Source organism: Callorhinchus milii, unplaced genomic scaffold (genome assembly GCF_018977255.1).
Source record: "Callorhinchus milii isolate IMCB2004 unplaced genomic scaffold, IMCB_Cmil_1.0 Scaffold2, whole genome shotgun sequence".
In the NCBI taxonomy this organism is placed as follows: domain Eukaryota; kingdom Metazoa; phylum Chordata; class Chondrichthyes; order Chimaeriformes; family Callorhinchidae; genus Callorhinchus; species Callorhinchus milii.
In genome coordinates, this window is record NW_024704743.1 from 5,091,934 (window position 1) to 5,164,022 (window position 72,089).

A 72,089-nucleotide genomic window follows, 5' to 3' on the forward strand; every position below is an offset into this window, starting at 1 on the left:
GTGAAGCACCCTCCCACCTTTCTCCAGGAATTGGCTTCGCATGAAAGTAATAGCCATAATAATAATAATATGGACAACAATCCTTGCATTTGATTTAGCATCTTATCATTTACATAGGCATAGATTGTGAATGTTTCGCCCACAAAATATACAGTTAATTCACTTTACAGTATATTCTCTGAAGCGCTTTGAGACGTCTCGAAGATGTGATAAGGTGCTGTATCAAATGCAAGGATTATTATTATTATAGATTGTACAGCACGGATTCGGGCCATTCAGCCCAATCAATTTGTGCCAGTGTTTAGACTCCACATGACATGAATGCCTGCTCACTGATGATGAGGCGGGTAGAAGCGGGTAGGGGCGGGGGCATGAAGGAGGTCGGTGCCCACCAAGCAAAGGGAGCGTCTGGGTCGGTTTGAGAATGCAAAGTAAACAACAGATAGTGCAGGCCTGATACTTCAAGCAAAGCACTTATCGCATCTGCCAACAGAACATTTTATATTAAATACTTATTATTTATTATGTATTTATTTCCAGATTAGCATTCCTTTTCGAATGAGTCATTAATTTAGATCTCATCTGACTTGCAATTCAGAGTACTTTAAGGGACATCTCACCTCCCCCTTTTCAAAGAAACACAGCGGTTTTCCTCACGCTTATCCTTTATGCATAAAACAACTCAGATTTATACAGCACCTTTCCATGTACGATAAGGTCTCGGAGCGCTTCACAACAAAAGGGTCAGACCTCGAGCAAAAGAAGGGGGGAGAGGGGTTGGAGGAAAGAAGAGGCGACAATGGTAATATAATAATAATAATCATTGCATTTGATATAACGCCTTATCACGTCTTCGAGACGTCTCAAAGCGCTTCAGAGAATACACTGTAAAGTGAACTGACTGTATATTTTGTGGGCGAAACGCAGCAGCCAATTGCACACAGCAGCCTCCCATGAACAGTCGTGGATTGAAGTGACCACTTTATTATTATTCCTTTTGAAGGAATTATTATCCCCAGAAAAGCGATATCACAAATCGACTAACAACTAGGTAAACAGAGACGTGTGGAGTAATGAAACTTGCCCAACATTTTACCCTGCCCGGGAATCGAACCCAGGTCTCTCGCTTGCGAGGCGAGTGCTCTAACCACTGAGCTACAGGACTTCACACTGAGCTACAGGACTTCACACTGAGCTACAGGACTTCAGTGTACACAGGATTGACAATAGGCTCAGTCAAAGGTGTAGGCTTTAAAGTGGGATTTAAAGAGAGGGCAAGGGGGAGAGGCAGGGGAGTTCCAGAGGTTAGGGCACAGTTTTTTTTATAATCATTATTATTATTATTATTAAACTGAGGTCACATCTGCCTCTTCAGGTGGACATTAAAGATCCCATGGCACAATTCAAAAAAAGGGAATGTCTCCCGGTGTCCTGGCCAACAATCCCCCGAGGTAAAATGAGTCACTCACTTAATGGCACTTTGTGGGACATTGCTGTGAGCATATTGGCTCTTCCAGATATTAGAGGCTTGAAGGGGTATGTTGCTAAGCCAGAGCATTGGGATTGAATGAACAGCTTACTCTGAGAGTCAATGGGCCTCTTTTTATTAGCCGTACATTTCTACGATTCGATGAGATACACAGTCACTACACTTTACAGTAAACTCCTGTGAAGCCCTTTGAAACGTCTTCTCCACAGGATAGGGTTTTACATAAAAATGCAAGGATTAAATAAAAATTGGTCACTCCATCCACTCACTGTTTGCGGGGACGCTGCTGTGTGCAATTGGCTGCCACGTTTCACCCACAAAATGTACAGTCAATTCACTTTACAATGCATTCATTCTGTGAAGCGCTCTGAGGCGTCTCAGTGACATGATGAGGGGCTGTATCAAATGCGAGGATTATTATTATTTTTATTATAGCTCAGGACACCGACCCGAAACCGTCGCGCTATCGCTGCATCCCTACAAGCTCCACGGCTTCAGCGACACGGCCATTGAACCTGCTTGAGTAGATTTTTACTGACGCCCCATATCTCAGGAGAACCATGGCACAACCACAGGATCATTAATAATGAAAACAAAGGAGCAGGTTTGAGGGGTAGGGGAGGAGCTGGGTTCACGTGGCAGTCAACCTGGAAGAGAAGGCAGCATTTTACTTTACTCCGAAACTCTGGAAAACCTTGAAACACAAGCCGAATAGAACCATTTCTTGCTCGTGAATTCTTACAGGAGCCAGCAGTCAATTCCCGTCAAAAATTAAACTTCTCTCAGTTATCTACAACCTCACGCTTGGCAATGAGTAAGAACGAATTCCAATGTAATTTCTCCAGCTCCTAGAAAACAGCGCTTGGGATGTTATCACAGAGAAACATTCCCGTTTTATTGCATTTATATAAGATGACAAACACTACAGCCACATTAGTCACAGAATCAGACCTCCCTGTCTCTTCTTCCAGTCACAGTTATTATTATAAAAATAACAATTTACGTTCAAGATTATTACAGGACAGAGCTCCGCAATGATCTTATACCAGAGTGTCTTTAGCTACGACACTGCTGTACAACCACAGTCAAAAGAAAAACACTGACATTTTAAACAGGATGCAGTAGGGTTGGGATTGTGGAGAGGTTGAGATCAAATGGACCGAAGGGCCTTTGTCAATCCAACCACTCTTGTGACCTTGTGGACTTGTTTTTAAAGAAGTCAGGTCACTTACTTCATGGCTGTTTATGGGACTAACCAGGGCGCAACTAGCTGCCACGTTTCGCCCACAAAATGCGCAGTCAATCGACTTTACAGTATATCCCATGAGGCACTTTGAGATGTCTCACTGACGTGATAAGGCGCTATATCAAAAGCAAAGATTATTATTATGAGACACCCACAGACTCCTGATATTGGAGAATCTCTCAACCACCGCAGATACATAAATCTTTCAATATAGGAGTTTAGGTAGAAAGGGCCATCGAAGCTTCAGATAGATCCTGGGTTTAAAACATAGGGACACTGAATACAATAGGGCGGAAGTGAAGATATGGTTTAGGCCACAGAGTCCATAAAGCACATCAGATCATGGAAAGGGTATAGAATGTATTCAAACAGGTAGTACCATAGATGAGCGGTTCTAGTTATGAGGATAAGCTTTTAAAAATTGTGTCTGCTTTCACTGTAACAGTAAAAGGATAACAGGGAGGTAACAACGCTTTCGAATTTCCATAATGTGTTGAGAATAGATAATGAAAGATTATTCCCTCTGCTTGATGAATCAGTAACAAAGGGGGAGAAGATCGGTTTTAGCTTATGGGGAGGGTTGTGTTAAAACAAATAATAATAACAATCCTTGCATTTGATGTAGCACCTTATTACGTTTTAAGAAGTCTCAAAGCACTCAAAGATTCTCTGTAAAGTGTAATGACTGTGTGTTTTGTGAGCAAATGCAGCAGCCAATTTTGCATACAGCAATGTCCCACAAACAGTCATGACGTGAATGGCCATTAATATTTTTTTGGGGGTGGGGGGTGGGATTTGTTAGCCAGGACACCCGGAGAAACACTCTTCTCCTTCTGAATAGTTAAGCGCTCCAAGATGCATGAAGGGTGATGTATAAATGCAAGATATTGTCGTTGTTGTGCAATGGGAGGTAGGCAGGACCTTCGGGTTAATGTTTATCTGAAGGCTGGCACCTCCAACAATGCGGGTCACCCCAGCACTACATTGAGGCGTCATCTTAGACTGTACGAGATCTGAATCCCGCAAACGTCTGACTCAGTGCTACCAACTGAGCTTGGCTGATATTGAACGCTAAGCCACAGAACGTGGACCTTCAGCCTTTCGAGTCTGCCCTGGGCTCATCTAATCCACTCCCCTGATCCTTTAACATTCCTGTTTTTCGAGCGTCAGTCGGAATCCTTTTCAAAAGAATTTTACGGATTCACATCAAAGTTGCTACTTTACAAGAAAATGACTATAGAAGGATTTGAAGCATTCCCTGGACTGTGTGCTTTCGTATTGCTTATTTTCTATTTATCTGGGTTTTACGTTGCAAGGGAAGTTTGTATAAGTATTACTGTAGATCGAAAAAAACAAAGTTAGAAAATGACTCTTTGTGTTTACAGCGCTGGTCACATTAGGGTCGGTTGTATAACTTTCAGTCCAATATTTATATTGGCCATAATCTACCAGATAAACCAACAATTAACAGATATTGAAAAACAATACATCAAAAGAGGAAAAAATATTTTAATGTTATACATAGTTTTTGTTGACAAACAGCGCCTCGCGAGATTGTACCATTTGCAGGCAGTGAGAAACCATCTAAGAAGATACAAAAAAGGCCACTAGATCCAGCAGCCCTGCACTTTCCCCAGTCATAGAATAATAATAATAATAATAATTCTTGCATTTGATATAGCGCTTTTCACGTCGGGAGGACGTCCCAAAGCGCTTCACAGAACACACTGTAAAGTGAATTGACTGTATATTTGTGGGCGAATCGCCACAGAAGGAGGCCAATTCAGCCCATCGAGTATATTTCCCCCACGTCAGGACTTGGAATCACATTGCCTAAGCCGACATTCCAATGCAGTGCTGGGGGGACGGGTGTTGAATTGCCCTTCGGATGAGACGTGGAACAAATGTCCCGTCTGCCTGCTCAGGTGGACATTAAAGATCCCAGGGCACTATTCGAAAAGAGAAGGGAGTTTCTATTTCCCGGTGTCTTGGCCAACAATCCCCCAAATAAAATTGGACACTCACTCAATGGCCATTTGTGGGACACTGCTGTGTGCAAACTGTGTGCAAAACACACAGTCAATCCACTTTACAGTATATCCTGAGAAGCTGTTTGAAACATCTTGACAATGTGATAAGGCACTGTGTCAAATGCAAGGATTATTATTATTGTATTAATATTAATTACTATTTCACATTAGCTAATGAACAGAAATAGCGTGAACAGACAGGAAATTCCATACCCTTATCTCTGTGATTTCCTGAGGTCCTACTCTTCGGATTGGCCAGCTCAGGTCTGTTTCACATTCCCCACCCATTCCTCCCCTCTCTTCCCCACCATCTGTGGCCTTCAGCCCCTTTGACCTCACTCTTGAACTCACTCCCCAAATCCTCTCCACCTTGGGCCCTCCCTTCTCTGGTTTCAAAATCTGACTAAAAAATACAACCTTTTTTCACTGTTATGTTCTCACAACTCAAATGTAGAACTCGCTAATTTGTTCTCAGCTCTCAAAACATAATCCATCACTTCAACCCAAACCCCCTTTTGTTACTTCATCTGAATCCTGCTTTATGCTTCCTGATCCCCTTTCAATGGTTCCCTGTTAATTAGTCATTTCTTCTTAAAGGGTATCAAACATTGACTACACCTTTGGCCATCTCAGTTCTACATCGACACATCTCCCACCTGCTCGGGCTCACACCCCATACCTGTTAAGCATTTTAAAACATTTAACTATGGGAAAGGCCCTATATAGGTGCAAGTTGTTATTTTTTTTCACACCATCGCCCATCTCATTTGATCTCTCTAAATACAGTGGATTTTGAAGTATATTTTTACTGACTGTCAAGGGGCCCAATTCTAACCCTCTTCAGTCAGTCTTGGTGAATTTTTGGGAGCAAAGAAAGTGATTCGGTCATCACTACGGCTTCACGAGTCATGAGACTATCTTCAAGAAACCTCTTTGAAATCACGTTCGGACGATTTGTCACAAACTCCAATTTTCCTATCATTTAGTATCATTTCTGACTATCCATGTTGCATAGAATTACATAAAATGTTACAGCACGGAAACAGGCTATTTGGTCCAAATTTGTCCATGCCGGTGTTTATATTCCACGTGAGTTTGTTAATCCACTGTCCAAAAGCCCTCGATTGCCTTCTCCAGTTATTAAATTTAGTTTGGTTTCACATTTCGCCCACAAATATACAGTCAATTCACTTTAGTTTATTCTGTGAAGCGCTTTGAGACGTCTAGAAGACATGAAAAGTGCTATATCAAATACAAGGATTAATTATTATTATACTAAACTGCCTTCGACGGTTCGTATTACTTCTGCCTTCCAATAAAGACTGGGAGTGTAGTAGGAGACTAGACTGGGAACATTAAGTAGACCAGATCAGGAAAGATGTCCAGAAGAGTGAAACGTTAAAGAGGTGATCGACAAAAGACGTAAAAAGGGAAGAACGATGTGGTGGGAATGCATAACCGCTTCAACATGATGGCATTCTGGAAGAATGCTGTTAGAAACACCTGGCAGAGAAAACATAGTGATTAAAGACCTCTTCTTCGCATTAATGGACTCAATGTTTGGGAAAGTGAATAACGCCTGCAGGAATGAACAGTTTAGTGAGTCACCAAGTCAATAATTCTCACAAGATAGAACCAGTTATCAAATGAGTCACAAAACTTGAGCAAACACACAAAATCTAGGCAGACTGTCCAATGTGGTGCTGAAGGGAGGGGAATAGGATGCATTGTTGGAAGGTGCTGTCTATCAGATTGAAGTATTAACTGAGCTCCCCAACTGCCTGTTCAAGTGGATGTTAACGATCTTGTGGTACTATTGAAAAAGAGAAGGGAGTTTTTCTCTCCTGGTGTCATGGCGAACAATCCCCCAGATAATATTGATCATTCACTTCATGTCTGTTTGTGAGACATTGCTGTGCACAAATTAGCTTCACCTATATAAAAAAACATAGTCACTGCAGTTTACAGTGTATCCCGTGAACCACTTTGAGACGTCCTCCAGTCAAGAAAGGTGCTTTACCAAATATAAGGGTTATTAAAGCTCGGATCCATGAGAATGGGAAGCCCAGGACCTCTTAGGATATGAAACAGGAGAGGAGCTATTTTCCCAAAACTTTTTTTGGCAAAGTGCCACTGAAAATCCATAAGGTTCAAATTACCGAGTATTAGAAAAGGGGAGAGAGGAATTGTGATACGTGACATGTTATCCCAACACATACACTGGGCTCCCCAAGTTGTGGCTCTTGTCGACCTTTCTAGGCTCTGTGAACCTATCACCCTCACTTGGCTCCATTAGCTCCCAACGCCCAGTGGATCAAATTGAAGATTCTCGTTCTCACCTTTAGATCCCTCCACGGTCCCATCCCACCCTTCTTCTGTGACCTCCTTCAAACCTACCGACCCAGCTGCTCCATTGGCTCAGTGAGTATCAGCCTGCTTCATCTCCCCGCCCTATCCACCCTACCATCGGCTAGCAGCGGGCTAATTTGTATTGCATTTGTATAACAAAAGTAAGGATTATTACAACAACAACATCAATAAAATTACATTTGTGTTCATAAATCTCCTGAAATTTGGATAAGACTGAAAAGTCTCGTGGAGTCCTGCAGTGTATTGGTTGGGGCATTCGCCTCGCAACTCGGTTTGATTCCCGGGCAGGGCAAAACCTTAGGCAAATTTCCTTAGTCCACAAGCCTCTGTTTATCCAGCAATAAGTAGAAACCCGGTTGTTAGTCGATTGGCGGATCGCATTTCTGTGGGTAAAAATTCTTTCAAAATAAAAAAATAATAATTTGGTCACTCAATCCACAACTGTTTGTTTGTGAGACAATGCTGTGTTTCTCCCACAAAATATACAGTTAATTCACTTTACAGTATATTCTGTGAGACGTCTCGAAGACGTGATAATGAGCGATATCAAATGCGAGGATTATTATTCTTACAAAACGAGCCAGGGTTCGATGAACGGGAATGTTTTTCTGCTTTGAAGCAACAATAAAAGGAATTCTGTTCCTAATTTTTTAAGCCTTTTACATCGGACACTCAGAAGAAATACGAACAGCACCTGGTAATGTATAGCACGGTAAGTGCTGGTGAAGGGACACAGGAATGCTCATCAAAATTGTAGCAATACAAATCAGTTAAAACACACCCACTCAATGGCTTGCCTCCAAACAATCATCTCTCACCTCCAAACATGTTTTCCTAATACCTCGTTCTAATCCCGTCTCTTTGTGGAATGTGAGCAACAAAGACATATGCGTTTCCACTTGAAACATAGGGAACCTGCCCTTCTAGGAGTCAATTTCTGCAGCCAAAGAGTCACGAGTTTAGCCACTGGGAGCGGAATCCTGTATATAGTTGTGAAATTAAATCAAATCAAATCGTTATTCACAGCTTTGAATTTATGCATCAATTAGATTGCTTAGCCCTAACCTCTGGAACTCTCTGACTCAACTCCTCAGTCTCGCCCACTCTTTGTCTATCTTTAATTTCCACCTTAAGACCTCTTCGACCACTCTTATGGTCACCTCCCATCATTGCAACAAGGATGCAAGGCTTATTATTCATATTGGCTGCTACATTTGACCACAAAATGCAGTCACACCACTTTAATGGGTATGAGGTAAATTACAGTATCTGTGATGTGCTTTGAGGTGTCTCAACAAGATGGTTAAGGCACTATGCCAAGTGCAAAGATTAGTATTATTATGATGATTATTGTAGCTTCCTTTCAGACAGCCTGATTAATTCTGCTTCTATTGCTTTCTGGCGCATGAGCGCACTGTACGCTCACACAGTTTCTATGGGAATGCAAGTTGTTGTTGCTGTTGTTCACAACCCCAAGAAATCACAACCAGCAGAAAAAAGCAACAAGGATGTTTGAAGGATTAGAGCTCCACATTATTAGGAGTCTTCACAGAGCTGAACGTCTTCTCCCTGTTCTCCTTAGAGAAACCAGAATAGACAGTTTACGGGATCCCAGTCTTTAAACTGACAAGAAGCAGGACGAAGGAGGTGATAGGTTTAAGCATTAAAAATACAAAACTCTGATATCCCTCTGATGTAAAGCTCTACAAAGCACACGGCTATTATACTTTACAGTGTCTCCTGTGAAACGCTTTGAGACGTCCTCCTGACGTGAAAGGCGCTATTATCAAATGTAAGGATTATTAATAAAACAAAAGTGGGCAAAGAACTTCCCTTTCGTCAGATTCCCTTGTTTAGGAGATTTACGCAATTTAAAGTCCCGACATTAAAGATATGGATAATGGCTGGGGTCTTTCACTTCAGACATAATAATAATAATAATACTTGCATTTGATATAGCACTTTTCACGCCTTCGAGACGTCTCAAAGCGCTTCACAGAATATACTGTTAAGTGAATTGACTGTCTATTTGAGGGTAAAACACTTAGTTTCTCTTCTCACCCCCTCCATCACTTGCCAGACAAACTGAACCTTTGTTGGCTTCTAGATCTTGTAACATTGTACGGTTCTCTGATATAAAAACCCGACCTCTTGCACCTGTTTATTTCCCACTCCACCACCCACCGCCTCTCCTTGGCTGCCTCCGGCCTCCTGCATGTCCCTCATCCCCGCCGTTATACCATTGGCGGCCCTGCTTTCAGTCACTACACTCCGAAACTCTGGAACTCTCTCCCTCAATCCCTCCACCTTACTACCTCCCTCCCCATTTTCAGTTCACTCCTCTTCAATAGTGGCTAAGGTCACCTCCTCTGGGTCGGAGTCAAGCTTCACCACTGTTCAGCGCTCCGAGACGCTACCCTGCATGAAGGGCACTATATAAATGCAAGCTGTTGTCATATAAGACACACATGCCACACTCTCTAATTTTTGCTCCTGTTGCTCTACTCAGGCAGGTTTTATTGCAGCAATTAATCTCTTTGACTTTTGTGCGAGGTACTCGCAGAAAATGTTAGAACTCCAAATGATTCAAAAGAGATTTGATGTGATCAGAAACGACTGCGAAAATCAATGGCCTCTAAATCGCGGGAGTCTCAAAGGAATCGTAAGCTGTGAATTCCGTAAATAGTAAATAGTGAACGTGTCGACCCTCTGGAACTCCGCTCGGAAAGGCAAGTTCACGCAAATCGGCACTGAGACCATCACCCAAACAGATCCAGGATTCACTGCTTCCAGATATCCTGTGATGTACTTTGGGACATCTTTCCGAATGTGAAAGGAGCGATATAGTGCCTTATCGCGTTGTTGAGATGTTTCAAAACACTTCACAGAATACACCGTGAAGTGAATTAATTGACTGTATATTCACTTTACAGTATATTCTGTGAAGCGATATTATTATTATTAAGTGAGGCTGTATTTTCTAGACAAACGCAGATGACAATTTGCGCACAGCAATATCCCACAAACTGACATGAGGCGAATTACCATTTTTTTATCTGGGGGATTGTTGACCAGGACAAACCCTATTCTCTTTTTGAATAGTGCCATGGGAAGTTTATCATCCACCGGGACAGGCAAATAGGTTTAAAGCCTCATGCGAAGGACGAGAATCTAAGGAAGATCGTAGCTGTTTAAGAACTACAGAGCATTTGGACTTCCAGGTTCAAACTTCAAGGCAGATGGCCTAAAGGGATCTGAAAACTCTTAAGCCCTGAGGACTCTGCACTGAGACAGTCACTGAGCTCAGAATCAGGCCAACCCTCAGGCTCATCCTTCTTGCGCAAGCTGCTGGAAGGTAGCTCAGTGGCACTGGCACTCTGAACTAGACTTCTCTATCTCAGGAGAGGGGGGAAAAAACTAACTAAATCCTCTTATAAGCGCAATAAATAACTGTTCGCCAACAAATAATAATAATAGTAATCCTTACGTTTGGTACAGATGTACCAATTTGCGCAGAGCGGTGTTTCGCAAACAGCTATGGAGTGAATGACCGAGTTTATTTGAAAGATTGTTGGCTAGGATACTGGGAGAAACTCTTTTCACTTTTCAAATAATGTCATGGGATCTTTAATATCCACCGGAAAGGCAGATGGGACCTTGGTTTTACATCTCATTTGAAGCAAGGTCCTCCCACATTGCAGTACACACCCCAACATTTCATTGGAGCATCATCTTAGACTGCATTGGTTCCAAGTCCCAACGTTGGCTTGAACCAACAACTTTCTGACTCATAACTTTGCAACGCACAACGCAGGGCAATTACTATTTGATTAAAACATTCTGGATAAGCATTGGCCTTAAATTTCTGCATCAAAAACACAGAAAAATCTTATTTTCAAATTATAATCCTTCAGAAAAGTCAAGTACTCATTTCCGGCCACATGTTCAATTATACCTCTGTAAAGCATGGAGATAAACATCTGATTAGATTTGGCAAATGAAACGATCAAGAACGGTTACCTATTCATTTTCGATTTTTTTTCCTTCTGTGTTCAAACATACTTTTACACCCATTTTGAAAATCTACCTGGTTCCCTCATCCCATCACGCTACCTCACTCCTAGAATTCATTCAGGAAATTCAGGGACAACTGGGACCAAAAGTAAGAGTAATAATAATAATCCTTGCATTTGATGGGGCACTTTCTCAAGTCTTCGAGATGTCTCGAAGCGCTTCACAGAATATACGGTAAAGTGAATTGACTGTATGTTTTGTGGGCAAAACGCGGCAGCCAATTGCATGTCCCACAAACAGTCGTGGATGGAGGACCAAATTATTATTATTTATTTATTCTGAAGGGACTATTGCTCCCAGAAAGCCATCCGCCAATCGACTGACAACCAGGTTCCTACTTATTGTTAGGTAAACAGAGGCGTGTGGAGTTAGGAAACTTGCTTAATGTTTCGCCCTGCCCAGGAATCAAACCCAGGTCCTCTCGCTTGCGAGGCGAGTGCTCTAACCGATACGCTAGCTACAGGACTCCAGTAGTACCCAGTAGAGCCCATTATCTCTCAATGTAAAAACAGATTTAAGAGATCTATCCTTTGTATCCTTTGGCTGCTTCCCAACAGGATTCTAGGAACCACACAACTGAGTTATTCTGTTTTTCATCAGCCTCAGCAGTGACAGCATTATTTAACCAGACCGGCATTGCAAAAACATAGCAGACCCGACCCAGACAAATCCGGGCTGCTGTGGTTTCAGGCACATTAATCTAACTTCTTTATGGACCTTCACACCATACTGCCAACTCCCCAAGAGCCTCAGGTTACCCAATGGAAAGAAGATGGAAAATGGTGAGATGTAAAGGCTGGAAATATGCAATGCTTAAAAACATTGTCTTCAAATTTAAGATCGTGCAGAATACGGGAACATCTATTTAATATAGATTGAATCCTCTAAATTTTCAATTTGTGAGTTCTGTAGCATATTGGTTAGAGCACTTGCCTCACAAACGAGAGGACCTGTGTTCGATTCCCAGTCAGGGCTAAACCTTAGGCAAGTTTCCTTACTCCGCTCGCCTCTGTTTACCGAGCAGTAAGCTGGAACCCAGTTGTTAGTTGATTGGCAGAACACGTTCCGGGAGTAATAAACCCTTCAAAAAGAAAATTGGTCATTCAATCTATAACTGTTTGTGGGACACTGCTGTGTGCAATTGGCTGCATTCAGATGGCTGTTAAGAGTGTGGGATTCATTAGCACAAGTGGAACTGTTCCTTCATCCCATCACACTTTGCTACCTCGCTCCTGAAATTCATTCAGGAAATTCGAGGAACACCTGGGACCAAAGGTAAGAGTAATAATAATAACAATAATAATCCTTACACTGAAGTTACAGGAATAAAATCATTCAATTTTGGAGGGTCAGCCAGGTGTCTGACACAAGCAGAAACCTATTAGCGTCCTATCGGAACCCAAAGAATAAGAAATAGTAAGTGATATGGAAAAAGAGATGGAAGGTGGGATTAATAATGAAGGCTGATAACCAAGGTGGCAGTCTTCCAGACACAATGGATGTTGTTCTGTACTGATATAATAATAATAATAATAATCCTTGCATTTGATACTTTTAGATATAAGGACAAAGAGGGCAAGATTCAGGGTTACAGAGGACATGTTTAGGGCAGAAACCACAAAGCATTTCATTGCATGGTAATCAACATCAATGGTAGCAGAGGAGGTCCTCAAGGCAAGGATACTGGACTCGTTCAATGAACAAGATTACATTTGTATAGCGCCTTTCACGTCTGGAGGACGTCCCAAGGTGCTGAAGAACTTGATTCAACAGGTGAATATTCTAGAGAGGTGAGATCAACTGGTCCGAAGGATTTCTTTAATCCGTACCTCTCGTGTCATCTTGATACCTTCCATTATAATCCTGTGTTTGAGGTCTGGATTATATCACGGAGCAAATCTGCCCTCTTCTGGGCCTCAATGGAAACAACCAAAGGATAACTACCTTTTTATGGAATAAAAACGAGGAAAAACAGGAAAAAGAACACCAATGTCACTAATGTTAGCCTTGTGCAACATCTTAGCTATTCAGTCCATGGATGAGAGTAGAACTGATGGCTCCATTTCAGTTACCTGTTTCTAGTCTACCCACTGTCGTCACACTACGCCAAAGCTCACTGTATCAATAGAGAAAAGGAATAGCCAAGGAATGCTTTCGCAACTTAACAGCTACTTGCATTATAGTCAAGATTGTAGTCCTCATATCCAAATCCCTCCAGAGCCTCAACCTCTGTGACCTTGTGCAACCCTACCCTCCCCTTTCACTCAGCAAACACTGGCCTGTCTCTTGCCCCCCACCTCACTATGGTTGGTGAGCTTTCAGACGTTCTTCCCCCTGCTCTCTGATCTTTAACAGAGAATAGCAATAATCCTTACATTTGGTATACTTTCATGTCAGGAGGCCATCCTAAAATGCTTCACAGGATATACTGTAAAGTGCAGTGACTGTGCATTTTTAGGACTAACGCGAATAGCCATGGAGTGAAAGATTCAATTTATTTTGGGGGATTGTTGGTCAGGATAGCAGGAGAAACTGCCTTCTTCTTTTGAATAGTACCATCAACGCTCACCTGAACAGGCAGTTGGGGCCTCAGTTTAATGTCTCAACTGAAGGACGACACCCCATACAACGCATCATACCTGCAACACTGCAGTAGAGAGTCACCTTAAATCAGTTCCAAGTCACAATGTGGGGCTCGAATCCACAACCTTGTGACTCAGGGACGAGAGTGTTACCAACTGAGCCAGGGTGTCGCACCTGAATAAGAGAAATCTTCACAACCGTCAGGAGTTTTCTGCATTATCGAACTTTCCCTTAAAAAAACATTATTGAGACAGCGCAACACAGCTAATCTCTCACCGTTCCTAGACAATGTTTAATTCAAAAATAATTTAAGATGTTTTCCACCAATTTTTTTGGGCTGCCTTCTGCTCTTGAAGGCTTTATCTTTCCACTGAAGTAAAATTCTACAGCTCCTTGTTAACCTCCTGTACATTTTCAAGTGATAATTGGTTATGTTTGAACTTTGAGTGAGAATCGTTAAATGATTTAACCCAATCCTGCTCATTTTACAGTATATCCTGTGAACGCTATGGGACATCCTCACCCCGTGAAAGGCGCTACACCAATTATAATTTCATATATTATAATTCTGTGTAATTCCCCTTAAAAACTGCACAGCTAAACCACCATCAAGTATGACACTTCTAAGAGCAATTAATAAACTCTGGAATAAATTGCCGCAAAATAGATATCCTATATATAAAAAACTTATTCATGAATTTTAATGAGCAGAAGAAAACTAGGTGGTTGCCATTACATGCTTTCAAAATGAAACATAGGCCATAAAAAGTCAAACCTTTTGAATGTTTATTAAATCATAAAACAATAAATCACTAGAATATCCAGAAGTGCTGCTGCAGATCTTTCCATCTCTGTCCGGGTAAGTAAGCACTAAACACTAAACACTACCTACCAACCAGTCGTGATAATAGTGGGAGGCAACATATTCTGAACTTCAAACAGATTTTTTCTTCCCCAAGTCCTGATAATGAAATTTTCAGTTCTAAAGATTTGGTGGGGAAAACATCACTATTTATAAAAGATCAGTGTTTGTTAGACTGCATTGTCTTTCAAAATAATGTTCTTGCAATAGCAACGTTTGCAGTTTTTTTTATTTAACTGATTTAATTGTATATATCAACCATATCACCAAAAGAGCTCTGGACACACATTACTTTAAGCAAAAATCCTGTATGAAAACAATTTTGTGAAGTGTAAATAGTTTACAAGACTTCGCTAATGTAAATTCGCTTTTATACAACTTGGGTGGGTTGTGCAGTCTCAATGGGCTTTGATGAGCTCCTCCTCGTTGCAATTTCTATGATTCTAACACTGTAACATTTCACCATATTATTGTGATGCGAGAACTGGGGAGTGCGTCCTCATGGTCCATTTAAACCCCAGTGCCTCCGCAAAGCATTGCTCCAAAAATGGTATCTTTCAATCATCAGTTATAGAACTGGCCCCCATTTTCTATCTCTATGGGTCAGACTTACGTGTCTGTACATATATGTGTCGCATGTAAACCATGTGTAAAGGCGGCATTTTTGATGCCTTTAAATATGCAATTAACCAACCAAAAGGTTTGTTAAAGCCTGACCTCGGTTTTATCACCCCTAGTTATGATGATCCCTCCGGTTATAGCGAACTTGACACCGGGGCTCTTTTTTCCTATTGATTATTACCCCGATACTGCGATTGTTGAAGAATCGCAGCCCTGATATAATGATCTGCAGCCAAGTCAAAATGACGGAGTTGCTCGGCAGCCATTCGTGTGGGTACCGGAGAGTGTGAGCGCGAGCCAGTCGTTCGCTCGTACAGCCCGCTCCCTCTCGTCACCTCACCCCATACCCTCGCTCCTCTTCCTTCAGTAGATGTCTGCTCACCCTGTTTAACATTCAGCCATTTCAGTGTTTCAATGTTATAGCAAACACCCAGATACAAGTCTCTTTTCCCCAAGTCCCCAGGGCGTTCGTTATCCCGAGGTCAGCGTATTATTACATAATTAATAAATTATTTTAATTGTAGTTAATTATATAATTAAAAAGGTACCTATAACTCTTTCTATACAGGCATTTGAACATTGCGCAAAATATACTTGCATTAAATATGGCAGATAATCGATCCCATAGTTTGTTTTCCATTACCAGAAGTCACATACGGTCACACATCAGCATGCATGGCTAAACCAGGTTAATTTTCTTGTGATGTTCAAAATAGCAACAAGTAAGAGAAACTGGGACTAAAATGCCTTTTGTTAGTAAACGTGTTGAATTGTAAATGTGCAATGCCAAGGTCGACTGTTCTTCCAAACAGGATTTGTGCTTTAGAAATATAAACTTAGCAACAAGCTATTATGATACAAATCAGCTCATTATGCAGATACCCAAAATATCCAACTATAACCTTTTATATAATAAGATTTTCAAGATGAGTTAAGAAGACACGTAGAAAGTGATCTCACAAGAAAGTATTTTGAAATGACCAAGAGTAAAATGAAGTATTGTTCTTGGGCATCATTTTACATTCAACTGTGATATAAACAACACAATAGATGTTAAGCCACCGAATGGGCAATTCATTTAACTGGCAAGTCACTGCTCACTGCAACTTTCAGCAGTTACTTCCTTAATTCTGGAATAAATTCCACATACAACAAGGTAACTGTTGGCAAGTGTACTCTGAATGTCAGTACATAGTGTTAATAAATACAGGGAAACTTCCTTGGTTTTTGAAATTACAATACAATATGTGCTGCCATGCTGTGCAGTTAGTTAGTTTGTTAGCTAGCTAACTGGCACAGGCTTTAAGGCTCTGTCCACATTCTGATGTTAATGGGCAGGAGCTGAAGTAGAGAAATGAGGATTCAGTTTTTGTATTGGTGTGTGGATATATAGTGGAGAGAAAAATAAAATGTACTCCTGAATACCAAAATCATAAATGCTTCGCGTGATATTTGGTGTAGTTCTTACAAAATTTACAAATAGTTCTTACAAAAAAAGTTGACTATATATAATAACAATTATATACAGTTGCACATTCATAAAGCTGCAACCATGGATCTGCTTCCTGCTCCATGATTCCTGAGTAATTTTATAGTCCGTGCAGATGTTATACAACTTGCTGCAGAAAGTGATGGAATTTCTCTACTTCATCTGAACGAGGCCCTGACCAATGCTTCTTTAGGTACTGGATCTCAATCAGTCCTGACCCCTTTGCCAACACAAGACCAGACGATGCATTTGTTTTCTCTGGTTCACCGAGGACAACCATGGCTGTAAGCCTTCAAGAAAGAAATGGAGGAAAATTAGATCAGTCATTTACGATTCAAGTCATTTTAGATGTAAAACTGCAAAAACAAATTAAAAAGTTCCAGAGGGTAGATACCAAAAAATAACTATCGACTGTGTAAAGAACTGTTGGATGGAAATTCCATGGGTCTAGATTTAGTTTATTTTATTAGTTTATTTTAGAGTGTGCAGAATTAGGCAAATTGTTATATTTAGTTTTAACTTTCATACCTGTTTCCTGTAGCTCTTCAAGAAGACTGTATTTAAGAGTTTGACAAATGCTGGATACTCTATAATAATAATCCTTGCATTTCATATATATCACTTCCTTATACTTTGAGATGTTAGTTAGCTAACAGGATATACAGAGCTTATACAGAATATACTGTAAAGTGAATTGACTTAGTTTGTGGATGAAACATGGCAGCCAATTGCCCACAGCAGTGTCCCGCAGACAGTGGTGGATTGAGTGACCAAATTATTATTATTTTATTTTGAAGGAATTATTACCCCGGAAAATCGATCTGCCAATCGACTAACAACTGGGTTCCTATTTACTGCTAGCTAAACAGTGGTGTGCAGAGTAAGGAAACTTGCCTAACATTTCACCCCACACTCAAATCGAACCCATGTCCTCTGGCTTGCGAGGCGAGTGCTCTAACCAACTTGCTGCAGGCCTCGCTATTTTAATCTAGACCGAGGTGAAATGTTACCCCACGGGGGTCTGAACACGAATATAAAAAAAAACTCAGTGTCAAAAATCATTTAAGAATAATTAGCATTTTAATGCCAGCATAATAAATTTCAAGAGCTAAATTGAAGTCTTCTGTCTGTCTTCTAGAGACGAACCTCACCTCTACTGCCCACACCCGAGGAGGATAGTCTCCCAGACTGTTTGTGAGAAACTGCTGTGCGCAAATTGGTTGTTGTGTCCGCCCAGAAAAACAGTCACACCACCAGTACAGTCTCACAAGCGCTGAGACATCTTGACGTCTTGATAAGAGGCTATATAAAATATACATGGATTATAATTATTGGTTTATGGCAGTTTAAATTAATGGTCTCTAACAAGTGCCCCATTTGCCTCTGTATCCAAATCTGTTTTCCTTGTGTCATCAGGTTACTTTGTTAAGGGCTCACTGCTGTTTGCTCCTCTTTTCTTCCTCTCAGGTGAAACAAAAAGGAAGTGATTCCAGGAACTAAGCTATCCAAGCTTCAGTAAAAGAATTGGGGATTCCTAAGTTTCTAAAGAGAATTTCTCTCAGTGTCCTGTTTAAATTGGCTGCTGCATTTGCCTACAAATAAGTCGCTAAACTTTATAGTAAATCCTATGAAGCTCATCGAGAATTCTCAACAATGTCGTAAGGCACTGTATCCAATACGGATTATTATAAAGAAAATGGCACAAATTTATAGCACCGTTAGCTACTGGAAACAAAACTGGACCTTTCACTATAAACATTATACTTACAAATCAGACGGCAGGCTCTCCTTTGCTATTGGTTTGGAATCATCTTCTAGCAAGTCCCACGCATAAATATTAGAAGATACGTCAAGAACAAAAAATACAGCAGGACGTGTTAGTGCCCATTGAATGGTCTGGATTCGTCTACCCTGAGTGCTATCATTCCACTGCATAAGAGGTCGCTCAGCTGCCACAGAGTGTAGTCTGATCATTCCATCTGAACACCCGACCTGTAAAAAGCAACACAGAACTCCCTCTTTTTAGTACAACAAAGTCCAAGTCGTGTTTCCATTTGATTACATTCAGCCAGTTACACTTTCTGTAAATATGCATACTTACAGAAAATTTGTATAAAAGTTTTAAATCACATTATTTATCCCCATTATTTGGTAATCATATTCTTCAGATTTCTTAAATGCAGTCTTTACCGCATTTAATTACTGATCAATGCCTCAATATAAACTGAATGAAATCAATTGTCAGCATTGTTTGTCAGGTCCTCCCAAACGTGAAAAGCATTATAAAAATTGTCCCTTCCTACTGCTACCCCAATTAAGATTCGCTAACTCAGTACAAAGAAGCGTTATCTAGAAACGTGACGCAAGGTATTTATCCACTAAAATCAAAGCTAGGAATCACCATCTTTAGTTATCTCCTCCCCTCTTGTAAGTGCAGTCAATTCACTTTACAGTATATTCTGTGAAGCGCTTTGAGACATTTCGAAGGCGTGACTATATCAATTGCAAGGATTATTCTTAGCAGTATTATCATCCCATGGCAAGAGATCAAGCAGTTTGCTTCCAGGACTCTGCCAAATAATCTGTAATTATTAGGTAGAAAGAAGGCTTATGTAAAATGCCCAAAGTAAGTAGCTCACTCGTAAATTACCCTCCCTCTCAATCTATTCAGTTGCCAACTGCTTCAAGAGCAAATGGAGCTATAGTTAACCTTTCAAGCATCTTCACAAGCTACATTTGAGTTCAATGGAGTAACAGTGGCCTTGTCACAAATACCCATACTGATGTTTGCTGCTGTGATATTTTATAATTCACGCATCTGTACTTAGCACAGCAACCATTAAAGCAAATTAATCAATACCCACGCTGAGTAAATATATCGGCACCAACAGGAGAAGTGTTGCATTCTGTAAATGCACCTCTATCGATTCTGCAAGACCAAGCAGCAACAACAACGTGATTAAATAAATTTACACCAGATCAATAGTATTCTTACCAAAAATATTGCTTCTTCAAAATTACAGAAGTCAATTGAAGTAACCTGAATTGGTCTGGTGGTGCTTAATTGGGATTTGTAGAGTTTTGGAGGTGCTCGTAATCCATGCAGTGTGCCGTGACTTACAAGACCCTGGTAAGGGAAGATAAATGGTTACAGAGTGGTTCTAATTAGAAATAATCTTGAAGCAGTGCTTTTATTTTCCATGGCAATGCAAAGCGTCACTTTCCAGCAAATCTCAAACAGCTTCCATCGATTTCAAATGTGATTGAAATGTTCAGTCTTATCACATGAAAGAGTACAAAATAACCATTTCTCAAGGAAACAAAATAGCTTGAAACAGACTGCTTCAAAGAGAAAATTAAAAAAATGACCTGTTCCTATCAGATCATATTCTCAATGCCATTCACACCAGATTATTTATATTCACTCTTAGGAGTGATACATTACTAACAATATATTGTCAAATTATTTTTTTCTCAATATCATAGTCAAATATTTAATATATTTAAATATTAATTCATCCTACTTTGGTAATGAATCAACAAACATAGCACACAAGGCACAGGAAATGATCTTCATTTGCGCTACGTCTATAAGAATTATTCTGTTAATGTTTTAATTACTTACGATATCGGTTCCAACAAAAAAATGGTTGGGATCTGAAGGTAGAAATTTGATATTCAAAGTCTGAGGAGGTCCCAGTTGCATGAGATCTCTAGGGATAAAACTGACCAAATACAAAAGGAAGCACATTAAACATTAAACAACAAACTATATCATCTGGTGTACAAGTGCATCAATCAACAAAAGCTAAACCAAAAGGATCTCAGTGAGTCACTAGTTTGTGAAAGGGCAGCATCGACTTGCATGGAGATCTGAAGATACATTGGTTGGAGACCTATCTAAGTTCCTACGTGATTCGCTTTTCAAAATCCCCAAATTAGCCCCATTGCATCACATCTTCGTTTGGAACAGGTTTAATTTTTAATCTCATCATAACATAACGTCGCCCGCCTCCGCCACTACCTCACCCCTCAGGCCGCTGAAACTCTTGTTCATGCCTTCATCACCTCCAGGCTCGACTGTGCAAACACTCTGCTTGTCGGCCTTCCCAACTCCTCCCTCCACGGGCTGCAGATAATCCAGAACTCTGCAGCCCGTGTCCTCTCCCGCACCAAACTCCATGATCCCATCTCCCCCATTCTCGCCCAATTCCATTCGCTCCCTACCAAGCGCCTGCTCCCTCCGCTCAGCCGGCTCTGGCCTGCTCCACATCCCCCGACCCACCCACCCCACCATTGGTGGGAGAGCCTTCAGCCACTCCGTCCCCAACCTCTGGAATTCCATTCCCCAATCACTCCGCCTCGCCCTCTCCTTAGCCTCCTTCAAGTCCCGCCTCAAAACCCTCCTCTTCGACCATGCCATCGGTCATCCCCCTTCCCCTCCCCTCTCCCTCCGACCTCAGCTCGGGTCTGAAATGCTGTACACTGTCCAGTGCCTTGGGACGTCCTTCTGATGTGAAAGGCGCTATACAAATGTAATCTTGTTGTTGTTGTAATAACAATAATAATAATCCTTGCATTTGATATAGCGCTTTTCACATCTTCTAGACCTCTCAAAGCATTTCACAGAATAAACTGTAAAGTGAATTGACTGTATATTTGTGGGCGAAATGCGGCAGCCAATTGCGTACAGCAGTGTCCCACAAACAGCCGTGGATTGAAGTGACCAATTTATTATTGTTTGTTTTTTTTCTTGAGGGATTATTATTAGGCGTGTGGAGTAAGAAAACTTGCCCAAGGTTTTGCACTGCCAGGAATCAAACCCAGGTCTCTCGCTTGAGAGGCGAATGCTCTAACCTACAGGACTAAGCTACAGGACTCCATCATTGCTCTTCTTGCAGCATTTGCACTCTTATGCACTGCCTCCAGGTCTCAATGATGTACTGAATGCTGACAGCCAGCACTCCAACTGATAGATAACTCATTCATCACAGACAGCCATTTTGAGGTCACTGGCAATATGGAAACTTCTCTGAACCATAAAGACAGGGGTTGAAATAACAGTAAAATGACAGTTGAGTCCTGTAGTTCAGTGGTTAGAGCACTCGCCTTGCAAGCGAGACACCTGGGTTCAATTCCCAGCAGGGTGAAATCTTGGGCAAGTTTCCTTACTCCACACGCCTAATAATAATCCCTCCAAAACAAAACAATAATGAATTGTTCATTTTCAATCCACGACTGTTTTTGGGACACTGCTGTGCGCAATTGGCTGCCGTGTTTCGCCCACAAATTATACAGTCAATTCACTTTGCAGCAGTCTATTCTGTGAAGTGCTTTGAGATGTCTAGAAGACATGAAAAGTGCTATATCAAATGCAAGGATTATTTATTTATTATTATTATCTTTGGTAAGAATTGAAAATGTCACAGCACCCATAGTTGTGTTTGAGTTAAATCAGAACTTTCAAATCAGTTATTGAAAACACTGTAACAATACCCTATTCACCACATAAACCTACATAGGTTTTCACTTCAGTGACTGTTGTATTTAAACTCTGCCATTATTACGTAAGATTGATGACAATTCTGCCACTGACTTAATGAGATTTACAAGTATCTCAAAGTGTATCTATTGTTATGAACCAAACAAACCCTCCTTCACTCTGGGATCATTTATCAGTATTAAAGTACAATATACTTTGAAAAGTCACACAAACAAGAGGACCTAATGCTCAAAACTAGAATCCTACCTGCTGTTGATGTTGATTGAAGAGCTGTGCAGCAGTTTCACTTTCCCACCAGGACTCAGACCTGACAATATAGACAAAATTCAAGGAAAAGAACGAAGCCTATCTGCATATATTTTCTTAACCCTTAAGATCTAACCAAGCTTTGTCTCACTGGACCAAGCAGGTCGACTAGACACCGAACCAATATTACAGTAATATAATCAGGAAACCTTATTATCTCAATTTTACCACGATACCACTAAATCACAATCTATGCTGCTCCACCAGTCCAGTCCAAGGAGAGGGCTGAATTGTCGTAAATCAAGATCCAGTCCCTCTGTTCAGGTGGACATTAAGGATCCTACGGCATGATTCAAAAAGAGAAGGGATTATCTTCAACATGTACATGCCCTCTCTTGGTGACATCATCCACAGACATAGGGTCAACTTCCACATGTAGGCGGATGCTACCCAACTCTATCTCTGCCTCCACCCTCAAATCCAGGACCACTGTTGTCCTGTCAGACATCAAGTCCACGATGAGAGCTAACTTTCTGCAGTTGAACGTCAACAAGACAGAAGCCTTGCCCCTTCCTACTGCTGTGACCTGGTAACCCTATATCAACCTGCCCACTCCCTCCGCTCAGCAGGCTCTGACCTATTCCCCCAACCATCGCTGGTCGGGTCTTCAGCCTTTCTGCCCCCACCCTTTGGAACTCCATCCCACAGTCCCTTCACCTTGCTCCCTCCCTTGCCTCCTTCAAGGCACATCTCAAGACCCTTCTCTTCGACCAAGCCTTCGGCCACCCTCCTATCCCTACCCTCCACACCTGCAGATCCCACCCCCTGCTTGGGTCCAAATCCGATTGTCCAGCGCCTTGGGAGGTCGTCCCAACGTGAAAGGCGCTATACACATGTCATTTTGTTGTTATTGTTCTCCAGGTGCCTTGGCCAACAATCCCCCATTTGGTCTCTCACTTCATGGCTATTTGGGGTATATTGGTGTACGCCAGTTAGCCGTCACATTCACTTACAAAATACACAAGACACTACACCACAGCAAGTTACTGTGAAGAGGTTTGAAACATCTTGATCATGTGAATACAATGCAAGATTATTATAATAGATATTTTATATAAAACTTTAAATAATATTTTACTGTTGCTTTTTCTATTATCTCTCCCCCCCACCCCCATCTCTCGTCTTTTCCTTCCTAAATAACAATGAATTTACTTTTACCCCACCTAACCTAACCTGTTTTATTTTATCTTTCCCGAAAAATGAATTTAACCTTTTGACTTAGCTCTTCTCTCTTTTCTTTCTGTACTCGTTATTCCTTTGTGGGGGAGTTAGTTTTGGCATTTCACTCACTGATCTCCCATCCCAACCCCCCCACGCACACACGACGCACACGCATTGACAGTGTTCAGACAACATAAGGAAACACTTTGTAAATAGCAAACATTAGATGGCCTTTGGGTTTTGTAAATTAATGCTCCCACTCCATTAAATGATGTCGCAAATTAGACTCCAGCATGATCCACTCAGTTGTAACAATAATAATCCTTGCATGTGATATAGCTCTTTTCACGCCAGAAGGACGCATCAAAGCTCTTCACTGTAAAGTGCATAATAACTGTGTATTTTGTCGGTGAACGTTATTACTTCTCTAACCTATATATTTCCCTTTCATTTTGTATTTAAGGTCTTGTTCTCTGCACGACATGTTTTATACATACCTAAGTCTGTCAGAGAACCGGCAACATCTGCCTTTTGGAGTTCAACCACTACCTGAAGAGAACCAGACCACACAAAAAATGACAGGTTTATAATCTACTCAAAACAAAAGAATGTCTTAACTATTGGAACTATTTGTTTCGCTGCCAAGTTACTTTTCCAACTAACATTTCTCTAGACACAATATTACCTGACAGTGATGTTTGATTAATAAACAAGCACATTAACTACAAAGTAATTTGCAAAGATCAGTGAGCCGTGTTCAGACAGCCTGTTGCATCTTCTTCCACATACTTTGTTCCCTCATTTCCACTGGCTTATATCCCAATATTAGTGGAGTTTAATATATCTGCCAGGGTTTCTCAGGGTCTGGATCACATTACCTGCATGGGAATTTTACCCTCTCAAAATATAGCTCCTGTATATAAAACAATGATAATCCTTACATTTGATATAGTGTCTATAACTTCGAATATCTCACAAGTAATTGCTTGTGCTTCACAAGTAATTGCTGACATGTGTATTGACTATATATATATAACACAGTGTATTGACTGTATATTTTGAAGGCAAACAATATATATATATAATTGTCACTGCCATCATGCTGTTAAAATCTCAGCAGCATTTATTTATGTATTTATACAATCTCGCCACTCTGGATAACTTGTCACTGAACCCTTTTCCCTTGGAGTGACCATACCATATCAAATATATACTCATATTATTTATTATAACTGAATAAATGCATCATCTTTGAATAAATTTGAAATGTTTTTGAATTAACATCCAAATACTACAAAAAGGTTTCTCTAAATCATTGCTCTTTGGAAGTTCAGAACAAATTAGTTTGTACTACAGGACACCAGAAATGTGAGAACATGTCTACTTTCTAGGAGAAAGCTTTGTCAAACAACGCATGTTTTTTGGCAAAATCAATGTCTTGGTTCATATAAACATCAGCGCAAGCCAGGCAGTTCATTAGAAAACAGTAAACATTGTAAACGATTTACAATGTAACTCACAGAAGAGCTGTCACGATCAAAGGAATCAGTAGGAGGCAAATCATCTGGTGCAAAGCACAGGAAATTTATGTCTACTCCGCATCACAGGTCTGTTAACATTGGAACCTCTTGCGCTGTGCAAGTTACCCTCGGTTGGCACCACAAAGCAGATTCCAGAACATTAACGGCAACAGCCAAATGACATACAATTCTCACCAGTGCGCTTGTTGTCAAGTCACAAGTGGCAACTTTAGTTTACTGGCCTTGGACTTTCTGCGCTGTGTGGGGAAAGTTCACATGAATCTCGTGGAATGTGGTACGGGTGGGATGAGAGTTCAGGTAACCAGCGCTCAGAAAAATGACCACAGATGCTTGCAGTGGCGGCCGTTTATATTAACCAATTGCACAGGTACGATGTCACTTCATTAACATTCAACTACTGCCATCAAAGTCTAGGGCTGCCTTCAGCATCACGACTGTAATGGAAAGACAGCATAAGTCGCAGTTTAAAATAGTTACACCATTGCTTATTTATAGTGGCTAAAGTCATTAATCAGCACCAGGAGAGCGACTGCAGACTTACTTTATTCAACAAAGTGGCAAAAATATTATAAAAATACTTAAAATAGATTATAGAGAAAATACCTCTGGAATGAAGTACAGCGACTTGTTATTAAACAAATCGCTCATAAAAATGGTTCAAACTTATAGGAAAAACACATTCCAAACTCGTTAAAAAGTCGGTGATGAAAATAGATGGAATACAGCTTTGGAATATGCAGGCCTGGAAAAGACCATTCGCTAGCTGCAAGTTAAAAATAATAATAAATAATCCTACATTACAGCTCTCAACCCCTTCAAATTAATTATTAACTAAATAGTTATCTAAATCCTTTTTAAATTTGCCAGGACAATCTGCCTTCATCATCCCCTTGGGTAATCCATTTCACACAACAACCAAACAACAAATTGCATTTATACAGCCCCCACCTTTCACGATGGGAGGACATCCCATCCCACATATTTAGCAATCTCCGCTTGAAAACTGTATTATAATCCTAGATTAAAACACCATAGGGCTGCCAGATACTGGCAAAAGTAAAATTCACTTTACAGCATATCCTGTGAAGCACTTTAAGACGTCTCGAAGATTTGATAATGCGCGATACCAAATGTAATGATTATTATTATAAAAGAAAATCCAGTTGCTCGCTTACACTACAACTGCATGATGTATAAACCAATTGGGAACTTCCTTTATCCAAATTTTGAGGTTTTAGGAATAATATAAACAGAACAGCAGTACAAGCATGAAAGCCTAACTGATCTATAAGAGTTACTCATGTTTTTGTTAACCAATTTTCACTTTGGGATTGTGTAAAATTGTTAAAAAAAAAATTTTTTAAATTAGATCTTAAAAACTCAAATTAACCACCTTGTTTTCTACATCAGGGATGGTGCATACACTTGTTTCCAGGAATTACACTCTGCCTTGTGAATCCAGTTGTGCACATGTGCAGAGTTACACGCGAGTTTGCAAGTTTACTCGTGACTCAATCTCAATGTTCATAGTAATTTCAGGCACACGCGTGTAACTGCAGTTGTACAACAGGATCATTTGCTGTGCGCTACGTTAAGTCTGTAACACTTACAGAAATTTACGTAGATTTACACAGACTAGACAGCATGGAAATAATAATAATCCTTATATTTGATATAGCGCTTTTCACATCTTTGAGACGTCTCAAAGCGCTTCACAGAATAAACTGTAAAGTGAATTGACTGTATATTTGTGGGCGAAACGCGGCAGCCAGTTGCGCACAACAGTGTCCCCACAGTCGTGGATTGAAGTGACCAATTTATTTTTTTTTTTTCTTGAGGCATTATTATCAATAATATATTAATAATCATATAATAGAAATACAATAATGAATAATTATAATAATTATTATTATATAATGAATAATACAATAATGAATGGGCCATTCGGTCCAACTAGTCCCTGCTGGCGTTTACACTCTCCACAAATCTCCACCCACTCCTTACTCTCCCTATAACCTTCTATTCCCTTCCCTTCCATCTCATGTATATACTTAACTTCCACTTGGATGCATCTACACTATGTGCTCAACTACCATTTCAGGCAACGAGTTCCACATTCTCACTACTCTCTGTGTGAAGTAGTTTCTCCTACATTCTCTTTTAGATCCCCCCTAGTCATTATCAGATACTTGTGCTACTGGCTTTCTACAGTTGTACAGTTTGATACAGGGATAGAAAACATCATAGATAGAAACAGAAAATCAGAGAGAGAGAAAGGGAGAGATGTAAAGTGAGAGAGGAAGTAGCAGAGAGTGAGAAGGGCTGGCAGAGGGTCAATATAGTGACAATGTAAGTCCTGATGAAATAATTTTTGAGTGAACAATATAATTTTCTTGATGTCGAATTATCCACAACTGTTTGCTTATCTGCAAAAGACCCATGTCCAACTAACGCCTACAAATACACAATCACTACACCTTAGGCTAAGTGTTTGAGACGTTTCAATGATACGGTAAGTTGCCATACCAAATGCAAGGATTACCATTATGAATATAATCAGCTCTCCGCTGCATCAACAATTGTGTCCATTAATAAAGCTACTGTTTTATTATTATTTTCTGAATTTTTTGATGTTCCACACTGATTCCTGATTTTCACCAAATTTGCCCACATTTTCCTGTGTCCATTTATCTCCGTGGACAAAAAACACAAAAAGTAGATTCCCCAATGTATCTAGGTTTTTATTTTGTACTGATGAAAAAAAAAGTCCAGCGGTCCTCACTGATGCAAGCAGAGATTTTAATTCCCTTTCAATCCCATTAAGAGAGACATTTGGATTGAAACATATGATTTGCTAGTAAATTATTTACTGTGATCGTTAGCACTGAATTCACTATTGCAAACTTTCGAAGGGACCTCACCGGCCTTTATAAGGAAGACTTGGACTAGTTCATACTTGCAGTTCACACACAGTCCTTACAAACTCATGTTCAAATTCCAAGCTTTGTGTGGGACCACATCAACAACAAACAACTTGCACCTATATAGCACCCTCCGTGCAGGCTAACATCTCAGAGCTCTTAACAGTGGGGGAGCCTGACTCTGAGCCGGGTGGGGGGGTGGTATGTGGGTAGAGGTGAAAAGGAAGGTTTTCAGGTGGGACTTGAAAAAGGGGAGAGAGGGGTCAAGGCGGAGGAATTGAGGGAGTGTGTTCCACAGTTTCGAGACGTAGTGGCTAAATGCACGACCTCCAGTGGTAGGGGCCCGAGGGATGAGCACGAGGCCAGTGCCAATCGAGCAGCGGCACCTGGTGGTGCACTAGAGTGAGGAGTTCAGAGAGGTAGGGAGGTGCCAGTCAGCGAAGAGATTTGAAAACAAGTGTGAGGATCTTGAAGTCGACCTGTTCGGTGATAAGGAGCCTGGCCAGAACTGTGAGATGACGAGACAGAGGTTGGTCCGGGTTAGTATGTGGGCAGCAGAGTTCTGAAGAAGAGCACTCTATACTTACCCACAGATTAAGCAGACCACTTTCATCAAGTGAGGCCATCTGAAAGGACTGCCCTGAGCTTCCTGCACAAGTAAATATTAAAAATATCATTTAAATGTTAAAAAGGACCAAAAAAAGATTGATCCCGCATCTTCTCTTATAATGTGCTATGACTCCTTACCAATCAAAAATAAGATTTAAAAAAACATTAGCTTTTACTGCATTCGATACGACACATTTCCAATTCCCATATCACACAATCTGTGCGTGGCCTGTCTATGGCTGACTCCTACTTCAGAAGATACTGACTAGAAATTAAATGAAGACAACTGAACAAACAAATGTACTTAACATGCATCCATAGAAATGGTCAGGTCATAATGAGATTGTTTGGCGGCCCATCATGTCTGTGTCACTAAAGCCTCTACTTTTTAAGTCACTTTTTTTTAATTAAACAAATTTTGCAGGTCTTTCTGCGTATCCCTTATCCACATTCCCGGCAGACAGGGGAGACTTGAACTTTATCGGGTCTTAAATCCAGGTCTCAGAAATGAAATACCAGTGCCTAAACCACAATGTCTCTCTATATAAAGTTGCTATGACATGACACAACTTTGTTCTGACTGCAATACCAGACTTTAATATGTTGATATCAGGAAACACACAGATGATGAAATTGATATTTAGTTGGTGAATTTGCAGAGTAGATTTTTTCTAATATGGAACAAAAAAATTAAGTCTAAATTACGATCAATGAAAATCAAATGCATGTAAATTAAAGTCCCCATAAAGCGCAAAAAAAGGGAAGCTGAAAATCTAACAGAAGTCGTACCTTCATGGGACGTTAAAAGTGGAAGCCCAAGACCTTGATTCTCGTAAGAAGGAGATGACACAGGAGCAACAGCCTTTACTGCACAGGAGTGGTTTACTGCTGTGAGAACACCATCTATAATGCAATATAAAATAGTGTGTCAGCATAGCTCAGGTTATAGCACTCTTGGTTCTGAGTTTGTTTGTGGGTTCAAACCCAACGTCGGGACTTGGAACTCATATCATCTAGGCTGACTCTCCAATACAATGCTGGACGGACTCTGAATCATTGGAATCTGAGTCCATTGGATGAAACGTTAAACCAAGGTTCCACCTGCCTGCTCAGATGGATTTTAAAGAGTTTTGAAAATAGGAGGGAATTTTTCCCTGTGTCCTGACAAACAATAACTCAAATAAAATTGGTGATTCACTGTGTGGCTGTTTGTGGGATATTAGTGTCCACAAATTGGCTGTTCATTCACCCACAAATTAGTCTTAATACAAAATAGGGTTGTTCCTCACTACCTTGTTAATGAGCATTTAATGTGAATTAGAGCGAGTTGCAGAGAGTTGTAAAGGGTAACGAAGTTCAAGGGAAAATTTCAGGACAGATACCAGGAACATTTTCTTTACACAGAAGGTAATGAAACCCGTGCGCAACTTAGGCGTCAGGTTCGATCCCCAGTTATCCTTCCTCCCCAATATCCGGTCCCTGACCAACACCGATTTCTTCCACCTCTGCCACATAGCCCGCCACCGACAATACCTCACCCCAAAAGCTGCCGAAACCCTTGTCCATGTCTTTGTCACCTCTTGGCTGGACTACTCTAACGTCCTCCTCGCCGATCTCCCCTCCTCCACTACTCACAAAATTCAGCTCATTCAAAACTCTGCTGCCCGCATTCTCACCCGCACCAAACTTCGTACCCCAATTATTCCAGTCCTTGCCAAACTCCACTGGCTTCCTGTCACAGAGCGGATCGACTTCAAGATCCTCACTCTAGTGTTTAAATCCTCCAATCCTTAGCACCCCCCCTATCTCTCTAACCTCCTCTATCCCCACAGTAGCACCCGCTGCCTCCGGCCTCCTCTGTGTCCCCCGAATCCTCCGCTTCACCATCAGCGGCCGTGCCTTCAGCTACTGCGCCCCGAAACTTTGGAACTCCCTCCTTCAATCCCTTCGCCTTGCCCCCTCCTTCCCCATCTTTAGGTCGCGCCTGAAGACCTTCCTCTTTGACCGTGCCTACCTTCCCCCTACCCCTGGCTCAGCCTCTGGCGCCACCATTGTTAAGTGCTTTGAGATGCCACCCGGCGTGGAGGGCGCTGTATAAATGCAAGTTGTTGGAAGTTGTTGTAATCAATGACTGAAACGGGTTGCCAGGAAAGGTGGCAGAGGCCAGTCACTAGACTCATTAAAAAAAACAGATTGATGCAATGATGAGGTGCAGAAGGGTGGGTGTTTTGAAGGGATGAGATTGGATGGGCCAAAGGGCCTTCTTCAGCCAGACCAATTTTGTGATCTTGTGAACAATGTATTTTTTCTTACATGTACCTGCGTGCATAGTCTATAAATAAAAATCAGTTCTCAATTGCAGTTAAATATTTAATCAGTTAAGTTTCTCCCTTAGCTGCCATGGTGGAGATGTGGTTGGCTCATTATTTAGCATTCTATACTCCTGCTCTGAACTATCTGCAAGCAGATGTGCACGAAAGCCCAGGGACTCTTATACTGCACTTATAATTCAGTTGTGCTTCAGGCAATATAACCACATGGACCAGGAAGCCTTATTTACATGCAGCGCCTTTCCAATTTTTGGTGTACCTTAGCAAATGAGTCAGAGTTTGAAGGTTGTGTCTCACTTTCTGGAGTGTCAGGTTAGATTATGAATTCAGGTTCTGGTGTTAGACCTGAAACCAATGATCTTCCGATCCGGAGGCAAGGATATTACTAACTGAACAAAAGTGACACGTTTCTCCCAACACTATTCCCCTTTTCGAGGGAAGCTTCCACCAAGTGCAAATCAGCTAAGAACAGGAAACATGAGGACAAACAATCCGATGTTTCTCCATTGTTTGTTTGGTCGCCGGGTGTCTGACACATGCGGGAACCCATCACCGTGCTTAAGAGTACCCAAACCAAGCTGAGAATTCCATGCATCCCAGCTACACATGGAAATTCCAGATAGATTCTTCATCTCCCCCACCGCCACCATAAAAAAAATCATGTAAGAAACAGTCATGAGTCTGTGATGCTTTGATTTAAGTTCAATCCTATAAGTCTGATTAGAATTGTGTGTGATCCAAATATGAAATAATTTGCCCAAGTTGTTGGAAAGTAAAAGTCAATGACCATATGGCTGGTGAGAAGAGAAGAATTAATGGAGTTGAATTTAAGTTAATATTGTGATTTGTTTTAGAGTATGCCAATGAAAAATCAACAGCAAATTTAATATGAGCTTAACATACGTTTCCTTCAGTCACTGTTGGAAGAGGCTCCTTGACTCACCGGTAGAGAATGTTGGAGATCTGAAAGTCCATTCTTGACTCCCGATCTGAAGTGTGTGGTGCGTGCTGGAGTGCTGCCGGAGATCCCAAAGCACGACCGAGCCATCAACAGTTCCTGCAAACACCGAGATTGCCCTGCCAGGACTGAAACAGCAGCACTGCACCTACATCAAGACAGTTCAAAATATTTAGTAATACTTTCCTCAGCTAATGCACTTCCAATGTTGATGAGTTGGTTCCTAGAGTATGTATGCAATTTCATGCACCCAGAATATAGGCAATTCTGTCTGTCTTTTCTATGAGTTAATTTAATGCATTTTTTTTTCGGTGGGGGGTTGTGGGGTAGATGTTCAGAGAGCAAAATTCCAACAGCTGTTTAGAAACCACAAAAATTAGAGTTCCTATTGTTAATTCTGAATGGTGTAATTTCCCCGAGATCAGGGGAATGGTAAATAACACGCCTATGGCCAGAGAACACAAAGGCAGCTTGACCAAAGCCAAAATATTAGGTTTGGGGACCATGAAACACACACTGGAGCAGTAATAATATTAGTAATCCTTGCATTTGATATAGCAACTTATCATGTATTCGAGATGTCTCAAAACGCTTCACAGAATATACTGTAAAGTGAATTAACTGTATATTCTGTGGACGAAACATGGAGCCAATTGCGCACAGTAGTGTCCCACAAACAGTCGTGGATTGAAGTGATCAATTTATTAATTTTTTTGGAAGGAATTATTACCCCCGGAAAAGCGATCCACCAATCGACTAACAACCGGGTTTCTACTTATTGCTAGGTAAACAGAGGTGTGTGGAGTAAGAAAACTTGCTGAACATTTCGCCCTGTCAGGAATCAAACCCAGGTCTCTTGCTTGCGAGGCGAGTGCTCTAACCATTGAGTTACAGGACCCCACAGTACTGGAACTGAAGCGACTAAACCTGTGCTGGTAGGCTACCCACCATTTGTCCAGTTAGAATTGCTCTGCATTGGTTTACAGGGTTACCAGGAACCAAGTGGGAAGAATTCCATCCCCCTCCAAGTCTCACTTGATGGGAAGAGAGGGGAGGAGTGTAAAGAGCAAGCTTTTAAGAGTCGTTCTCCCCTGAACACGTTCAATCCATAACTGTGGAACGCTCTTGTGGAGGCCGCAGAGCTTTCGTTTTTCAACATACGCAGTCAGGGGTGGGAGTTTGTTCTTTTTTCTGTTTTAAAACAAAACAGTATGGGATTCCCTTCTAGCCTTCAGCTTCTGGACCCCAGCTTACAAAGAGTGTACAGCACGGAAAGGGCACTCAGTCCAACTAGTCCGTGCCAGTGTTTATACTCTCAACCCATTCCTTACTCCCTCCCACGGCATTCCTCTTCTTATTATGTTCTTTCTTATACTCCACTGTTGATAACTGGTCTGAACCTCTTTCAGCTTTATAATGATACACACAGTTCATACTATTTTATTTCTTTCTGTTAACAGTTAAGGTTTCTGTAACTCTTTCAGGAATTAATAAAAGCATAAATAATAATATTGTTTCTGCACAAACCGCAGATTCGCACACAAGGACTTTCTGAGGAGCTGATGGTTCCCAGATATTCCAAACACAGATGATGTACTTGTTGTCTAGCTGGACTGCAACAGGTTCTTTAGGAACACTGTGAACTGATAGCAGGGTCTGCCTCTGTACTTGTGAAAAATGTAGACACAAAACCTGTCGACCTGCAGAAGAAACAAAACACGACATTACTACTTGGGACACTCCAAAATAAAACGTTAAAACTGTAGATTTGTGAATATATAGGGAAATCTATATTAACGTACTGGTTTGCTAATCTTGTGGCATTCTGTTTGGCAATTTAAAATGGACCCCAAGCCAATGGCCATACTTTTGTTAAACAGTGAAGCTTCAGGTCACATAGTGGCCCATTGCCACCAAGTGGCAGAATATGGCTATGCACGGATGGTTCCCAATCTTAACTGGGCGGCATTAGCAGCACAGAATGCAGAGCAAGCTTTGCAGAGCTGAATTCTGCAAATTTAATCACAAAAAAGTATGATTCTATGAACGAACACTCAAATCTTGGGGAGGCTGACAAGCAAGGAGTTTGCAATAGTCAAGCCTGGATGTTATAAATGTGTGTATGAGGATTTCGGTGGCTTGTGGTGTGAGGCAGTAGCGGAGCCGAGCGATGTTGTGGAGGTGGGGGAAGGCAGAGTGGGTCATGGCACGGACGTGGGGTAGAAAGGATAGTTGCAGGTCAAACAAGACGCCAAGGTCCCGGACTGGCTTAGTAAGGTAGAGTGGGATGGATGGTGATGCTGTCAGCGCCTGAGGGGTGGAGGCGCTAAAGGGAGCCAATCAGGAGGGCCTCGATCTTGTCACGTCGTTGAGAAGTGTCAAACCGCTTCATGGAATATACTGTAAAATAAATTGACTGTATTTTGTGGACGAAACATATATTACCATGGAAAAACGGCAGCTGTGTGTTCAGTTGAGAAGACCTATCACTTATTGATAGACTGGCTGGCTTTGACTGGAGGCTCTGATTGGCTTGATTCTCTGCCCGATCTTCTTCAAGCAGTACTGCTATTACCTGCCAAAATGTTACAGCAGCAGTCAGAAAGCAAGCAAGCAAGCAAGCAAAGTAACACAAAAAATCAAACTGCAATACCCTCCTCGCAACATTTGAGCATGGCCTATCTTCCCATTTCTTTTGGCGAGTGTCAAATGATCAATCAGAAGACATTCACTGTCTGGGGAAAATTGCGGAAAACTCTGCAACAATTAATGTAAGAAGTATTTTAAAAATCACATGCCTACATTGAACCTCTAAGTGGTTGGGATTACCAGGAAAACTGATGGAGGCCGGGACACTTGACTCATTTAAGGAACAGCTTGGTGCAGTAATGGCAAGATGTTCAGGCTGGTATTCTGGAAGGATGAGATCAATAAGCCAAAGTGACTTCTTCATCTGTACCACTCTCCTGATTTTACATTTTACCTTGTCATGACAGCATTATTTCAGTTCAAATATATGTACTCACTGTGGTAATCAGGGAATCTCCTCAGGCCTCCATTAAAGCAAGCGTCAATGCAGTACTTAGAAATATTTCAGCACATTCTTGAATGCGTGAAAGATAGTACCTGGCAAGCAGATCTCAAGAAGTTAGCCAGTCTCCTGGAGTCAACATGCATAGCCACTGAATCAGAGGTCAATGTATCACTGGTGTTAGGACCTATTCGAGGAGAAAATACTTGGCATTAAAGGTCTAGTACAGGACAGCAACAAGAACATCAATCCTGTTTATCAAAGGTCAAGGATTCATTTATATTTCCAAGTTGCAGATTGTAATATATTGTACCATGATAACTTGGAAGAAGATGTTAAAGATGGTTTGAAAATATTTCATTTAGTATTGTACAACAACAGGTTAGCAGGATTTAAGAAGGTCGCAGAGGAAGAAAGAATACAGATTGTTACATATTACCATTCTTTCTTTACTTAAAGTAAACATTTGAAGCAGGAGTTTATAGTTGAGTCTCTGTGATTTCTATCTCAGGTCCATATTGAGAAATAGACTAATAAAATGTTTACAGCCTGGTCAGTGGGCCACATACAAGTTAATGTGAAGGGCACGGGAAGGGCGCTATATAAATGCAAGTTGTTGTTGGGTCTACGAATCTGGGTCATTAATGTAAACGAGCAACAGGAGGGGTCCCAGTCAAAGTCTCATGTCTAATGTAAATAATCCTAATTCAATTTACAAAATCAACAATAACAACTCGTATTTATTCAGTGTCCTTCATTTAGTGCCATTCTTTCAAACACAGATTAAATAGTTTTCTTTTAGGAAATAATATTATAGGACATGGTACAAAGGTAGTTCGGGACGTATGTGCATGCGACCGAACTAGATGGACCTTGGACGTTTTTGGTCAAGCATTTCTTATGTAGGATAACGTCCAGCCCAGTTTTTCTGGCTAATCAGCATAACTTGGAAGGCCAGTGGGGCAGGTATTCTACTCACTCAGCTCCTATTAACCGTTCGAGCCAAAGCTTTAACATATAATAATAATCCTTACATTTGATATAGTGCCTTATCACATCTTCGTGACATATCAAAGCACTTCACAGAATACACTGTAAAATGAATTGACTGTATATTTTCTGGGTGGAACGTGGTAGCCAATCGCGCACAGCAGTGTCCCACAAACAGTAGTGGATTGAGTGACCAAATCTTTTTTTAAAAAAGAGATTATTGCCCCCGGAAAGGCAATCCGCTAACAACCAGGTTCCTACTTACTGCGAGGTAAACAGAGGCGTGTGGAGTAAGGAAGCTTGCCTAATGTTTTGCCCAGCCCAGGAAATCGAACCCAGGTCCTGTCGCTTGCGAGCAAGTGCTCTAACCACTTAGATACAGGACTCCACATAGGGTGGTCCTAGCAGGACAAGCAGTGGAAAAGCTTCCGTGCAGTGTAGAATATCATCTCGGAGCGCTGAAGCACATAATGCATCTTACCCCCGCACACTAAGTTACTCTCTCCAGGATGTTGTGTCCACTTTTCCACAGTTTCTATTTCTTCAGTCTGAATGTTTCGGTCAATATCATCTTCATTACACTGAATGTATGCCTATGGATAGTAATTCTCAATTCATAATACAGAAAGAGGTCAACCAGGTGTTTGATAGTTAATAATAATAATCCTTGCATTTGATATAGCACCTTATCACATTGTTGAGAAGTCTCGAAGCGCTTCACAGAATATAATGTAAAGTGAATTGACTGTATATTTAGTTAAACAGAAATGCTAAGAATATGTTGTTCAACATAACTGAGAAATCTATATGTTAAGGGAAAGATCTCAACACTCATGTTTGGAACAAATATATGCTCATCATGTACATAATTCATTTCAGGAAGGAGTTTTTTTTTTGCTCCGCCAGGTGTCTAATACATGCGGAAACCGATCACCATGCTTAAGAGTAATTGTAATAATGCTCCTTGGATTTAATATAACGCCTTATCAAGTCTTCTAGACGAATCAAAGCGCGTTACAGAATATACTGTAAAGTGAATTGACTGTATATTTTGTGGGTGAAACGCACCAGCCAATCGCTCTGTATCCAAACAAAGCTGAGAGTACCACTCACCCATGCCTTCTACAAATGGAAATTTCCCATTCTGAAATAGTGTCTGTACTCTCTCCCCAAAGAGATGTACACTGCTTACCTAATTCTGGAAAGTATTAGGCGTAGGTTGGCAAGAGCCGACACTTGGGGACCCTGTAGTGTGTTTTGGAGTACTGCTGGGGTTTAACAAGTAAAATCACCTGAACACTGCCTGACAAGCTTTAAAAAGGATATTGATAAAGTTATGCAGGATCATAGTACCATCATTGAAACTACAGTTAGGTTTCACTCACCTGAGTGAAACAGTGACTGTTTCAGTGGATTTGCATATGCCAGAACTAAGTGGTTATGTGTAGCTAATTGTGCAAATTCCCTGGAACAGTGATCCATTCATTCATAGATATAATAAAAAAGTAATCCTTAGTTGGTTTATCACCTTTCACACAGGGAAGTGAAAGGTGCTTCACAGGATATACTGTAAAGTATACGTTCTGTATTTTCTCTGAGAAAAAGTGGCAGCCACTTTGCGCACAGCAATGTCCCAGAACACCCATAAAATGAATGAATGACCAATTGTATTGGGGAGATTGTTGGCCAGGAGAAACTCCCTTCTCTTTTTTCAAATAGTGCCATGGGATTTTTCAACGTCCAGTTGAACAGGCAGATGGGACTTCGGTTTAACATCTCATGCGAGGACAGCACCTCCAACAACTTGCATTTACAAACCTGCTTGGTATTTGTTCGTCCAAAATTCTTGATGTACATGTCGTACTCATTTAATGGAGGCATATCCAACAGCGAAAAGTTAATTGAGAAATCCAGATCAACCAGTCGGAGCAGCTCAATACAGCGCTTTCTGCAAAGAAAATAAATCAGGATTCTGTCAAATGTATTTGGATAAGTGAAAGTAAGATCTATTCCTAAACACTTCAATGGGAAATTATATCATCAAGCTCAATATTGAGCTCCAGTTATGACAAAGTTTCCCTTCATCATCTTTAATCATCTAGAAGCATAGAGAAAAAATCCTGTCTTGGCACCCAAGCTGTGCCTGGGGTTTGGGAAGGGAAAAGATGACCAAAAGTATTGTCAAAGAGATAGATCTGTGCGCAATTGGCTACTGCGTTTTGCCCACAAAATTTAGTCAATTCACTTTATAGTAAAGCAACGATTATTATTATTACTATTATTATCTTGAGACGAACATTGAATTAGGCAGGGGATGAAGCGAACATTTAAACTTTAAGTGCTTTTACACACAAAAACTATTTTCTTGTGATCATCTTCTATGATTTCTAGCAATATCACCCAAATAAGAAACCTAAACAATCTCCCACTTCTGCGGTTTATGGATATCAGTCCAAAATTTTTAAGTTGCATGACATTAATTTAATGTCGGGACGTCCTCCCGACGTGAAAGACGCTCTATAAATGAAATCTTGTTGTTGTTGTTGTTGTTAATTCACCAAATAAATAATTTGATGGGACTGTGAGCCTGTGGAGAAAGCATTCCCTCCATTTAAAACAAGATGTGCCTTTACAATGTCTAATCAACAAGTACCATTAGACCTCAACTCAAACTGCTATTTTCTTGGCTGGAGAACATTGCAAACAGGTACTGTATTTGAAGGTCTTTCTGAGTTTCCCCAGTTGCTGCTTTAGAGATGTGTCTGAAGAGAGCAAACATCAGACATGCTTCCATTGAACAAGTACTTCAGTTAGAACCAGGTATAAATGCTGAAGTGGTGTCTCAGACTTCACAATACAGTCTGCCAATAACTAACAGGCATACACTCAAAGTTCGGAATTGGTTAAAATAACTTGTTATTTGAGTTCTCTGAAACTGAAATCAAATTCTGATAGAAGCAGTTGTTAAATCAAAATTCAAGTGATAGATTAAAAATCTAAATGAACAGGCACAAATGTTGAGGAAGATAGAATATGAAGCAGTATGTACGTATTGCTATTACCCACTTTTGCCTGTTGGCTGCTTTGCGGCTAACCTCCCGCTTCTTTGCCGATACAAAGTCAATGAATGTTCCTCGAGCTGGGTTTCTTTGCTGAGATTCTTTCGATTCCTTTGCATCTGATTTGGAAAACAATGAATTTACATGCAAACAAAATAAATGATTATGCGTAAGTTCTAACCCAAACTTGTATAAAAAGTACAAAGTTAAAAACAAAATACACCTACAAAATACACAGTCACTGCACTTTACAGTCAAAGTGCTTTGAGACACCCTCCCGATGTGAAAGATGCTATATCAAATGTAAAGATTATTTTATTTTAACATGTTGCAACATTTGCAGCTGAGTTTCCAGGCTAGTATATCTCAGAGTGTGCATGTCTGATATTTCACAACACGTTAAACTATTTCCATAATTAAGAAATACTTTGGAATACCACAATTTTGATCCCATTTAGATCAAATTATGATTTGAGTGTATTAAAAACTAGCTGTACCTGTTGCAGCTACGCTTGTATCTAAAGGATCCAATATGGAATGTAGATTGACACACTGACAGACACACAGACAGACATTTCATCTTTATATATACTCATCTGGGAGGACTCCTGTGGGAGGACCCCTTTTGGGCGGCCTCCTTTTGGGAGGACTCAGTGGGAGGACTCAGTGCTTCAAAAATTAAATTTTGTTGTTGTTGCCGCAGCTTAGCTTCGTCTGGGTTCTTTATTTTGTTCCCACCACTTGGCTACATGCGGGCTCTGTGACACAGGATGTCACAGCACCACGGTCAGCTGGCGTGGCCACCAGGTGTAACTGCAGTGTGTGTGTACATGCGTAGGTGCTCTGTGACACACAATGCCACAGCTCCACTTTAACTCGGCAGCCACCAGGCGTAACTGCAGCGAAAGACGCAAAACTGAAAATATATGAACGATAGGAGATACCCAAAAACAAATATTCCCATATCACTCCCAGTTTCAATACCTTTCCGATGAGGTATAAATCATGTCTCTACATCAATCGGTTATTGAGATCCTTCTTGAAGCGCAGACGGACATTGTCATTTTATTAGTGAAGATAGAAGATACACATATACACACACATTTTCTTGAACGACTGAACTATTTTAGCACAACAAAACTCTGTGATCTATTGGAATACCAATTAGATGGTATCCATAATGTAAGATCTTATAGTACCGCTCTTAGGCTCTTTCTCGCATGTCTGTCCTCCGATTCCAGTATTTCTTTGTATTGTGAAGATCCGTTCATTTTCTGCAGTAATTGCTCTCTGAATTTCTTCAATTTCAGCTCGTTTATATGCTGGAATCTCATCCTCTCGTTGAAGCTCACCATCTTCATCCTCCTCATCTTCATCTTCCTCAAAATCATCAGCATAGTCCTTTGCATAAAAGGAACAAAGAATTAACCAAAATTAACTTTTATCCATTTGTAATTCTCTCCCCCCAACCTCTTCCACAAACGTATATCACAAGATCACTTTGGATGAAGAAGGCTATTGGCCCGTCCAATCTCATCCTTCCAGAATACCTACTCTAACCCCATCCCCCAAATCACAGCATCAAGATTCGTCCTGGCTTCAAACAACTTTCCTGGCAGCCTGTTTGAATTGTTGATACCTTCGGAGTAAAGAAAAACTTCTTGGTAACTGTCCTAAATTTGCCCTTTAAAACTGTACGCGTGGCGAGAACTACGATGAATGACGTGCAGAGCTTGGTGCACATGAGGATTTGCGAGTGCATTTGAAAAGTCAAGGCATGGATATTCAGTTTCATGCTGCCAGATCTGTCTTAGTCTATCCCACCAAACACAATGGTAGTGCCACAGTGGGAATCATTGGGGAGAATCACAACTCATTGGGGAGTGGGTCTGAAAGTGTATTGATCTTACACACTGGAAATAAATCTGAACACTATCTCCATTTTTAAAGTAAATCATCCATGCTGTCCATTCCCCTACAGGCTAGTACAACAGCAAATACCTCAAAGTCATCTTCATATTGTGATGATTCAACAACAGATGGCTTTTCCACAATAATCTCCTCTTTTTCAATCTCCTAGAGAAAGAAACACGTGTTTAAAAACAATACAACGGTCACCTTCTGTGATAACTACATTTCTGAACCAAATCCTTGCACAGGCATTATTGATTTTTACAGACCCACAACATAACAAAGTTCCAAATGTAATATATCTCCCAAATTACCATATCATTAGCCCCAAGAGATTCCAATTATCGATCTACTGCTTTACACCAAAATGCATCAGGAATTACATCATTCAAATATTAAAGTTGTGTTTTAAAAGGGAAACTGTACCCTGGACAACTAATGTGTCAGTTTATTTAGTGACACGACTGCTCAAAGAGTTCTGATCACGTGCTGCTGCACTGTAACACTGTATTATTGCACCAAGAGGAAATGTAATTCCTTCACACAATAGACGTGACACAGCTGACACAGTCCTCACTGTGGACACCTCTGAAGTCCATACCGGTTACAAAACTATACAGAGAATGTTGTTGTTTCTCTTTTAAAAAAAAGGAACATTTTCTCAGGTTTTACATAGTGCACAAGATGGCACAGAGTCGATTTCAAAATTTAAGAATTTACCTTCCTTGTACTTTTGTCTTTCTTGTCCTGTTTCATCTCAGCAGTGAAATAAATGCAATGTTAATAGACGGTTTCCATTGCATTAGCACCATGCTAATATCTGACAATTTTGACTGAGTAAGTATGCAAACTGACCATTTTAGAGGGGAATATCACTCTGGTAGAGAGGAAAAGAAACTATTTAATATAGAACACCCTCTCTCAAAAAGAGTGCTAAAAATTGATAATGACTACAACTCTTTCCAAAAGTGAGCTATTCCCATTTATATCCATCTAAAAGTAACCTGTAGGATTCAAGTCTTCTGGTTGTAAAAGCCCTGCTCTGATAATTTACAGAGCAAGTTCACTCAACCAGCTGTTGAATAGAAAATGCCGTAATTTGCAGTTGTTTGCATATTACTGCCAATACAGAGAATAGGAGAAAATAATAATAATAATAAATAACACTGCATTTGATAGAGCACCTTATACATGTTCGAGATGTCTCAAAGTGCTTCACAGGATATACTCACTCCGTGGCAATGTCCCACAACCAGCCATGGAGTGAATGACCACTTTTTTGGAGGTTGGAAGGACACCGGGAGAAACTCCCTTTTCTTTTTGAATAGAGTTGTGGGATCATTAACATCTATCTGGACAGGCAGATAGGACCTTGGTTTAATAGGACCAGGGCCCTGACCAGAATTTTTTAAATAGTTGGTTTTTGACTGTCACAAAAGAAAGCATTTTTTCAGCCAATTGTAGCACTCCAACTATTCTGATTATTTTGCAAAACAATTTTCTATTTAAAATTGATTTCCAAAATAATATGGGCTAAAACTTACCAATCTAAGCTATATTAGTGTAAGTATATCATGTCTAAATTGGAAAGGGTACGCAAAACAACAGCATTTCTCAACACAGTAAACACTATGTATTTGCGTGATCACAAAAACAACAACAAACAACATATTGCATTCATATAGCGTCTTTCGTTTTGGGATGACGTCCCAAGGCACTGGACAGTCAAGGGTTCGCACCCAAAGTGGGGGTAGGAATCGAGAAGGGTGGGAGCCAAGTAGAATGGGAGTGGGAAGATGACCAAAGGCATGGTAATAGAAGGTCTTGAGACGGGCTTTGAAGACGGCAAGCGATGGGGCAAATGTCTTTAATTTATGAGTTTGTATGTACATTCCTATGGATTAGTTCAAGACTTTTGAAAAATAATGCAGCGTTGGAAGTACTTGCTTGAGACCACTGAATCCATCAAAGTTAGAGTGCAGTACTTTATTATGTATATATTTTTTCCTGATGGTTTATTGTACATTTCGCCCACAACATACAAAGCCAATTTACTTTACAGTATATTCTGTGAAGCGCTTTGAGATGCCTCAATGATGTGATAAGGTGCTATATCAAATACAAGGATTATCATTATTATAATTACTCGACCTCAGGATAAAAATATTTAGGGAGGAAAGTTTGAGTATAATGAAAGTATTTGCCCCACGACCAAATTTCAATGTTGCACTTGAAGGAACTGGCTTCTGAAAGATAATAATAATAATAATAATAATAATAATCCTTGCATTTGATATAGCGCTTTTCACGTCGGGAGGACGTCCCAAAGCGCTTCACAGAACACACTGTAAAGTGAATTGACCGTATATTTGTGGGCGAACGCGGCAGCCAATTGCGCACAGCAATGTCCCACAAACAGTCATGGATTCAAAATGACCAATTTATTGTTGTTTTTTTTTTTTTGGAGGGATTATTATTAGGCGTATGGAGTAAGGAAACTTGCCCAAGGTTTCGCCCTGCCTGGAAACGAACCCAGATCTCTCACTTGCAAAGCGAGTGCTCTAACCACTGAGCTACAGGACTCCAAGATATTGGTATTGCCTAGTCTCTTGCTGTGATTTGCAGTTCATTATCTTGAAAAGGAAGAATATTATTTGTACAAAATTAAAGGTATATGGTCTAAAAAGAAAATGATTTGCAGATGATTTGGAAAAAAAAACTAACCTCATTAGGCTCTGTTTCCCATCCTAGTTTCTCCTTTTCCTTCTCTTTATGTCGTCGCTGTTGATTTTCGTTTCTTTCATTTTGTTTCTGTTTGTCTCTGTGCTCCCGCTCCATGTCACCAGATTCTGCATTTGATTCTTTTGTATCTTTATGCCTTTTGTTCCCATGTCCTTTCTCTCTTTCCTCTTGATGTTTCCCATCTGTTTCTTCACTCGGTGTTTCCTGCACAGGTTTCTTTTCTTTGTATCGCTTTTCTCTATCAGTTCCCCGGGAATCGTGCTCACGCTCCTTATGTTCTCTGTGTCGTCGTTCACGGTTTTCATCTTTCTTTTTCTTTTCTCGACTCTCCTCACTGATCTGTTAAGTAGTAAAAATACTTTTTATAATGTCTTATCACGTCGTTGAGACGTATCAAAGCGCTTCACGGGATAAACTGTAAAATGGATTGACCGTGTATTTTGTGAGTGAAACGCAGCAGCCAGTTGCTCACAGCAATGTCTCACAAGCAACCATGGAGTGAGTGACCAATATTAATTGAGGGATTTGTTGGCCACGGGGAGAAACTTCGGTTTCAGCATTGTAATTACACTTACACTTAGCCATTAATTCTGGCTCGTCAGACCAGAACTACCCCCTCATTAATCCAGCTAGCCGGGGTTTAAGTATATAATCTGCAAAGTGCTTTGCAGTATCCTCCTGATGTGAAAGGCACTAAATCAAAGGTAAGGATTAGGCCAGATCTGCCTGTTCAGGTGACTTTGACGATCCCAAGACACTATTCAAAAAGATGAGGGAGCTTTTATCCTGGTCAACAATCCCCCAGATAAAATGTTGGTCATTCATTTCATAGCTGTTTGGGGACACTGCTTGGTATAAACTGGCTACCATATTCGCCTACAAATATACAGTCACTATCCTTATAGAAAACTCTGTGAAGTCTTTGAGAAGATTCAACATGATAAGGAACTATATATCAAATGCAACAATTACTAAAGATCATTATTTATGAGAGGAAAAGTAAAAAACAATTGCAAAATTTAAAGAAAATAAAGTTGATTCACTCACGTCAGTTCCCTCCTTTGCCTTTTTTTCTCGATGTTTTCTCTCTTTTTCTTCAAATTTGTCAGATTTTGGAGTGTCTCCATTTTCTGAAACATCACAATTGGACAGAAATATTCGATAAGCACCATGTCCTTCCCAGGACATCCAGCTCTAACCCTCTAGAAACCTTTAGTCCTAACTGCTAGATGTAATCACAATAAAATACACAAGTAGTTTACATATGAAAAACAGATAATAATAACCTTTGCGTTTAGTATAGCGCTTGAACGTCGGTAGCACATCTCAAAGTGCATAAGGATTTATTGTGAAGTGAAGTTGTTGGCAAACGCGGCAGCCCAATTGAGCACAGCAATGTCCAAATAGTTATTTTTTTTGGGGGTGATTATTGCCCAACTTGGAAGAAACCAACTTCTCTTTTCAAATAGTGTCATGGGATCTTTAACCTGAACAGACAGGTGCTTTAATGCAGTCGTGGCCAACCAGCAGCACACGTGCTACAAGGTGGCAGCCATGCCCTTAGTAGTGGCCCGCAACACATTTTAAAAATAACTCCAACAGCAACAATTGCTGGATCCTGCGCTGAAGGGACATCATTGCCGCAGCCCCTCACCCGCCAGCTGTACCCCCTCACCCACTGGCCACAACCCCTCACCTGCCAGCCGAACCCCCCTTATCCACTGGCTCCGCTCACCACATCCAGAGCAGCAGCAGCGTGGACGCCAGCACAGAAAGAGTGTGTGTGAGAGTGAAAAAGTGCGTGAAAGAGGGACTGTGTGAAAGAGAAGACAGTGAGTGTGAGAGGAAGAGTGTGTGTTGGAGAGCAAGAGTGTGAGAGACTGAGTGTGTTGTGTGAGAGAAATTGAGTGAGAGAGATAGAAAGAGTCTGAGAGAAAGAGAAAGTTAGTAGAAAGAGAGACAAAGAGAGAGTGAGACCCCTACCCTGCAGGGGCCTCCCCCAAATCTCGCTCACCCCAAATGCCAACAAGGTTAATACTAATACTAATTATAATAATTAACAACATTAATAATAATATTAATAATATCGACTAATAATAGTCAATACTAATCTGTGCAGGTTCAGATCAACCTACACCTGTGAGCAGTCCTCTTCCACCATGAATTTCAGAAAAAATAAATACTGTTCCAAACTAACAGAAGATCACCTTAGTAATCTTCTTCTATAGGGTTGCTCAAAACTGAATCCAAATATTGAAGATATTAAAAACAAAAAAATTCAGAAACCTCATTAGGTGAATTGTATGATATTTTATGGCGAATTGCCTAATAAATGCATCGTTCTTTTCCTGTAATATTTTTCTTTTTAATTTTTTTTATTGGCACCGCGATATGTCTTGTGCTCACACCATGGCAAACCTCAGCAAAAGGTTGGCCATCGCTGGCTTAATGTCTCATCTGAAGCACCTAGAACATGCAAGTTCAACTCCCGATGTGAGCCTTGAATCACAACCTTCTGACTCAGAGGTGAGAGTGCTACCGGTAAGGCAGAGGTTGCAAAGTTGGGGCTACGAGTGGTGGTGTTTTGAATTAATTAGGTTTTATGAATGGTGGAGCTGGGGTGACTGGCAATTAGAGCACTGGAAAAATCAAGTCGGGAAGTGACAAATGCGTGGGTAAGAGTTAGGTGTGTCAGGTGTGAGGTATAATCGGAGGCAGGAAGTGGAGGAAAGCAGTCCTTGTCAGGGACCAGATATGGGGAAGGAAAGACATCTGAGGATCAAGCCTGATTTATGTTTCAAGTGACTGTTCAACTGGTGGAGCAGAAGGAAAGCAGTGAGGCAGGATACAAGGCAGAGCGAGAAATCGAGAATGATTCTTAAAGAAATAGCATCGCAGAAATTACAGTACAGAAAGAGGCAATTCATCCCATCAAGCCAATGACGGAGCTGGGAACTCCACTGAAACAATCTTCTAAATGGTCTCAACACCCATATAAATTCACAAATTCCAGTGAAGACTTGATCATTACACATAGATGACATTTGTAGGTCAGAAGTCACATTTTTCAATTTGAGAGATAATTCGAGGGAGTACTTAAGAACATAATATCAAGCTACGAAATCATGGCTTGAACATGTTCGATCAACAGAATGTTTAATCTGGAATCTATCTTAATTTGCCAGAATTTTCAGGACTCATATTTCTAAGATATTTTGCAATAAATCTTCAAGTTCTCTCCAATGCGTGGAATTCATTGGAGCTGAAAACTGGAACAAGCTCATATTTCAATTCCGCAGCTTGAATTTCAATCACTTGAAAAGAAGGTTTCATCTTGATGTTTCCACAGCATGGGTCAATTCTATTAAGGCGGTATATTTGTTCTGAGAAATTAAATTTATTTCTTGGTATAACTGCACGGTCCGTGGAAGCAGTGATCAGCTCTGGTGCAGATCCCTGATTGTCCAACGCCTTGGGACATCCTCCTGACGTGAAAGGCACTATACAAATATAATTTGTTGTTGTTGTTGTCTTCACCAAGTTTAATTAACTATAGTGGAAGTCCATGGTAAAATCCCTGTCCGTGCTTTGCATTCACTGCGCACGCACGCAGAAAGCCACCTCAAGGCGATATCTTTAAATCAACTAAACATTGAGTAGTAACTTTTTGTTTACTTTTTAAAGGAAATCAATAATAAAGTTAAAGTTATAAATGAAACACATTTGCTATGTGGAATTACAAGAATCTTTTTTATAAGGGCGAGAGAAACATTGATTTTAAAACCACAGAAATGTTATGAGAGATAATCTCTTTGAAAAGCAAACTCTTTATCCAATGATAAATTCAGTAACAAATATTAGCAAAAATCTAACTTTAACTTTACTACATTAAATACAAACATAGCAATTATACCTTCATCTTCTTTTCTGGGTCGATGTTTTGAATGTTTGCCGCCATTCTCATGTTCTCGCTCTTTTTCTCGTTCCCGATGTCGATCCTTTTCTTTTTTCCTAGGTTTTTCTTTTTCCCTGTCTTTCTCAGACTTTTTATCCCTCTCTTTATGTCTGTCTATATGAGCATCTCTCTCTCCATCTTCATCAAAAACTCTTGGGTTTGGATCACTTTCTTGGCTCCTAACCTTATCTTTTGTCTCTCTCTTTCTCTATCTCTGATCTTATCCTTGTCTCGATCTCTTTCTTTAATTTGGTCCTTTTCACTGTCTCTGTCCCCATGTCGCTCTCTGTCCCTATCTTTTTTAGGCTCTCTGTCCCTTTCTCTTTTTGGATCCTCCTCTTGGTTTCTATCCCTGTCTTTATGTTTCTCCCGGTCCTTGTCTTTGTCCCTCACTCTGTCTTTATGATAGTCCTTTTCCTTTTCCTTGGGTCGACGCTCCCTAGATTCAGAGACACCACTCGCTTCCTCAACTTTACTCTTTCTCCTTTCTCTGCTCTTTGCATCAGCTTCTTCTGCATGATCTCCCTGAGCTGCCTGAAAACATAGAAAACAAAAGTAGCTTTTTCATTTCTATACTTCAGCCAAACTGATTTCACTTTTACATAGATATTTAGGTTTGGTTGTGATGCCTTCACTCTCTCCCACCTTCCTATCTCTATAATCTTCTCCTACCCCACTCCTCTCCATGCCTGCTTAACTAACTTGGGCTTCCTGTTTGTCCCTCATGCCACCAGTTGGGGCCGAGCCTCCAACTACTATATCCCTTAACATACTGAACTCCCTCCCTACACCTTTAGTTCACCTTTAAATCTGTCTTTAAATACCACCTAAAAACTTAACTCTTCAACGGTACCTATCGTCCCTTTCCCCCTTCTCCCTTGCTCAGCACTCAACCCGGTCATTATGACGAGCTTAGAGACATAATACTATGTGAAGGGCACTACATAAATGCAAGTTGTTGTTGCTGCTACATCATCACCCACCCTCCCATTCAAATGGCCTTACTCATCGGTGTCAAATAGGAATAAATAAGTATTTTATTGAACTATCCTACACACCTTTCAGTTAGGATGTAATAAGCAAATAAGGTACGGAAAACAGGCCTTTGAAGCACGTCTGTTCTACAACCATGGGTTCCCACCCACCCTATATCCTGGGGGAACGTATTGTAGAGATCCTCCCAGAATCTCAAAATAATGAAGCAAATGCATGGTGCAACACTGGCCTCTTTTTGACTTGAATAGTGCCCCATAACTGGGGAACGTCATCGAATACTTCTCTTGCTCTCCTGACAAAATACAAGCGAAGGGTCATCATCTGATTTGTGATCCTTACCTCACCTCCAGCCTCCATACTTCCTTGTTCAGTCACAATCTTGCCTGCTTCTCCCTATTTCAAAATCAACACTACTAAGGTTACTGCTTCTCTGATTCAAAGATTTTAAACACAGTAAGTGTGGGGAGGAGAAAGATAATCTTGCATGTGCTTATCTTCCTCCCTACACCATATGGTGATTAAAATCAAGACTAATCATACTTTCTCCTACTCTTAACTCATTCTTTCCCCAGAACTCAAGACTGTAGAACTCCCAGTCGTCCCTGCTTTGTACAATCTATATACTTTTTTTTAAAAAAAAACATATTTTCTTGATTTATTTGGTTTCTATTCTACTCTTTTTAAGCATTGGTAATGTCCTGACTGAATTTACCCCTCCCCAGCCCACAGGTCAATTGAAGTTTCTTAAATACTACACCAAGAATTTTAATATAAACTGAAAAATCAGACATGCAGATTTCTGATGTATATGAGTTAGTACTACTATCTGGTACCCCAATTGAGTTTTATTTATAGAATGAGACATAATCAATTTAGTCCATGGGGAACCTACAATCATACATATCATGGAGTCCTGTAGCTTGATGGTTAGAGCACTCACCTCGCGAGAAACCTGGGTTCAATTGCTGGCAGCGCGAAATGTTGGGCAAAGTTTCCTTACTCCACACGCCTGTTTACTTAGCAGTAAGTAGGAACCCGATAGTTAGTCAATTGGCAGATCGCTTTTCCAGGGGTAATAATTCGTTAAATACATTTTTAAAAACAATTTGGTCACTCAATCCACGACTGTTTGTGGGACACTGCTGTGTGCAATTGGCTGCTACGTTTTGCCCACAAAATATACAGTCAATTCACTTTACAGTATATTCTGTGAAGCGCTTTGAGCCGTCTCAAAGACGTGATAAGATGCTATATTAAATGCAAGGATTATTATTATTAGTCACAGAAACTGGTATCATGTAGCAATTGTTGATTTCAGTGGGAAAACAGGCTGTCCGTGCCACACAGACACAGCAAATACATATTAAATGTTATTTCATTACCTCTAGAGGCTGGATTCAGAATGCTTTTGTTTCTTTCTATTGGCTGAGATGAGTAGAAACCGAATAAATTAGTCTCAACCTAGTTCTCAGCTAACATGGCCCACAGCATAAAAGAGTCAATGACTTGACACAATATTGACAATAACACTCCGAGAGAACTCAAGTGAATGGTGAAGCGCAAATAAATGCAGCACAGGTTATGACATGTACAATGGCAATCAGTGAGTCTCAAGTCAACTGCATTTCACAACAGGCGCACGTGAACACTAACTCTTAAGTATGGCAATGGACTTCTGCAAAGCAGACCAAAGTAAAGAGAATATGCCATACATTTCATACTATCTGTAGCCCACCAGTAACTTGTATAGCACTCAACATTACAGGCATAGTTCACACTACTAAAGTTCATTAAATCAACAGTGCAATAAGCATTCATTTCTAATTGCACCATTTGTGCCTATATCTAAACTAAAAAATAAATCTGTCTTAAATGTACGCTTACAATTCACCTCCGACAATCCATTATTCCAGATTAATCTTTTGTTTTCAGAAAGAACACACTATTCTAACCTCACAACTTATTCTACATTCATACAGTGTTGTGAGTCTGGTCCATGATCAACTTGAGACATATCTGTGAAGCAACTAGTAATGATATGCCTTCTCTTCCTCCCCTTCCTGTCTCATCCTTCTGTTATGACTGCTCAATGACTGCACCAGATTTTATAATCAATAATTACTTTAAGATGCCTCAGCAACTCTTCTGATTTCCAAGTGTCTTCTTTGGTTTTCCGCTGAAAGAAAAGTAAAAACAGAAGTAGTTATTAAAAATTGTTGTGGAATGTTTAAAAATGTATTTACAGACACAAATGCTACTCATTAAATCTTTCTATATTAACTTGCATGAAGAAACTATTGGAAAAGCAATGTACGATTATTTAAGGAATTATTACCCCTGGAAAATTGGAAAAGCGATCTGCCAATCGACTAACTATCGGGTTCCTACTTACTGCTAGATTTATTTACTAAATTCTGCACAATGTTGAAAGAAACAAAATGAAAATACTGTATTTTCAGCAAAAAACATTACTATGTTTTTTAAAAATCATAATAATGTTTTTGATTGAGAGTGTTGACATGACATGAATCATTGAAATTATGTAAAAAGAACAATTCAAAGGAAAATATATGAACACTTGGTGACTTGTAACAGTTACAATAATTATTGCTAACTTATTTTATCGTTCATTCTCCAACCAGATGCTGCTATTGCTACATAATATTGATGGGGGAAACAGAGAGTGGCCCTCCTTACCCCATTGTTTCATTTCTCAGTAAACTCAACCTTCTAATGAATTTGGGGTGAAAAGTCGTAGTCCAAGCAAAACTCCTGATAACTTATCCCTCCAAGAAAAAAGAGCCCATGGACGAGTAATCCGGAGTGACGAGTTAGACATATGTATCAATGCACAAACAAATCTGGACGGGATATTGACAGTATGATGACTTAAGTGGTGCTGACAGTTAAACCAGGGATGAGTTATTAGTTTACTGTATGGAAAGCAATATGCTCTGCCTCCATGTGTGACAAACCCCTATTATATAGAATATTCCATTCTTTGTTAATTCTATCAGTCATAAATCATTGTGGTACTGTGTTTGTAACACAAGGCACAAAGTTGTTCTGTTTCCAGCAGTTATAGAGATATGAAGCCGGATTTAAACATTTCTGTCCAAGCCACATCAAATTGGGCCAAAACACCATCTGATTTTGACATTTGGTATTTATAATTGATAGGGTGTCAGCCTAGCTTAGTTAATAACACTCTCACCGCCGAATCAGAAGGCTGTGGGTTAAAGTCCCACATCAAGAATTGGAGGTATCATCCTTTGGATGAGACATTAAACCAAGATCCCACGGTATTGTTCAAAAACAGAGGGAGTTAGTTTGTCTTTGCTAACAATCCCCCAGATGCAGTTGTTCATTCATTTCTTGGCTGTTTGTGGGACTTTGCCATGCGCAGATTGGCGACTGCTTTTGCCTGCAAATACAGACAAAAGCTGGCAACCAATTTGTGCATAACAAATAGCCGTATGGCAGTCATATGCAACTATTTGCACCAGCAAAATCCCACAAAACTGCCAGGTGGCTATCAACTAATGTGGAAAATTGTTAGCCAAGGCTCTCCCTTGTACTCTCAAATAGAAAATTGAGAAGAATGTATTCCAGTCTCAAACGATTCAGATGGTGCATCATCACAATCACAAGTTTTGCCGACAAAATATACAATCAATTCGCTTTACAGTATATTCTGGGAAGCGCTTTGAGACGTCTCAACGATGTGATAAAGCACTATATTAAATGCAAGGATTATTATTATCAATCTTATCGTGGAGTCCTGTAGCTCAGTGGTTAGAGCACTCGCTTTGCAAGTGAGAGACCTGAGTTCAATTCCAGGCAGAGGGCGAAACCTTGGGCAAGTTTCCTTACTCCACACAGAGCCTAATAATAATCCCTCCAAAACCAAAAACAATAATAAATCGGTCATTTTAAATCCACGACTGTTTGTGGGACATTGCTGTGCGCAATCGTCTGCCGCGTTCGCCCACAAATATACAGTCACTTCACTTTACAGTGTGTTCTGTGAAGCGCTTTGGGACGTCTAAGAAGACGTGAAAAGCGCTGTATCAAATGCAACGATTACTATTATTAATGCACATCTCCCCCTCTCCCTTAATAACAATCCTTGCGTTTAATATAGCGCCTTATCGCGCGGTTGAGACGTTTCAAAGCGCTTCGCAGAATATACTGAAAAGTGTGGACGAGACGCAGCACAAACTGCACCCACACAGAAGCCGCGGGGGATTGAGTGACCGAATCATCATTATTATTTTTTTTGAAGGGATCGTTTGCTCCCGAGAAAGCGATCCGCCGATCGACTAAAAAAAAAACCACACGGGTTCCCACTTACTGCCGAGTCACCAGAGGTGGTCAGGTGCGGAGTGAGGAAACATTGCCTGATGATGCCTTGGGCCCTCGGCCCGGGCGGGAATCGAACCCCCGGGGTCCTGCCACGGGATGTACCCCTCCTCTTCCCAAGCTCGCAGCCCGGGTGAGGAGGACAACCCCCAACCCCAACCCCACCCCCGATCGGCGCCAGTCTCCCCGCATCGCCCCATTCCCCAATTCCAGGCTTCCATTCCTCCCCCGGGGCCTCTGTCACCCTTTACACGAGACTTATTCGGACCCCAACGGCGTTGACCGGGAGGAAACAACAACAACCAGACAGACAGACAGACAGCTCCTCGGCTTTCACCCGTTACCTTGGTGGAGCGCATGCTGCGGGCGCCACCGCCGCCGTTGCTATGTTCCGCGGACTCCTGGTTACCAGGCAGCCGCCGCCGCCATCTTGATGCGATTCCCCGCCTGAGGCTGTGGAAAGCGCGCATGCGCCCAGCGCCACCGGGCGACTGCGTCAGGTCGTCCCGGCAACGACGCCAACGAGCTCGCCGCGTGAACGTCATCACGCTCCCCCCCCCCACTACCCCACTCCCCCCCACCATCACCCCCATCTTTTTGCGTTCCTTCGTAAAAAACAATACGTCTCAAAGCGCTTCGCAGAACGTGCTGCGAAGCGATGGGACGTGAACCGACCGACCGCGTGTTCTCGTGGGCGAAACGCGGCGGCCGACGGCGCACCGCAGCGTCCCCCGCAAACAGTCAGTCGTGGATTGAAGCGACCAATTTATTTGGTTTTTTTTTGGGAAGGAATTATTACGCTCCCAGAAAAGCGATCCGCCAATCGACTAACAAGCGGGGTTCCTACTTGCTGCTGGGTAACCAGAGGCGACTTGCCCAACATTTCATTTGGCCCTGCCCGAGGATCAAACCCAGGTCCCTCGCTTGCGAGGCGAGCGCTCTGACCGCTGCGCTGCAGGACTCCCACTCCTCTTATTCAACAGATCTGATGTATCACGTTAAAAGATTTCCTTCATTTTAATGTTTGCCTTGAACGATGTGCTATTTTAAGTGCCCAAGCCATTTTTTTTTTCAAGAATGCAAAAGTGGTTGTATTTCTTAAACTGGCTGCATTTCTACTTCCGATATCATTAATCGTAGTTACCATGGCAATCAAAATTCGCAATGCGTCCATCTGTCAGTGTTCCTTGGTCTCTATTAATAATAATAATAATAATAATAATAATCCTTGCATTTGATATAGCGCTTTTCATATCTTCTAGACGTCTCAAAGCACTTCACAGAATATACTATAGAGTGAATTGACTGTATATTTGTGGGCGAATGCAGCAGCCAATTGCGCACAGCAATGTCCCACAAACAGTCGTAGATTGAAAATGACCAATTTATTATTGTTTTGTTTTGGAGGGATTATTATTAGGTGTGTGGAGTTAGGAAACTTGCCCAAGGTTTCGCCCTCTGCCTGGAACTGAACTCAGGTCTCTCACTTCCAAAGCGAGTGCTCTAACCACTGAGCTACAATGAACAGCAGGATATTCATTTTCAGAGCTGTGCACAGTAGGGATTGTAAGCAATAACTATTCTTACTGGTTTGGAAATATCACTGATGATGGTGAGAACTAAAGTGAAGAATAATAATAATAACAACCCTAATAATAATAATCCTTGCATTTGATATAGCGCTTTTCAGGTCGGGAGGACGTCCCAAAGCGCTTCACAGAATATACTGTAAAGTGAATTGACACTATATTTTGTGGGCGAAGGTATATTTTGTCTTTGAAGAAATCAAATCTAAATCAGTGAGGCTGACTCATTTCATTTTCAATTTTCATTTTTAATATAACTTTAAAATGAGATACAGAGTCACAACACTTTACAGGAAATACTGCAAAGCCTAGTCACTCAATCGCAAATGTTTGTGGGATACTGCTGTGCGCAATTGGCCTCCACAATTATAGGGTCAATCATTCTACAGTATATTCTGTGAAATCATTCAAAACTCTGCCGCCCGCATTCCCATCCGCATGAAACTCCGCTCCCCGACCACCCCAGTCCTCGCCAGACTGCACTAGCTGCCTATCCCGGAGAGGATCGATTTCAAGATCCTCACCCTTGTATTCAAGCCCCTGCACTCCTCTGCACCCCCCTACCTTTCTGACCTCCTCCCTCTTCAAAACAGTGCCCGTTGCCTCCATTCCTCCAGGTCTGGCCTCCTCCTTGTCCCCCGAGTCCTCCGCTCCACCCTCGGCAGCCGTGCCTTCAGCCACTATGCCCCGAGGCTCTGGAACTGCCTTCCTGACTCCCTTAGTCTCGCTCCCTCCCTTTCTATTATCAGGTCTCTGCTGAAGACCTTTCTTTTCGACCGCACCTTTGGTCACCTTCCCCCCCCCTCCCCCTGGCTCGGTCCTGGGATCCGTTACTGTGAAGCGCTCTGAGACGCCGTCCGGCGTGGAGGGCGCTATATAAATCCAAGTTGTTGTTGTTGTTGAAGGGCTGTGAAGAGACATCTTGAAGGCATGATAAGGCACTATATCAAATGCATGGATTATTATGATTATTATTTTCCCCCATTTTTTACATTTTTTTTCACACTCCATTCTTTGTGTGTTTTTTCTCAGCAATTAATTTTTCGTTTTTTGGGGGTATTTTTTCACAGCGTATTTTCGCATTTGTCTCAGTTTTTTTTTGCATCTTTCCTTTTAAAACAATTTTAGCGAAAGAGAGATTGAGAGGGAGAAAGAGCGTGTGAGTGTGAGGAAGAACGTGAGAGAAAGTGTGAGAGAGTGAGTGTGTATGAAAGAATATGAGAGCACAAAACTGCGTACCCTAATCACTCCACTCCAGTCCTTGCCAATCTCCACTGGTTCCCAATTACCAAACAGATCAATTTCAAGCTCCTCTCACTCTGCCTCTCTGTGTCTCTCTCTTCCTCTCATCTCTTTTTTTCTCCTCTCTCTGTATAAATATTTCTTACTCTCCCTCTTTCTCCGCTTTTTCCTCCTACCTCTTCTTCCCGCTTCTCGCTCCATCCTCTCTCTATATATTTCTTCCTCTCTGCTCTCTCTTTTCCTTCTCCTCTCGTTCAGCTCATCTTTCATCTAAGTATATCTCTTGCTCTTTCTCCTCCTCCTCCTTTTTTTTTTCCTATTTTTCCTCCTCTTTTTCTCCTCCTTCCTTTCTCTCCTCTATTCCACACTCTCCCTCACTCTTCCTCTCTTTTTGTTTTGCTTAACCGGGTGACTGAAACATGCGGCGACCCGTCGTCACGCTCAAGAACCTCCAAACCAAACAGATCCGTGTGCAGCCCACCTACACATGGAAATTCCCATTGCAGATCGTTTGGAAGTCGCACTCTCACTTTCCCTGGAGGGACGCATCACGCTTACCTCATTCCGGAGAGCATCAGGTACAGGATGCTTAAGAGCCGAGGCTTGCTGAGCTCAGAGTGTGTGCGTTGGGGTGACTGCTGGAGTCTAACCAGCTAAAACCACGCAGCTCGCCATCGAGAGCGCTGTCCTGGCAATCTTTCCCACTGCTTCTCCAGCTGGGACCACCCAACCCATTTGAGGCTTTGGCTTGCGGGGTTAACGGGAGCTGAGCGGATTGACTCCCTGCCGCCAGCGATTGGTCTGCCCTTCCGGTTCCTGCCGGTGAGCCAAGCCGGGCTGTGCTGTTAGCGGATACTGCGGACCCGCCTGCCTCAGGTGCCCAATGACTGGAGACCGTCACCGAGGGCCGGCTGAGTCCCGACCCAACTGTCCAGCGCCTCGCGACGTCCTCCCGACGTGAAGGGCGCTCTACAAATGCAAACTTGTTGTTGTTGTTGTTGTTGACAGTCCGTTGCCAAACATGTCACCTTGGAGCCGGTTCAGCTTCAGGGAGAACCCGCTTACACCCCACCCCAGGATAATAATAATAATAATAATAATAATAATAATAAAATAAAAAAGTAATAATAATCCTTGCATTTGATGTAGCGCCTCATTCAGTTGCTGAGTCGTCTCGAAGCGCTTCACAGAATATACTGCGAAGTGTAGCGACTGCGTATTTTGTGGGCGAAACGCCACAGCCAATTGGGGGGGGGGTGGCGGCGGGGCGGAGGGGGGGGGGTGGCGGGGCGGGGGGGGTGGGGTGTGGGCGAGAGCTCCACATTGTCAGAGACACCGTCCTTCGGGTGAGACCATAAAATCTCACTCCCCGTCCGTGCCCCGTTCGGGGCGGACATTAAAGATCTCGCTCAGCGTTGTCGGTGATGGGGGGGGGGGAGCGGTGTGGGGGGTGGGGGGGGGTGTCTTGGGCTGATAATCTGCCACTTATCTCTCTCCCACTCACCCCTCTCCTCTCTCCCTTTCTCATTACCCCACTCCCCCCCCCTCCCCTCACTCCCTCCCCCATCTCCCTCACTCTCTCTCTCTCTCTCCTCCCACTGGTTCTCTCTCCTGATACTGTCTCTCTCTCTCTCTCTCTCTCTCACTATCTCTCCCTCTCACTATCTTTCTCTCCTTCAAACCGTCTCTCACTATCTTTCTCTCCCTCACCCTGTCTCGTTCTCTCTCTCTCTCCCTCTCTCCTCTCTCACAATCTCTCTCTCTCTCCTCTCTCACAATCTCTCTCTCTCTCCCCTCTGACACACTCTCTCTCTCTCTCTCCCCTCTCACTCTCTCTCTCTCTCTCTCTCACAGGTGACGGTTTAAACTGTTGGTCGAAGAGGGGGAGAAAAAGCGCGGGAAAAGCGCCAACCGTCGCTCGCTCTCTCCTCGCGCTCCCTGTCCTGTCCTGTCCTGGTGCTGCCGTGTTCCTGCCCTCCCCAGAGCCGTGACTGCTCCCCCCCTCACACTCTCCCTCACACTCCCCTCACACTCTCCCTCACACTCCCCCCCCCCCCTCACACTCTCCTCACACTCCCCTCCCCCCCTCACACTCTCCCTCACACTCCCCTCCCTCCCTCACACTCCCCTCACACTCTCCCTCACACTCCCCTCCCTCCCTCACACTCTCCCTCACACTCCCCTCACACTCTCCTCACACTCCTCCTCCCTCACACTCTCCCTCACACTCCCTCCCTCCCTCACACTCTCCCTCACACTCTCTCCCCCCTCACACTCTCCCTCACACTCACCCTCTCTCCCTCACACTCTCCCTCACACTCCCCTCCCTCCCTCACACTCTCCCCCACACTCCCCTCCCTCCCTCACACTCCCCTCCTCCCTCCCACTCTCCTCCCACTCCCCTCACACTCTCCCTCACACTCACCCTCTCCCTCACACTCTCCCTCACACTCTCCCTCACACTCTCTCCCTCACACTCACACACTCTCCCTCACACTCCCCTCTCCCTCACACTCTCCCTCACACTCCCCTCCCTCCCACTCTCCCTCACACTCCCCTCCCCCCCTCACCACTCCTCCTCACACTCCCCTCCCCCCTCACACTCTCCCTCACACTCCCTCCCTCCCTCACACTCTCCCTCACACTCCCCTCCCCCCCTCACACTCTCCCTCACACTCCCTCCCTCCCCTCACACTCTCCCTCACACTCCCTCCCCCCCTCACACTCTCCCTCACACTCCCCTCACACTCCCTCCCCCCTCACACTCTCCTCACACTCCCCTCCCTCCCTCACACTCCCTCCCCCCCCTCACACTCCCCTCCCTCCCTCACACTCTCCCTCACACTCCGCTCCCTCCCTCACACTCCCTCTCCCCCCTCATACTCCCTCCCTCCCTCACACTCCCCTCCCTGTGTGTGAACTCAGTGAGTGTGAACTCCATCTCACACTTCCCTCCCTCACACTCCCTCTCCCCCCTCACACTCCCCTCCCTCCCTCACACTCTCCCTCACACTCCCCTCCCTCCCTCACACTCCATCTCACACTTCCCTCCCTCACACTCCCTCTCCCCCTTCACACTCCCCTCCCTCACACTCCATCTCCCCCTCACACTCCCCTCCCTCCCTCATACTCCATCTCCCCCCTCACACCCTCCCTCATACTCCATCTCCCCCTCACACCTTCCCTCACACTCCATCTCCCCCCTCACACTCCCCTCCCTCCCTCACACTCCCTCCCTCCCTCCCTCACACTCCATCTCCCTCCCTCCCTCACACTCTCCCTCCCTTACACTCCATCTCCCCCTCACATTCCACCACCCTCCCCCTCCCCACACTCATTCCTTCCCCCACCCCCACTCCCTCCCTCCCCCACACTCCCTCCCCCCCCACACTCCTCCCTCCCTCCCCCACACTCCCCCCCCTCCCCCCACACTCCCCCCCCCCCCACACTTGCCCCCCCGCTGTCTCCAGATGCTTTGCCAACCAAGATGACGACTCGGCGCTAAGGACCGTACATCTTCCTAAGAGAGAGAGGGAGGGAGGGAAAGGAAGTGCTGTTTCTCGTCACTGCCCTGTTGGTGGGGGGGGAGTGGGGATAGTGGGCGGGGGGAGGGCAAGAGATGCCAAAAGGACAGTCATTGCCCCCCACTTGCCCCACCCAGCTCGGGGGGGCGATAGACCCCACTTCGCCCGCCGCCCGGTTACACCATTGCGCCCAGCACGGGAAGGTGAGCGGCTTGGCTGGAGCCTTGGCCAAAGGTAAGGGAGGTCATGGGGTTCGAGACTCTCCCCTATCTCCCCCTCCTCTCCCAAACCCCGCCACCACCCAGCCCCTTGTCCGGGGTCTTTGCGCTCACGGAGAGGGAAGAGGGGCTGCGAAGCAGAGGGGGAGAGACAACGATTGAACAATGGGCAAAATGGAGGGTAGAGACATGGAGAGGGCGAGATGGAACGGAGAGACTGATAGAGGGGGCGAGTCAGAGGGGTAGAGGCTGATGGAGAGAGGGCGCGATGGAGGTGGAGACTAATAAGAGACGGGGCGAGATGGAGGGTAGAGGCTGCTGGAGGAGACGGAGGGGTGGAGGCGTTGAAGAGAGGGTGTGATGGAGGGCCGATGGAGAGGTGGGAGCGTGAGACGGAGGATAAGAGAGTAATGGAGAGCGCGTGAGATGGAGCTTTAACCATTTTCTGTCTCAGGTGCAGAAATTGATGCTTTGAACAGCCTTGGACAGACGCCTCTGTACGTGGCCTCTCTCCTCCGTCAATCAAAGACCGTCTCAGCTCTACTGAAGAACGGCGCTAATCCCAACTAGTAGGTATTTTCGGGACGAGAGAAGTCGGGATTGTTCTCCTCAGAGCAGAGAAGGTTTAAGGGGAAATGTAATAGAAAGATGTTCAAAATTCTGAGGGGTTCTGAGTAGAGAGAGGAGATAGGGGGGGAAACTGTTTCCACTGGCAAGTGGGTCAGTAACCAGGAACATAGATGAAGATGATTGGCAAAAGAACCAAGAGGGGAGATGAGGAGAATTTTTTTTTTACATGTCGGGCTTTGATTAGGTCGCACGCTGGACAAGCAGTGGGAAAGCTTGCCGGACAGCGCTCTGAATAGCAAGCCGTGCGTTTTTAGCTGGTTAGATACCGGCAATTACCCCACCGCGCACTCTGGGGTCCCCCGAGCCTTGAATACACCCAGAATTAGGTAAACAAGATGCGTCCGTCCCTCCGGGGAGAGAGCGCGCATTCCATTCCAACAATCTCTGTAATTTCCACGCGTAGGTTGGATGCATGGAAATCTTAGTTTGGTTTGGATACTCTTAAACATAGTGATGAGTTTCTGCATGTATTGGATGCCCAGCTGACCCCGCCACCCCCCCCAAAAAAAAAAATTGTGGGACATGTTTTGCCCCCAAAATACAGTTACTACACTTTACAATGTATTCTGGTTAAGGGTTTTGAGCCCTTTCAACGACTTGATGAGGTGCTGTCTTAAATGCAAGGATTATTATCATAATAATACTTTCATTTGATATATCGCCTTATCACGTTTTCGAGATATCTCAAAGTGCTTCACAGAATACACTGTAAAGAGAATTGACGGTATATTTTGTGGGTGAAATGCGGCAGCCCAATTGCGCACAGCAGTGTCCCACAAACGGTCTTGGATTGAGTGAACAAATTATTTGTTTTAAAATTATTATTAGGACACCCATGCCCCGCTGTGGTTAGATCACGCCTGAGTGTGTGTAACCGTGTGTGTGAGTGACTGATAGTGTAGGTCTGTGTGTGACTGTATCTGTGTGTGAGTGACTGTGTGCGTGTGAGTGACTGTGTGCATGCGTGAGTGACTGTGAGTGACTGTGTGCGTGTGTGAGTGACTGCGTGTGAGTGACTGTGCGTGTGTGTTATTGTGCGTGTGAGGGACTGCGGGTCCGTGTGAGTGACTGTGCATGTGTGAGTGACTTTGCGTGTGTGACTGACTGCGTGTGAGTGACTGCGGGTCCATGTGAGTGACTGTGCATGTGTGAGTGACTTTGCTTGTGTGAGTGACTGTGTGAGTGACTGTGCGTATGTGAGTGATTGTGTGACTGTATCTGCAGGAGAGGGAGGATGCCTGACTGACTGACCTCTCTTGTCCCTCAGTCGCTGTGATGACCGCAGTACTCCAGTCCACGCAGCCTGCTTCTCAGGCCGGCCTGAGCTGCTGTGTAAGTTACTGCAGGCTGGCGGGGACCTGCGGTTGCACGACGCGGAGGGCAGGACACCGGGGCGGTGGGCACAGGCTGCCGGCACCACCCATAACACACAGGTAAATTCCACTGTCCACAAGCTCACCCGCACTAAACTCTGTACCCCCAATACACCAGTTCTCGCCAGGCTCCACTGGCTCCCTGTCACACAAACTAAACTCTATACCCCCAGTCAGGCTCCACTGGCTCCTTATCACCGAACGGATCGATTTCAAGATCCTTACACTTGTTTTCAAATCCCTTCTTGCCCTAGCACCTCCCTATCTCTACGACCTGCTTTCTGTCCAACCTACTACCCGCTCCCTCCGCTCAATTGGTACGGACTCCTGCTTGTCCCCAGGGCAATTGGCTGCAGCGTTCCACCCACAAAATAGACTGTCACTACACTTTACAGTAGAAACAGGAATAGGCCATTTAGCCCCTCGAGCCTGTTCTGCCATTCTATAAGATCATGGCTTTTGTTTCGTCCACAAAATAGAGAGTCAATTCACTTTACCATATATTCTGTGAAGCACTTTGAGATGTCTCGAAGACGTTATAAATGCAAGGATTATTATGGCTGATCTGTACCTCAAAGTACAATTGCCTGCCTTTGTCCTGTATCCCTTAATCCCTGACCTAACAAATATCTATCCACTTAGTATTGAAGATGTGAATGTTTCCAGCGTCTACAGCCTTGTGGAGAGAGAGTGTTCCAGATTTCCCCTACCCTTTGGGTGAAAGAAGGCCTCCTAATTTCACTCCTAAATGGCCAAGCTCTAATTTTTAAAACTATGCATCTTGTTCTGGATTCCCCCACCAGAGGAAATAGTTTATATGTACGTACCCTATTGAATCCCTTTTATTATTTTGAAAACCTCAATCGGATCACCCGTCAACCTTCTAAACTCAAAGGAATAGAGACCAGGTTCATGCAACCTGTCCTCATAATTTAACCCTTTAAGTCCTCAACAGCACGATAAGACGCTGTGTGTCAAATAATAACACAATAAAAGTAAATCTCACAGATGCTGGAGTTCCTGTGCCGTTTCCAGTTATGGGTGTCACTGATATCCCGCTGGCAGTGACCCCGGACACTGGCCCCCTTGTCCAGGCTACCACGCCCAGCTCCTGCATTCCTCATCCTCCTCACTCCATCGTCTCCTTCAGCTGAGGTAAGAGCTCTCACTGCCCAGGGCAGCTCTGCCTGTTATTACCTTTTGCCTGTGGTCTGTGCCTGGCGATTATTAAATGTTTTTGCGCGACTGTGAGGATGTGAGTAACTGTGAGGATGTGAGTGTGACTGTGAGGGTCTAAGTGACTGAGGGTGTAAATGACTGAGGGTGTGAGTGTGACTGAGGGTGCAAGTGAGACTGACTTGTAGGTGTGACTGAGAGTGTGCACTGGGGTGAGTGCGAGTGAGGTGAGTGACTGTGTGAGGTGTGGTCGACTGTGAGGTTGTAGAATGTGAGTGTGACTGGATCAGGTAACTGTGATGTGTGCAACTGTGAGGGTGTGAGTGCGACTGTGAGGGTGAGTGCGACTGTGAGGGTGTGAGTCCGACTGTGTGAGGGTGTGACTGTGAGAATGTGAGTGTGACTCTGAGTGTCAGTGTAACTGTGAGGGCATGACTGTGAGGGTGTGAGTGTGACTGTGACTGTCTCTCTCCTCTCCAGGCTGAAGCCCCCTGACTCCTGGTGGAGCTCACTACCATCACACACTTTGGATTTGGAAAAGTGAGATTTCTGTGTCTTGTCTTGTGGCTCAGAACTGTGGAAAGAGCATGCGTGTGTGTGTGTGTGTGTCAGTGATGGAGTCCGTGACCGTCCTGCTCAGTGTGTGTGTGTTTGTGTCTGTGTGTGTTTGTTCGTATGCATGTGCGTGTCAGTCACAGTGAAGGAGCTTCAATACGTGTGTATGTGTTTCGTGTGTGCATGTGTGTGTGTTTCAGTGTGACTGTCCTGATCTGTGTTTTAGCTGTGCTGGTATAGCCCACGGCACGTGGGCTTTCTCGCCTCAACACCCATCGTCCCAGAGAAAGAGCTAGTGCGTGCAGACAGCGAGACTGACCGAGGGTCCTGCAACACACCCTACACAGAGATGTGCAAGTAAGTCCCAGTTTAGCTCTCTCTGGTCTCCAAGGAAGGAGGTCGTGGGTTCAAGCCCCCAGGGGGCTCTGAGCTCACAGTCCAGGCTGATTCTCCAGCGCTGTGGGGAGAGAGTGCTGCATTGTCAGAGACGCCGTCCTTCGGATGAGAACTTAAACCTCATTCCCCATCTGTGCCCTGTTCAGAGGGGACATTATAGATCGCCTGCAGCGCTGTCGGGAAACGAGAAGGGAGTTTCTCTCCCTCCTGGTGTCCTGGCCAACAAATAAAATCGCTCACTTCACTGCCGTTGCAAACGGAGGGGAGGGGTGAATGCCACGTTAAACACACAGTCAATACACTTTACAGTTAATCCTGTAAAGCGCAATGAGATGTTGTCTTAACGTGAAAGGCACTGGGTCAGACACGAGGATTATTAAATTAATTCCAACTTGATAATACGCACTTCTTTCTCCTCCTATGAGGGCGGGGGGACCCGAGCAGGGGGTTGGGATCATGAGGAGGATGGAGGGCAGGGAGGGTATGAGGGTGGCCAAAGGGGCAGTCGAAGAAGACGGACCTTGAAGGAGGTGAGGGAGGGGGGGCAAGGCGAAGGGACTGAGGGATTGAATTCCAGAGGGGTTGCAGGCAAAAAGGCTGAAGGCACACGATGGTGGGGTGGACCGGGTGAGGCACATGGAGCAGATCGTTGCCCGCCAAGTGGAGGGAGCGGACGGGTTGGTGAGAGTTTAGTAGATCGTGGAGCTGGGGAGGAGAGTTTGCTTTGAGGATGGATATAGCCAGGAGCTGTGTAAATTCCACACCAGTTCTAGCCAAGCTCCACTGGCTCCCTATCACACACACTAAACTTCATACCCCATCGCACCAGTTTTTGCCAGTCTCCATTGGCTCCCTATCACACACACTAAACTCCGTAGCCCCATCACACCAGTTCTAGCCAGGCTCCACTGGCTCCCTGTCACAGAATGAATCAACTTCAAAATCCTCACACTCATTTTCAAATCCCTTCATGCCTTGGCATCTCCCTACCCTCTCTGACCTGCCTACCACCCTACCTGCTATCTCCGATTGACTGGCTCTGGCTTCCTGCACGTCCCTCATGCCCTCCATTGCACCATCGGCGACCGTGTTTTCAGCCACTATGTCCTGAAACTCTGGAGCACACTCCCTCTAACCCTCCGCCTTGCCCATTCCTTCCCCATCTTTAGGTCGTTCCTGAAGACCTTCCTCATTGAACCTGCCTACAGTCTCCTCTCCCTGGCTCAGCGTCATGCTCCGCCATTGTCAAGCACTCTGAGATGCTACCCTGCTTGAGGAGACTATATGAGTGCAAGTTGTTGTTGTTGGGATGTTTAATGTCTCAGTCGAAGAACGGCATTCTCTGACAATGCTGCGCTTCTTCCCCCCAGCGCTGGGCTGAAGCATCAGCCAGGACTCTGAGCTCAAGCTCGAACCCACAACCTCCTGCCTCGGAGGCCAGCGTGTGAGCAAATTCGCCAGGCTGGCACATAGCGACTGAGCCAGGCTGACACACGGTTGTTGTGGGATGTTACTGATGAAGCGGTGTCTTGTGTTCGCAGTCTGATGTGGGATGGACAACTGGTGACGATCAGACAGGTGAAAGAGGACACTGACCCAGCCGCAGGAGACATCCTGTTCACAGAGCACGAACATGTCAGGTAAATCTCTCCCGGGTATGAGTGTGTGACTGTCATTTTAAGTTGGGAGTCCTGTAGCATAGGGTTAGCGTGCTCGCCTTGCAAGTGAGAGGACCTGGGTTTGATTCTCAGGCAGGGCAACACCTTAGGCAAGTTTCCTTACTCCGGTCGTCTCTGTTTACCTCGCAGTAAATAGTAACTCAGTTGTTAGCCGATTGGTGGATCACTTACGAGGGGTAATAATTCCTCCAAAATGATAAAAATTTGGTCACTCAATGCACGACTGTTTGTGGGACACTGCTGAACAATTGACTGCCCACAAAATATAGAGTCAATTCACTTTACAATATATTCTGTGAAGTGTTTTGAGACATATCAATGACGTGATAAGGCGCTGTATCAAATGCAAGGATTATTCTTTTTTTTTGGTCAGCTGGGCGTCTTAACACATGCAGATACCCAGGCTTAAGAGAAACAAGAGAATTCCATGCATCCCACCTAAACATGGAAATTCTCGAGATGTTCATCAGAATTTGATACGCAAATTCTCTGTAGAGGTTCACACCCCGTTTGTCAAATTCTGGAGATTATTAGGCACTGGCTGGCGAGAGCCAAGGCTTGGGGACCCTAGAGGGTGCGTTGGGGTAACTGCTGGAGCAAGGACCACCCTACCCGTTAGGGCTTTGGCTTGCATGGTTAACAAAAGCTGAGTGGGATGATTCCCTGCCCCCAGGGACTGGTCTGCCCTTCCAAGTCCTGCCGATGAGCTGTGCTGTCATCAGCAGTGCCTTGGATGTGGACCCACCTGGGTCAGAAACCGTACGAGAGCGTATCACAGAACGCTGGCTCGATTCCGACATTCCTTTGCCAAACATGTCACCTCGAGCTAATAATTCTGTAGCAGTGGCGTGTGCGCGCGTGTATGCGCGCTGTGAAATTTGGGGTTCAAGCGTTTGTCAGAAACCACACCAAGGATATTATTAAGACGTTTTAGTAGCAATTATAAAACCCACAAGCTAAGATCCATACCCCAACGCTTTCATGTAATGACTAGCCATCTAAAGAACATAATTATAACACATAAAAAGTGAATATGAAATGTGCCTAAATAATCTCTTAACTGTTTTGTATGTATGTTGGGTGCGTGTTTTAGTAAGTCGGAGAGATACTACCAAGCAGGCAGGAAATTGTGTCGAAGTTCTAAGGCTGGCACAAAAGTTAAACACGGTCTCTGGTGTGCTGCTGGCGACAAACGTCTCTTGGTGGTCCACTCCGGCGAGGGCTAAACTTGTCCTATTTGCGGTCCACTCGGGTGAGAGCTGGACTTGTCCTCTTTCCCTCAAAGGCACTCTTCTTCCCCTCTGTTGAGATTCGTTCCCTTCCTCTCCTCAGAGGCTCCACAGAGTCTCCTCAGAGGCTCTCCCGCGGCTCTTTCGAGCCTTCTCTCGAGTCTCCTCCCGCGGGTCTTCTCGCGGCTCTTCTCCTCTTTTCTTCTACAAACTAGTTTTGGCTGTCGATTTTTATACCCTTTTTCATACCCCTTTTTCTGTGTTCTAACTCTTTTCCCAAGACTTCTTTCTCACACTCTCTGCACTTTCCCAGGCATTCTCTCCCTATCTTCAAGTTGTTTCTCCTTGTACCAGCTGCCAGTATCTTCTGCAAGAGAACAATATCCTCCTATTCCATCTTATCTAGCCTGACCAAACCACCTGACTCTATGTCCCTGAAGTTTTAGTCCTTCTTTCTAACTCTGTCCATGTGACCTGCTCACTTTAATTTTTTTCTCAGTTTTAATTGCTAGTTTGTATCCCATCCATTCTCCCGGTCCAATTATCCCAGGTTCCTATCTCTCCTGTTAGTCTTAGTGGGAAAAGCCTCAAGCCATTTTGTAAATTTATCCAGTATTACAAGACAGTCCTTAAAACCTCCTTTTGCCGTTGGTAATGGCCCATGGCGTGGTGGTGCTGATTTAAGTGTGTGTGTGACTGTGTGTGTGTGAGACTGTGTGTGTGTGTGTGACTGTGTGTGTGTGTGTGACTGTGTGTGTGTGACACTGTGTGTGTGTGACTGTGTGTGTGTGTGACGTGTGTGTGTGTGTGACTGTGTGTGTGTGTGACTGTGTGTGTGTGTGACTGTGTGTGTGTGTGACTGTGTGTGTGAGACTGTGTGTGTGAGACTGTGTGTTAGACTGTGTGTGTGTGACTGTGTGTGTGAGACTGTGTGTGTGAGACTGTGTGTGTGTGTGTGAGACTGTGTGTGTGTGAGACTGTGTGTGTGTGTGACTGTGTGTGTGTGTGAGACTGTGTGTGTGTGTGAGACTGTGTGTGTGTGAGACTGTGTGTGTGTGTGTGTGTGTGTGTGAGACTGTGTGTGTGTGTGAGACTGTGTGTGTGTGTGTGTGAGACTGTGTGTGTGTGAGACTGTGTGTGTGTGTGTGGTGTGACTGTGTGTGTGTGTGTGTGTGACTGTGGTGTGTGTGTGTGTGACTGTGTGTGTGTGTGTGACTGTGTGTGTGAGACTGTGTGTGTGTGTGAGACTGTGGTGTGTGTGTGTGAGACTGTGTGTGTGAGACTGTGTGTGTGTGTGAGACTGTGTGTGACTGTGAGACTGTGGTGTGTGTGTGAGACTGTGTGTGAGACTGTGTGTGTGTGTGTGAGACTGTGTGTGTGTGTGTGAGACTGTGTGTGTGTGTGAGACTGTGTGTGTGTGTGAGACTGTGTGTGTGTGTGACTGTGTGTGTGTGACTGTGTGTGTGTGTGACACTGTGTGTGTGTGTGACACTGTGTGTGTGTGTGACACTGTGTGTGTGTGTGACACTGTGTGTGTGTGTGACTGTGTGTGTGTGGTGACTGTGTGTGTGTGACTGTGTGTGTGTGACTGTGTGTGTGTGACTGTGTGTGTGTGACTGTGTGTGTGTGCGACTGTGTGTGTGTGTGCGACTGTGTGTGTGTGTGCGACTGTGTGTGTGTGCGACTGTGTGTGTGTGTGTGCGACTGTGTGTGTTGTGTGTGCGACTGTGTGTGTGTGTGCGACTGTGTGTGTGTGTGCGACTGTGTGTGGTGTGTGCGACTGTGTGTGTGTGTGCGACTGTGTGTGTGTGTGTGACTGTGTGTGTGTGTGTGACTGTGTGTGTGTGTGTGACTGTGTGTGTGTGTGAGACTCTGTGTGTGTGTGTGAGACTGTGTGTGTGTGTGAGACTGTGTGTGTGTGTGAGACTGTGTGGTGTGAGACTGTGTGTGTGTGAGACTGTGTGTGTGTGAGACTGTGTGTGTGAGACTGTGTGTGTGTGAGACTGTGTGTGTGTGAGACTGTGTGTGTGTGAGACTGTGTGTGTGTGAGACTGTGTGTGTGTGAGACTGTGTGTTGTGAGACTGTGTGTGTGTGAGACTGTGGTGTGTGTTGTGAGAGAGACTGTGTGTGTGTGTGTGTGAGAGACTGTGTGTGTGTGTGTGTGAGAGACTGTGTGTGTGTGTGAGAGACTGTGTGTGTGTGTGAGAGACTGTGTGTGTGTGTGAGAGACTGTGTGTGTGTGAGAGACTGTGTGTGTGTGTGTGAGAGACTGTGTGTGTGTGTGTGAGAGACTGTGTGTGTGTGTGAGAGACTGTGTGTGTGTGTGTGAGAGACTGTGTGTGTGTGTGTGAGAGACTGTGTGTGTGTGTGTGTGAGACTGTGTGTGTGTGTGAGACTGTGTGTGTGTGTGAGACTGTGTGTGTGAGACTGTGCAACTGTGTGTGCTGCGATGTGTGATGTGTGTACTGGTGTGTGTGTGAGACTGTGTGTGTGTGTGTGATTGTGTGTGTGGGAGACTGTGTGTGTGAGACTGTGTGTGTGTGTGAGACTGTGTGTGTGTGTGTGTGACTTGTGTGTGTGTGACTGTGTGTGTGTGAGATGGTGTGTGTGTGAGACTGTGTGTGTGTGAGACTGTGTGTGTGTGTGAGAATGTGTGTGTGTGTGAGACTGTGTGTGTGTGAGACAATGTGTGTGTGTGAGACTGTGTGTGTGTGAGACTGTGTGTGGACTGTGTGTGTGTGTGTGACTGTGTGTGTGTGTGAGACTGTGTGTGTGTGTGAGACTGTGTGTGTGAGTGAGACTGTGTGTGTGAGACTGTGCAACTGTGTGTGTGCGACTGTGTGTGTGTCACTGTGTGTGTGTGTGTGACTGTGTGTGTGTGTGTGACTGTGTGTGTGTGTGAGACTGTGTGTGTGTCTGTGAGACTGTGTGTGTGTGTGAGACTGTGTGTGTGTGACTGTGTGTGAGAGACTGTGTGTGTGAGACTGTGTGTGTGTGAGACTGTGTGTGTGTGTGAGACTGTGTGTGTGTGTGAGACTGTGTGTGTGTGTGTGAGACTGTGTGTGTGTGAGACTGTGTGTGTGTGTGACTGTGTGTGTGTGTGACTGTGTGTGTGTGAGACTGTGTGTGTGTGTGAGACTGTGTGTGTGTGTGAGACTGTGTGTGTGTGTGAGACTGTGTGTGTGTGTGTGAGAGACTGTGTGTGTGTGTAAGACTGTGTGTGTGTGTCTGTGTGTGAGACTGTGTGTGTGTGTGAGACTGTGTGTGTGTGAGACTGTGTGTGTGTGTGTGAGACTGTGTGTGTGCTGTGAGAGACTTGGTTGAGACTGTGTGTGTGTGTGACTGTGTGTGTGTGTGAGACTGTGTGTGTGACTATGTGTGTGTGAGACTGTGTGTGTGTGTGTGAGACTATGTGTGTGTGGTTGTGAGACTGTGTGTGTGTGAGACTGTGTGTGTGTGAGACTGTGTGCGTGTGTGAGACTGTGTGTGACTGTGTGTGCGGTGACTGTGTGACTGTGGTGTGTGTGGACTGTGTGTGTGTGTGTGGACTGTGTGTGTGTGTGACTGTGATGTGTGTGTGACTGTGTGATGTTGTGTGTGTGTGTGAATGTGTGTGACTGTGTGTGTGTGTGACTGTGTGTGTGTGTGACTGTGTGTGTGTGTGACTGTTGGTGTGTGTGTGACTGTGTGTGTGTTGTGACTGTGTGTGTGTGTGACTGTGTGTGTGGTGACTGTGTGTGTGTGACTGTGTGTGTGTGACTGTGTGTGTGAGACTGTGTGTGTGAGACTGTGTGTGTGAGACTGTGTGTGTGGACTGTGTGTGTGTGAGACTGTGTGTGTGTGTGACTGTGTGTGTGTGTGTGACTGTGTGTGTGTGTGTGACTGTGTGTGTGTGTGAGACTGTGTGTGTGTGTGTAGACTGTGTGTGTGTGTGTAGACTGGTGTGTGTGAGACTGTGTGGATGTGTGTGTGACGACTGTGTGTGTGTGAGACTGTGTAGCTGTGATGAGAGACTGTGTGTGTGTGAGTGTGTGTGTGACTGTGTGTGTGTGTGTGACTGTGTGTGTGTGTGAGACTGTGTGTGTGGGTGAGACTGTGGTGTGACTGTGTGTGTGAGACTGTGGTGTGTGTGTGTGAGACTGTGTGTGTGTGTGAGACTGTGTGTGTGAGACTGTGTGTGTGTGTGAGACTGTGTGTGTGTGAGAGACTGTGTGTGTGTGTGAGACTGTGTGTGTGTGTGACTGTGTCTGTGAGACTGTGTTGTGTGAGATTGTGTGTGTGAGTGTGTGTGAGACTGTGTGTGTGTGAGACTGTGTGTGTGTGTGTGAGACTGTGTGTGTGTGAGACTCTGTGTGTGAGACTCTGTGTGTGTGTGTGTGACACTGTGTGTGTGTGTGACACTGTGTGTGTGTGTGACTGTGTGTGTGTGACTGTGTGTGTGTGTGTGTGTGTGTGTGACTGTGTGTGTGTGTGTGACTGTGTGTGTGTGTGCGACTGTGTGTGTGTGTGCGACTGTGTGTGTGTGTGCGACTGTGTGTGTGTGTGCGACTGTGTGTGTGTGTGCGACTGTGTGTGTGTGTGCGACTGTGTGTGTGTGTGCGACTGTGTGTGTGTGTGCGACTGTGTGTTAGACTGTGTGATTGTGTGTGTGTGAGACTGTGTGTGTGTGTGTGTGTGACTGTGTGTGTGTGTGTGACTGTGTGTGTGTGTGTGACTGTGTGTGTGTGTGAGACTGTGTGTGTGTGAGACTGTGTGTGTGTGAGACTGTGTGTGTGTGAGACTGTGTGTGTGTGAGACTGTGTTGTGTGTGAGACTGTGTGTGTGTGAGACTGTGTGTGTGTGAGACTGTGTGTGTGTGAGACTGTGTGTGTGAGAGACTGTGTGTGTGTGTGTGAGAGACTGTGTGTGTGTGTGTGAGAGACTGTGTGTGTGTGTGAGAGACTGTGTGTGTGTGTGAGAGACTGTGTGTGTGTGAGAGACTGTGTGTGAAAACTGTGTGTGAGAGACTGTGTGTGTGTGTGAGAGACTGTGTGTGTGTGTGAGAGACTGTGTGTGTGTGTGAGAGACTGTGTGTGTGTGTGAGAGACTGTGTGTGTGTGTGAGAGACTGTGTGTGTGTTAGACTGTGTGTGTGTGTGAGAGCTGGTGTGTGTGTGTGTGAGAGACTGTGTGTGTGTGTGAGAGACTGTGTGTGTGTGAGAGACTGTGTGGTGTGTGAGAGACTGTGTGTGTGGTGTGTGAGACTGTGTGGGTGTGTTGTGAGACTGTGTGTGTGTGTGTGTGTAACTGGTGTGTGTGTGTGTGTGCGCTTTCGTGTGTGTGCGCGTGTGTGTGTGTTTGCG

General features: G+C 43.4%; 2 protein-coding genes across 2 annotated transcripts in view; one reads left to right on the forward strand and one right to left on the reverse strand.

Annotated features, from left to right (window-relative positions):
• Positions 1-14,866: 14,866 nt before the first annotated feature.
• Positions 14,867-53,689, reverse strand: dync2i1 (dynein 2 intermediate chain 1). Its single transcript, XM_042331906.1, has 24 exons — positions 53,484-53,689; positions 50,900-50,953; positions 49,117-49,170; positions 47,966-48,315; positions 47,740-47,909; positions 44,874-44,956; positions 43,809-44,165; positions 41,175-41,249; positions 40,373-40,574; positions 39,181-39,292; positions 37,933-38,062; positions 36,596-36,707; positions 35,220-35,311; positions 34,539-34,668; positions 33,621-33,793; positions 32,079-32,241; positions 29,595-29,708; positions 28,784-28,845; positions 24,232-24,283; positions 22,514-22,574; positions 20,390-20,489; positions 19,760-19,891; positions 18,533-18,756; positions 14,867-17,054 (listed from the first exon to the last, which is right to left on the reverse strand). The coding sequence occupies exons 1-24, from the start codon at positions 53,682-53,684 to the stop codon at positions 16,883-16,885; spliced, it is 3,375 nt and encodes a 1,124-aa protein (XP_042187840.1). The 5' UTR covers positions 53,685-53,689; the 3' UTR covers positions 14,867-16,882.
• Positions 53,690-62,797: 9,108 nt separating this feature from the next.
• The window catches only part of LOC103183649 (inactive serine/threonine-protein kinase TEX14-like), a 13,281-nt gene continuing 3,989 nt past the window's right edge, over positions 62,798-72,089 (forward strand). Inside the window, exons 1-4 of the mRNA XM_042332584.1 lie at positions 62,798-62,867; positions 63,369-63,428; positions 63,670-63,800; positions 65,381-65,479. Of these exons, the coding sequence (XP_042188518.1) occupies positions 63,793-63,800; positions 65,381-65,479 (107 nt within the window). The 5' untranslated portion in view covers positions 62,798-62,867; positions 63,369-63,428; positions 63,670-63,792. The remainder of the gene's footprint in view (positions 62,868-63,368; positions 63,429-63,669; positions 63,801-65,380; positions 65,480-72,089) is intronic.

What these genes read in the sequence shown, in the direction of transcription:
- dync2i1 (XM_042331906.1), bottom strand. Translation starts at nt 53,684, where the DNA reads ATGACGTTCACGCGGCGAGCTCGTTGGCGTCGTTGCCGGGACGACCTG. An exon ending in GTGGTCTGCTTAATCTGTGG is followed by an intron (nt 24,284 to 28,783) that starts GTAAGTATAGAG and finishes GGTTCTCTTCAG; the next exon opens with GTAGTGGTTGAACTCCAAAA. An exon ending in TTTTTGTTGGAACCGATATC is followed by an intron (nt 19,892 to 20,389) that starts GTAAGTAATTAA and finishes TTCCCTTACCAG; the next exon opens with GGTCTTGTAAGTCACGGCAC.